Here is a 68,490-nt window from a genome sequence, read left to right on the forward strand (position 1 = left end):
GGTCACAGGATCTGCCTTTTTCACGGCGATGCCTACACCCTCAGCGATAAGCTCTTTTTTACGTTTTTCGAGTGCATGTTGAAATGTTTTGAAGGTCCCATCGTCCTTTTTAAACAAATGCACGTCTCTACGATCACAGACGTCGACTAAATAGCGTTGCAATCCTGCAGCTATATTTGTCAATGTATTGGGGGATATGGTTTACCATCCTTTCGTTTGATTTCGTAGATAAATCTTGCAAACCAGTAATCGAGGGATTTCAAGGAGCCAATTTCCAAAGCAGGTATCGGCCAATTCTGGTCTGTGACAGTATGAGGTTGAATTTTCCTCCACATGGCCCATTCACTATAGAGTGATACTGCCCAACTTTGGCGTGCCTGGTTCGCAGCGGTATTCTTTCATTCAGAGTTTGCTTAAATTGCGATTCCGTCAAAGGAGTCGAAAATCGGTTTTCATCGATCTGTCCACTCACATGATATAACTCCTGAGTTATTATCGCATCCAGTTGCGTCAGTGAAACTTCATCCCACTGAAAACCAAGATCAAAAGACGTTACGTCGTCCATGACTATGTACGGATTTCAGCGTCATGTATTCAGTGTTTATTTGTACAACTGAATGCTTGTAGACAAAAATCGAAATATATACAGTTCAAGGTTATCACCTGGCAAGAAAATTAGAATAAAATTCGGCTGTCTATTGTCAATGTCATCCCCTGCCAAGGAAATTCGAATAAAATTCGACTGTCTATTGTCAAGGCCGTGTGATAAGTGAGATAATGAACGAGTTTGGTCGATTATGCGTTATAACACTCGGGGGTTACGCCCCCTCGTGTTACAACGCATAATCGACCAAACTCGTTCATTATCTATCACATATGCAAACCCCAATTGGCCACCCTCAACAAACGCAATGAACTCGTTAACACATGTCGCCACTCCAGCAAATTTCTCCTAAAGAATTTTGTGACCTGACTGTTATTCATGAGACAGGCAAATCATCACCATCTGTCACTCCCCATTCATCTTTTTACTGCCATTCAACTTCAGGCTCATTTGCATATTCAGTCCAGCACTACGCATATTTTTTGTTAAGCACCCGCGTTCTTGTACAATAGGCGATGGTATCTGATGAGTGTAGGTTCTACCTGCACGAAACTGTCCAGTAATACAACGCCTACCTTGAAACTGCCTTAGTTCCCGTTATCACTACACATATATATATATATTATATATATATATATATATATATATATATATATATATATATATATATATATAACCCTCTAAAATTTAAAAAAAATGGTCGCTTTCTTTAGTTTTTGCAACCTTGATTTTTCCAGTTATGCACCATAGCAATACATGGTATCCTGTTTAATTTGCCTTTCCGTGAAAATTTGGTATTCTTAATCTTTGGGTGTCCTCGCCTAACCAATTCTACAAAAAAGATTCGCATTTTATGACGACACTGCAAAATAGGTAGCTACGTAGGACGAAGTCAAATTTAAGTGCTGATGAAGACTTATGTCAGTGTATTGAACTTGACTTTCTTAGTCAAGAGAGCTGTAGCGACCTGTTATTTCCCCTGCGGGGCTTAGCGTTACCGCATGCATTATTTTGCTGTGCCACAGCCTGACAGAAAGAGCAATCTATAACGGGCAATCTGATGACCCCTCTAGGGCTCATAAAACGGGAACATATAATGATCAATGAAATATAAAATAATTTGTGTTTCATCATACACCACATACTATTCCTGATAATCTTTGTATTGTTCTCGGTGCAATACACCATAGACCTTCGAGATATTTCTTCAGGGTCCATGGCTTGCGATGAGATCTTGAAATTTCTACTTTAATGGTTGCAAAATCGCGCTCTCTGTATCTGAGACTCTTCACGCAAAACCTGTTCATAGTCACGTGACCGGTCACACGGTACTAGAGATACTTTAGTACTACTAGAGATACCCTATAATGCGTTATGATTCATACCACAATGAACTGAATACCTGCATGAACTCAGGCGTGATAAACTGGAAAAGTCGTTTATTAAAAAATCATATTTTGAATTCTTCATAACATTTCCGTATTGAGAGAAGAGATGGCAGTTGTTTGTTTGTTTGTTTGTTTGAAAATTACAATCTGCGTTGTCACCAAAACACACCTTACATTAAAATAGGGTAACTGGTGACAAAAATGCAATAATTTCCCCAATGAACGTGAGGAGAGCACTTTACATGTAAACTTTCCAACAGAGAATTACCATTCCAATCGTTGATTTCTTGCCTCTCAAAAATGTAGAATATGGTAGTTGTCAAACCTGATATTAATGGCCATGCAGTTGCAATTTGGACACTAGTACTACAATGTGTACCAAAATATCTAAATGTACTTTAATTAGATATCGTAGATGATAATTTTTTAGGGTGCAACTTTGTAGCAAAATTGAGAATAGAAAAAGTTACCAGGGGACTGTAAGGTAATCTGGAATAATACAAATCAGAGTGACATGTGGGTAATTTTTGGCATTTTGCCGAGCCTACAAGTCGTCGATCTACCACTTCCCTCCGACTTGAGTGTTTTGTGCACAGTGATGTGACTTTGAGGGCACTAGCCCTATGTATTTTAATGTCCAATGATTAGTATTGGCGAATCACGGTGCAGAATTTGCATGTCGTGTGTTACAATTGTGATTACGTCATGCAACCACCTGTTGCTTCTCACAGGGGTGGTTACCATGGTCATGCCAACGGCTGATCCTCACCAACGTAGCTTTTGAGAGTGTAAGGTGTTATGCTCTCAACCCTGATGACTTATGCGGCATCAGATGGTTGAGCTGCGTCTAAAGATACTGGTTGCTTAACGCTGTTTTGTGTTGCAACAGTTCTGCGAGATAAGACGGCAAGCGGCATATGATTTGTCCTGTGATACTGCGTGGAAGAGTGAAACGTTGCATTTCATGTCAGTCAAGAAAGCTAGAGTTTAGTTTGCTTCAGACACTTCATTTCACTGCTTTGCACTTTGCTGCCAACCGCCTGGGCCCCATCAACGCCGTTTGCAGCTTTAATTTTTGACTGATTTTCGTCTATCATGGAAATAAAGCGTATGTTTGTCATTTGCAAATAATCCCCAAAAACCTTTCTGGCGTCAGGAAAATGGTCACCTGCCCTCGGGCGCATAGACTGCCCCCATGAACAGGTCATACGTCATGGAGAATTTGGATCTCTGATGTTGGTATTTCTTCTGTGAAGTAAGGGAGCATACGTTATTTACGGGGAGGGGGGCGGTGGAAATCAGGGGGGTTGACTTTTACAAAACCACTTTTTAGGGAGGTCAAATTTTACAATCAATGATTGAAGGGGGTCAAATTTTACAAAGGTTTGTATTGAGTTATGGAATTTCACCGAAATGTTGCTTGTGTAACCGATGTTTCGAGACGGCAGAATAATAACCGACCGAAGCTCAGCCAAATTTATTTCTCTAGCAGGGCCAACATGTCCGAGACTGGCGTTAACCTCTCTAGAGCAGCAACAGAGCATGTAGCCCTGAGTACAGGTCTGTGTATTCCTGGCGTATACGGCCTCCACCACAGCCCTGCAACGGTCTGTGGAGATAACTGGGGTCTCTGCAGCGAGATTCAAAATGGGGATCTCCATGGGTAAACAACTTGTCGAGTGTGTTATGTTTCAGAAAATGAGCGGTTTTGGACGTTAGGAGAAGTCAATCGCATCTTTTCTGGGATTGGATAGGAGGTGAAGGTAGGCAGGGAAAGGATTTTGCCCCAATAGAGCAGAATTTCGGCCAAAAAGACCGATTAGTCTTCATTGCGGTCCAGATCCAGGCCGCAGAGACCTCAAGTCTGTTCAAAGACCATTGCAGGGCTGTGGTAGAGACCATATAATGCTGGGAACACACGTGCACACACCTGTACGCTACACAGCATGGGGCATGAAATGAGGAACAAACACACAGTCATATAATGTAACAAACAACTTCTGTATATTACTATATTGTGTCAAATATTGGGGTGTACATAAAAATAGTAAAACCGTACTTCAAAACCATAAATATTACTCCATGGTAACAATAGCCGTATGGATCGACCTCCCGACGGCAGGAGTCGAACACACTTTCAGAACAAAAACTCTGTTCAAACCCTTTCTAAATGCTTAACAATTTCTATGGAAAACATAACGTTACCGCAGAGGTACCTCAGACTTGACCACGCGGCTGGGAAACACAAATAGTTCACGAGACTTTAACTAATGTTCGATGATGAGCACAATTGTAAGTCCCGTGTAATGTCTGCACATGAAAGTCGGCGACAACACACGCAATTCACTGCTAAGCAGCGTCCAGTTCAGCTACCACGGGAGCAGCCATCTTAGATCTTTGTTTACTTCCGGTCGGGACATGCCGAACTAATCTGAAGTCTTCCTCTGCTAACTCCGCGCATCGACAAAAGTTCAGTGGAACAATCATAAATAATGTTCTCATGACAATCTCAGACATCTGACTGAACTCATAAACGGAATAAAGTTCACAGTTAACACACAATTTGCTGCAGAAAGATCAGCTTTCAACTTGTGGTGATATTATCATCTTAGCGTGCATCGCGTATATTGCAAATATACGGCACGGCTTTCACTTGTGTGAGCAATGTTCGTTCCATCGACTAAAGTAGAGGATGGCGTAGGGTTTAAATAAACAGTCCGATCCGCATAAAATTCGATCTCTGCCACTCACGGTTTTTTACATATCTGCTGACTTGAGTAAGACTCAAAATAGAGAAATATCTGACATAAAAAGCACACGCTGACACTCAAACCTTCAAGTGTCAGTGCAGCATGCAACGTAAAACACTCTCTGGAAAGTTCCCGTCTTGGACTCCCTAGGTATACAGTGATAACACACAAGAACTCCCAGGCAAAATAGAAAATACACAGGTCCTCCATACATAATCTATGAGAAGCTATGAATAATTTCTTTTAAATACAAAACTAGCTAAATCTGTGTATTTATAGACTCTTGATTATTGATATTAATGTACTTGATAAGACTAGGGTAGTTACCAGTGCGTGTGTGAGCAAGAAATTTGATTTTGGAATTTCACCGAATTGTTAATTCACTATCTTGTCAGAGGAAACAATGAATAATTTTTTTCCATTACAAAACTAGTTAAATCTGTGTATTTATGTACGCTTTATTATTGATATTCATTTACTTGATTAGACTAGGGTGGTAACAAGTGGATGTTTGTGCAAGAAATTTGATTTTGGAATGTCACCGAAATGTTGATTCACTATCTTGTCTATATGGAAACTATGAATAATTTTTTTCCAATATAAAACTAGGTAAATCTGTGTATTTATGTACTCTTGATTATTGATATTAGTGTACTTGATTAGACTAGAGCGATTACAAGTTCATGTGTGTGCAAAAAATTTGATTTTGGCATTTCACCAAAAATGTTGATTCTCTAGTATGTGAGGAAATTTTTTCAGCCCGGGGCCACAGGGTACGAAGGGTTAATTAATGAATCAAATTTGATGATTTTTTTTTTTCATGGGGGGGGGGGGGTCACATTTTACAATTGATGAATTGAGGGGGGGGTCAAATTTTAGAAATTTGATTTGGAGGGGGGGTCGCTTTTTACGTTTCATTTGTCGCTCAAATTCCACCGGCCGCCCCCCTCCCCGTAAATAACGAATGCTCCCTAAGCTTACGGTGCGACGATGTTTTCCGTATAATTTGATTTTTCCTCGCGACATGAACACATCACGCAAGATTGGAGCTTAACAACAGTACACAATGGTCACAGCGAGACCTTTGGTTTTACTAGATGTATCCTGTAGCTAGCTGCGACAGTCTACCAGCGCTGGTAATCTCTGTCCGATCAAAATAGATACTTGTATTGCCATTATTCATGTCTCTCACTGGGTAGGTACATAAATCTGACATCTCGAACAATGTGCTCAGTCACCAAACCTTTAAGTCTAACATCTAATGAGACTGCTACATGATTGAAATTTAAAATACTCAACTTTTTTCACATTTCTGGTAAGATGTTGGGACTTTGGACAAACACTCAAAATTAATCGATATTTAGCATTGCTCATTTAGAAAATAATACGACCACGCTATGTTAATGATTTTTATACTGAAACTGTTTTTCTCCCCAAATGCCATTAAGGCTATTTCAAAAAGACCACATACTGTTAAGATTTTTTTACTATAAAGTAGGGAAATTAACTACATCCATGGCAACCCTATAGTAACGTCCATTATAGTAAGTGTTACTATACATGTAACTATGTTACAAAATGTGAATAAGCCAGAACTCTGTATTTAATTTTCAACCGTGTTTGCTTTCCATTACCGATCGGAAATTATGAAATTTCATATGTGTTAATTATGTGTGCAGAGGTCACCACTGAGTCACTGAACCCCGCCAATACAGACGGAATCCGTTGGTGTTGTGAACGCTAGCAATATGGCGACCCACTCTTTATCATGATAAACCATATGATAACGAAAACATCTCAGTATTTTTCCATAGAAAATTTTTTCAAGGATTATTTTGCAGTGTATATTTATACCTATCTGGTACTGTAACAATATGGCGAGCCATTCTCTATCATAATAAACCATACGGTAAAGAAAAGCTCATTAAAAGTTTTTTCCGAAAATGTAATTTGAAAATTTGTTGAAGGATTATTTCGCAGTATCTGCTTATTTCATGATATTAAGCTTATATAAGATTTCTTACACTTCGCGGATAAGACGAAAATTTTAGGCTGTATCCACTTAAAGGTTTGAAGAAAACTAATCTAAAAATTATTCAATTCTAATATTTGATGAAGTTATCGCTAGAAATCGCAGTGTTAATAAAGAATCAATTAACCAGATAATCTGGAATGGATAATGTTCTGCTTTGACATTTCGGTATATCTGAATGATATCTGTCATATTAAATCTCTGCAACTTGAAATTTTCCTACTCAAATCTTGATTTTTTGGGAAGATGCTCCTTTTGTGAAATTGTGACGTCTTGCTTTGGTTTAACCAACTTTAGATTTTACGACGTTTAGCTGGATATTGATGATTGTATCTACTGCTTTGACTTAGAAGAACTTGCGATCAAATTCGTCATGTAAGAGGTGTCGTTTTCATGACGATTTGATTTAAAGAAGTCTCATGTAAAACTGTTAAGTTGATGTGCATTTTTGCCAAGTCACGAACAGGCGTACATTCCCATGCTGTTCATCCATTTTGTCCGTGGCCGTTCGAGTATGACAATCGTATTTACAGGACTAGGGGGCGCTTTACCAACAGAATGTCCGCGGAATCGTCCTCACATGGAAGAGGATCGGACGTCGCTTTCTACTGATACTTGTGATAGACAAATATTAAAGAATGGATGAAATGAATGATATCGCAGATGTGTCTCTGTGACCGTGACACAGCGCCCTCACAGTTGTTATCCCAGGATTTGAGTCGCGTTCAAATTGAGTACATTTTAGATGGGAGAGTCATAGTGTGACCTTGCTTTGAATTTGTTGAGTCATTGATAGTTTACGAGTTTTTATCATAATCATAGAAATGAATGAGAGTTGTGGCGCATATATGGCGTCTCATATGTTTGCAATTGGAAAGTCGCTATCGCTTTCTTGTTAGACAATCAGTTTGTGCATCAAAAGGCAATTATGTTCTACGGCTTCTTGAAAAATACCTTACCGCTCGTTTACAGAAAAAGAGAATTCTATATACATACGATGACAGTTTCTGGTATCTGCCAGAAATTATATGCTAATGAGTTGCAAACACGGTTGTTCCTCAGGATAAAACAAAATGCGAACTTCTGCATGCAGTCCTTGAAAGGTATAAATGCATCGATGTTTTCGACAAATCATACTGACTACTTCGTCACCTAGAGCAGATGGTAGCTATACCGGGTACCAAAAGACAAGTCTGCAACCATGGTGAGAGATGGGACTTATGTCGGCACGGACATTACATCATTAAGTAGGCAGGGAATGTCTCTGAAAAGGGCTGAAACTTCCCAAGACCGTATATAAGGGATCAGCCATTAGATCATAAGGGAGGTTGGACAAAATTTGAGGGAAAATTTTGTTTATTAAAAAAGCACTATTCATGTCATTGGCAACCGGAAAAAAGCATGGAATTCTTCAAGTAGAAGAGCACGTATAAATAGGTATTTCATCATCATGATAATGATCATCACCAATATCAATTGATGATGATGATGATGATGATGATGATGATGATGATGATGATGATGATGGCGATGATAATGATAATGATGATAAAGATGAGCACTTCTTTCCCAAATGTCAGAATCAAAGTGCTCTATTCAGTGCTCTCCTTTTCACAACGCGCAGCCTTTATGCTGTACACCATCAATTTATATTGATACGACGGCTACACTTCGTATTGGCATTTCGGTTCATCAGTGTGAGCAGGGCTCAGCGAATAACTGCGTTAACGCAAATCCGAAAGTCAAATACAATGCCAGATGGGTGCGCCATGGATTAAACCATAGGCGGAGGGGTCGTGACCAAACCCACTCGAACAAGAACCAATCAGGTGTTTGAAAATACTTGAAGTGAATTTCGTGGCGCTATATTTAACATCTAAACATCAATACAATTAACATTAATACAATTGATATTAATACAATTAATACCTTCTTGAATCGTCGGCCAAATTTGGCGCCTTCTCAGTTCGTGCGACTTCGAGCGTGAGTGGAGGGACTGTGCTTCAGGTAACAAAATGGTAGGGTCGGAGAGTCCCAGAAGAAAGTGTCGTCAGCAAGATTTTCAGAAACGCCGCCCAGAGTGCCTATGAAATTGTAAGTCAGACTTGAGAATTACAGCAGTGATGCCCATGCGCAGAAGTCCACCGATGAGGGCAGTCAGTGCACGTGGTTTACGCTCTATAGTAACTGAATGGTAATGACCTGCTGCACAACTGCACTATTCGAGATCTGTGAACCACGTGGTGTGACAGCAACATATTTTTGTAACAATTAATATGTAGATACCCCAAAATTTTTCTGTTCTGACTTCGTAAGGTATGTTTGGAAACCATGAACGACCTCTGTAATTTTAACGATCCGGTATTATTCATCATAATCTTACAGGACCAAGTAAATGTCCTCTACGTGCAATATACCTTGGAATAGAAACATGGACAAAATATATTCCAAAGAAATGTGTACACTGCTTAATGAAACAACCAAAAGACGATAATTGATGGGGCATTTAAAGATTTTTAATCATTTTTTTGAAACTAACACAATGCGATAAAAGCAACTTTTCCGAGGAACATTTTCAACAATTTTACCATGGCCACAGCTTTCTATCAATTTACCAAGGAGATCGGTACCCGGGCTCGGCTAAAATTCATCAATCCACAATTTACCTACTCCTTTACAATTCAGCTCCTAATTAACAAATGCATAGTAATAATAATAATAATAATAATAATAATAATAATAATAATAATAATAATAATAATAATAACAAGGCAGTATTGCTGAAGGCAATGAGTACTTGGGCCATGATAGAGTAATTTTGAGGCAGGGGTTCTTTATTTATAGTGGAAATTGCTTAAACTCCTTAAATATTCAAATTACTGCAAATTTCTTTTGTTCTCGATGGTAGATGTCTAATATTTAGATGGGCATATTTAGATTTCTACCCTGTAGTTATCCCTATATACCAAAAATCGGACATCCAGCTCTATTGGCTTGCTCAGAATTAGATATTAGATATGCGCATAATTAATGAGGTACAATATGTGGTGTCATAAGGTGTCTCATCATACCAAATATGAAGGATGTAGCACTTGTGGTTACTGAGTTGTGGACAAATATATATATTTGAGGTCAAAGGTCATTCAGGTCACGTCACATTTTGTCATAATAAATTGTATTGCTAAGTTATACCTATATACCAAAAATCAGACCTCTAGCTCTATTGGCTCGCTCAAAATTAGATATGCGCATAATTAATGAGGTACAATATGTGGTGTCATAAGGTGTCCCATCATACCAAATATGAAGGATGTAGCACTTGTGGTTACTGAGTTGTGGACAAATATATATATTTGAGGTCAAAGGTCATTGAGGTCACGTCACATTTTGTCATAATAATTGTATTGCTAAGTTATTCCTATATACCAAAAATCAGACCTCTAGCTCTATTTGCTCGCTCAAAATAAGATATGCGCATAATTAATGAGGTACAATATATGGTGTCATAAGGTGTCCTATCATACCAAATATGAAGGGTGTAGCATTGTGGTTACTGAGTTGTGGACAAATATGTATATTTGAGGTCAAAGGTCATTGAGGTCACGTGACGTTTTGTCAAACAAATTATATTGTTAACTTATCCGTATATACCAAAAATCAGACCTCTAGCTCTATTGGCTCGCTCAAAATTAGATATGCGCATAATTAATGGCGTACAATATGTGGCGTCATAAGGTGTCCCATCATACCAAATATGAAAGGTTTAGCACTTGTGGTTACTGAGTTATGGACAATAATGTATATTTGAGGTCAAAGGTCACCAAGGTCACATGATATTTTGTCAAAATGTCTGAGATATTGCGTGAACCGATGGACTCACTGATGGACTCACGGACGGATATGACCCAATCTATAAGCCCCCTGGACTTTATCCTTGGGGACTTAAAACTGTGTCACTGCATCCTTTAGGCAATATGAATACGATGAGAAACTAAATTTTTATTTTTCTTGGCCTTATACATGGGAGTCTATGGAGAACTGCCTTATACATGGGAGTCTATGGAGGTGTAAACTAAAAAGTCCTCTAACACGGCCAAATTCGATCGCATTGTGAAACAAATCGACGTGCATCTGTATGGGGTTGGGTACTATTCTTGTACTGCAAAGTTTGAAAGAAATTGACCAGAGCATGTCTGAGATATCTGCGTGAACGAACGGACGGACGGACTGACTGACCAAACCTATAACTCCCCAGAACTTCGTCCGTGGGCACTAAAAACAACGCAACAGTTATTACAGCTACATCGGCGGTAGGTTCATATCCAGAGCCCCGTACGGTCTGACGCCGTCGCTTGAAAACAATCTCATAAACCTGGCCATATGGGCAACTGTGTATGGGCAGCTGGATGCTTGACTTCCCGTATAGCCCTGCGTACGATGCTGTGTGTTCCGCTACAGCTAATAGCCCGCTCACCACAGCCCTGCAAAGACCCGTACGTAGAGTTGGTGACTTCAAATCCATTTTTGGACTTGACGTAAAAAGCCAAATTACTGCCGAAATCAGCGTTCTTGGGCCCAAGTTGTATCCCTGCCTACCTCAGCTACTCGATCGCTTCCAAAAATGCCAGTCTTTTATTCTTTTTTCGTAAATAACCGTCGATGTCGGCAACTCTCTCGCTAGCCCTGCGTACGTACGCAGTGTACGCTGTTTGTTAGGAACGCACACAGGGAATGCACCAACTCTACGTACGGGTCTTTGCAGGGCTGTGGTGAGCGGGGCTAATAGCTGTAGCGGAACACACAGCATCGTACGCAGGGCTAGACTTCCCGGAGAAGGCGAGCTGTCACGTTCAAGCTCAGGATTATTTGTCGATCAAATTTCAGTAAATTTATCTTACCTAGATGAAATTTTGTCTATAGGCTGAATTTCGCCGAGTTTGACAAAATTGCATCAATTTTTATGTTCATATCTCACATTTTTGAGTTTTGAGTGCAGACAGAAATAAGTTTTGAGGCAACATATACATGGCTGCGACCCCATGTTGACCCCTAGCCCTGCGTACGATGCTATGTGCTACAGCTAACACACAGCATCGTACTCAGGGCTAGCGAGAGAGTGATGCCGACATCGACGGTTATTTACGAGAAGTGAATAAAAGACTGTCATTTTTGGAAGCGATCGAGTAGCTGAGGTAGGCTGGGATACGACTTGGGCCCAAGAACGCTGAATTTCGGCAGTAATTTGGCTTTTACGTCAAGTCCCAAAATGGATTTGAAGTCACCGACCCTACGTACGGGTCTTTGCAGGGCTGTGGTGAGCGGGGCGATTAGCTGTAGCGGAACACACAGCATCGTACACAGAGCTAGTTGACCCCAAGTGAAAATGTGTTCGCGATCAAATCTTCCTATATTTTTTGCAGAATTTTCGACAAAATCATTGCTTCGTAAATCTTTTGTAAAATATAAAATACTAAAATAAAAATGCGATGTGCCATGTCTCCAGATTTCTAAAATATCGTTCGTTGACTGTTCGACGGAATACTCATTTCGCAAACTTGTGACGCAGTTGAAATTCAATACTGACCGCCAAATAATCTTAATGAGACGAGATCATTCTAAACATCCTCCAAATTATCCAACCATTCGCGTTAGAGTTCAGCTCGCTTAGAGTATCATAACATTCTTCGGCCTTCGTTTAGATCACAGTCCCTCTATCCACTGTGTTTAGATCGACCCTACTCTCTTCCATTTAGGAAATAAATAAACAAGCTACCTTGACAAAACTTCGTGCACCATCAAGTACCAAACGCACTACAAATCTGTCTTGACGTCATCATCTCCTTACATGGTAATCGGCATACCGTATTTTTTAGCAAAGGAGACACAGAATACGTCGGAGTATTCAGTTTCAAAACGTATACATTGTGTGATGTTGTCAAAAAAGGTAATGTTACTGCAGTGGTATAAATTACAAAACTCAAAAGTTCAAATCAGTTTATTTTGGACTGGCTTTACCCAACACTTCATATTGTTTCTTATGCCAGATTTGACCACGTGCTTACTGGAGACCCCTTTACATGCAAATTTTGTGTCAAATGGTGTGTTCTCCTGGAAAAATAAACGTACGATTTCTATATGAAGGAGGCGAAATTTGCCCTCAAAACTCGAAACCACCCCTTTATGGGGTGTACCTAGCTATTTTGAACGAGCTTCTCGAATCTGCAGCTCTATTTCGAAATGATGGTCTGGTTTTCTCAGCTCAAGGATAAGTGTTCTCAATCGCTGTGGGCATTACTATTCTCAACTGGGGGTACAGTTTCCAGTCGTAATGTTTTTCATTGTGTCCGGGATGTAAAACCTTTCCTTTTCACAATTTTACTTTTATTAACACTAGTCCACATCTTGTCAGCGATTAAACATGTTACAAGTTTAAATGTTAAATTCTGGTCTCGAGCCCTCTTGTTCGACCAAACTGAAATTACCCTCCCACTTTGGCTCGTCCAGTGGGTGTAGCAAGGGTCGTGCCATCGCCTAGGAAACGGAGGGTGCATTAATTGTTGCATTTCGATGCACATTTTGATTATATTCAGAAGATTTTGTGGCAAAAACTCAGATAGAGAAGCATTAATTCACATCTCACTTATTCAAGACTGGCTGAGAGCAGCACTTCCATTCAGTTAACATCATTACGCCATTTATTATGCCAAGAAAGATGAAGCCAAGACATTTTGCCCTCCCTGGTCTCAGCCAGGAATGGTTATACCTTACAGAGTTTTTTCCCACGGAATGAAAACAAATGTACTTGGGCTGAGGCCCAAGTACAATAATAATAATAACAAGGCAGTATTGCTGAAGGCAATGAGTACTTGGGCCGTGATAGAGTAATTTTGAGGACAATATATACTACTATTCAAATATGGTCTTGAATTTCCTCCTGTCAATTAGGCATTTGATTAACTGGTTATTAAACGAAGCAATCGCATGACAACGGCAAAATATGTCTAGCAACTTTTGTGGAGTTTGAGGCAGGGGTTCTTTATTTATAGTGAAATTGCTTAAACTCCTTAAATATTCAAATTACAGCAAATTTCTTTTGTTCTCGATGGTAGGTGTCTAATATTTAGATGGGCATATTTAGATTTCTACCCTATAGTTATCCCTATATACCAAAAATCGGACATCTAGCTCTATTGGCTTGCTCAGAATTAGATATGCGAATAATTAATGAGGTACAATATGTGGTGTCATAAGGTGTCCCATCATACCAAATATGAAGGGTGTAGCACTTGTGGTTACTGAGTTGTGGACAAATATATATATTTGAGGTCAAAGGTCATTGAGGTCACATGACATTTTGTCAAAATAATTGTATTGCTAAGTTATTCCTATATACCAAAAATCAGACCTCTAGCTCTATTGGCTCGCTCAAAATTAGATATGCGCATAATTAATAAGGTACAATATGTGGTGTCGTTAGGTTTCTTATCATACCAAATATGAAGGATGTAGCACTTGTGGTTACTGAGTTGTGGACAAATATATATATTTGAGGTCAAAGGTCATTGAGGTCACGTCACATTTTGTCATAATAATTGTATTGCTAAGTTTCCTATATACCAAAAATCAGACCTCTAGCTCTATTGGCTCGCTCAAAATAAGATATGCGCATAATTAATGAGGTACAATATATGGTGTCATAAGGTGTCCTATCATACCAAATATGAAGGGTGTAGCACTTGTGGTTACTGAGTTGTGGACAAATATGTATATTTGAGGTCAAAGGTCATTGAGGTCACGTGACGTTTTGTCAAACAAATTATATTGTTAACTTATCCCTATATACCAAAAATCAGACCTCTAGCTCTATTGGCTCGCTCAAAATTAGATATGCGCATAATTAATGAGGTACAATATGTGGCGTCATAAGGTGTCCCATCATACCAAATATAAAAGGTTTAGCACTTGTGGTTACTGAGTTATGGACAATAATGTATATTTGAGGTCAAAGGTCACCAAGGTCACATGATATTTTGTCAAAATGTCTGAGATATCTGCGTGAACCGATGGACTCACTGATTGACTCACGGACGGATATGACCCAATCTATAAGCCCCTGGACTTTATCCGTGGGGACAAAAACTGTGTCACTGCATCCTTTAGGCAATATGAATACGATGAGAAATTAAATTTTATTTTTCTTGGCCTATACATGAAAGTCTATGGAGAACTGCCTTATACATGGGAGTCTATGGAGGTGTAAACTAAAAAGTCCTTTAACACGGCCAAATTCGATCGCATTGTGAAACAAATCGACGTGCATCTGTATGGGGTTGGGTACTATTCTTGTGCAAAGTTTGAAAGAAATTGACTTGGGCATGTCTGAGATATCTGCGTGAACGGACGGACGGACGGACTGACATGACCAAACCTATAACTCCCCCAGGACTTCGTCCGTGGGCACAACGCAACAGTTATTACAGCTACACTGGCGGTAGGTTCATATCCAGAGCCCCGTACGGTCTGCCGCCGTCGCTTGAAAACAATCTCATAAACCTGGCCATATGGGCAACTGTGTATGAGCAGCTGGATCACAGGCGCTCCTTAGCTGGGTCGTCTGCTAAGTAGATCGATTTTCGGATCGATCTATTGATCCCGTAGTCGATATGCCCGCCACTGCAACCTAAATACTCACAAGGTGTGCAACACAATCACTCAAAAAACACACCACCCGATTTGTCAACTGGCCGTGCGCTCACACAAAACATTCAAAACTACACTCCCATATACCTAGTTGGATCACAAATTTAACCATCTCCTCAAAAATCACACCGATGAATGTGTTACTCGCGTCACCTTGAAGAAATCGGCCGTGTTTGAGATCAAGCGCGGTGAAATGCGGCCCGCAGAATGATTCTACCATATGATGTAATTTATTCTACTACTGATTGGCTAATCAACGGTCAAAACAAAGGTCATGGCAAGACGTCACTGGTAAAGTACAGTTGAACCAATCAGCAGTGGAAAAAATGACGTCATATGGTAGAATCGTTCTGCAGGCCGCATTTCACCGCGCTTGGTCTCAAAACACGGCCGATTTCTTCAAGATGACGCGAGTAACACATTCATCGGCGTGATTTTTGAGGAGATGGTTAAATTTGTGATCCAACTAGGTATATGGGAGTGTAGTTTTGAATGTTTTGTGTGAGCGCACGGCCAGTTGACAAATCGGGTGGTGTGTTTTTTGAGTGATTGTGTTGCACACCTTGTGAGTATTTAGGTTGCAGTGGCAGGCATATCGACTACGGGATCAATAGATCGATCCGAAAATCGATCTACTTAGCAGACGACCCAGCTAAGGAGCGCCTGTGAGCTGGATGCTTGACTTCCCGGAGAAGGCGAGCTGTCACGTTCAAGCTCAGGATTATTTGTCGATCAAATTTCAGTAAATTTACCTTACCTAGGTGAAATTTTGTCTATATGCTGAAATTTCGCCGAAGTTTGACAAAATTGCATCGATCTTTCAGGTTCATATCCGACATTTTGAGTTTTGAGTGCAGACAGAAATAAGTTTGAGGCAACATGGCTGCGACCCCATGTTGACCCCTAGCCCTGCGTACGATGCTATGTGCTACAGCTAACACACAGCATCGTACGCAGGGCTAGCGAAGAATTGCCGACATCGACGGTTATTTACGAGAAGTGAATAAAAGACTGTCATTTTTGGAAGCGATCGAGTAGCTGAGGTAGGCTGGGATACGACTTGGGCCCAAGAACGCTGAATTTCGGCAGTAATTTGGCTTTTTACGTCAAGTCCCAAATGGATTTGAAGTCACCGACCTACGTACGCGTACGGGTCTTTGCAGGGCTGTGGTGAGCGGGGCGATTAGCTGTAGCGGAAACACACAGCATCGTACGCAGAGCTAGTTGACCCCAAGTGAAAATGTGTTCGCGATCAAATCTTCCTATATTTTTTTCAGAATTTTCGACAAAATCATTGCTTCTTACATCTTTTGTAAAATATAAAATATTAAAATAAAAATGCGATGTGCCATGTCTCCAGATTTCTAAAATATCGTTCGTTGACCGTTCGACGGAATACTCATTCGCAAACTTGTGACGCAGTTGAAATTCAATACTGACCGCCAAATAATCTTAATGAGACCAGATCATTCTAGACATCCTCCAAATTATCCAACCATTTGCGTTAGAGTTCAGCTCGCTTAGAGGATCATAACATTCTTCGGCCTTCGTTTAGATCGACCCTAATCTCTCCCATTTAGGAAATAAATACACAAGCTACCTTGACAAAACTTCGTGCACCATCCAGGACCAAACGCACTACAAATCTGTCTTGACGTCATCATCTCCTTACATGGTAATCGGCATACCGTATTTTTTAGCAAAGGAGACACAGAATACGTCGGAGTATTCAGTTTCAAAACGTATTACATTGTGTGATGTTGTCAAAAAAAGGTAATGTTACTGCAGTGGTATAAATTACAAAACACAAAAGTTCAAATCAGTTTATTTTGGACTGGCTATACCCAACATTCATATTGTTTCTTATGCCAGATTTGACCACGTGCTTACTGGCGACCCTTTACATGCAAATTTTGTGTCAAATGGTGTGTTCTCCTGGAAAAACAAACGTACGATTTCTATATGAAGGAGGCGAAATTTGCCCTCAAAACTCGAAACCACCCCTTTACGGGGTGTACCTAGCTATTTTGAACGAGCTTCTCGAATCTGCAGCTCTATTTCGAAATGATGGTCTGGTTTTCTCAGCTCAAGGATAAGTGTTCTCCATCGCTGTGGGCATTACTATTCTCAACTGGGGGTACAGTTTCAGTCGTAATGTTTTTCATTGTGTCCGGGATATAAAACCTTTTCTTTTCACAATTTTACTTCGATTAACACTAGTGCACATCTTGTCAGCGATTAAACATGTTTCAAGTTTAAATGTTAAATTTGGTCTCGAGCCCTCTTGTTCGACCAAACTGAAATTACCCCTCCCACTTTGGCTCGTCCAGTGGGTGTAGCAAGGGTCGTGCCATCGCCTAGGAAACGGAGGGTGCATTAATTGTTGCATTTCGATGCACATTTTGATTATATTCAGAAGATTTTGTGGCAAAAAACTCAGATAGAGAAGCATTAATATTCACATCTCACTTCTTCAAGACTGGCTGAGAGCAGCACTTCCATTCAGTTAACATCATTACGCCATTTATTATGCCAAGAAAGATGAAGCCAAGACATTTTGCCCTCCCTGGTCTCAGCCAGGAATGGTTATACCTTACAGAGTTTTTTCCCACGGAATGAAAACAAATGTACTTGGGCTGAGGCCCAAGTACAATAATACTCAGCTATCGTCCTTTTCAATTAGTACAGATGATTTTCATTTAAGGTATACCGTCACCTGTTCAAACATTGCCACAGTTACCATGGAAAGAAAAAAATCTAACCAATCACAGCTTTCAAGCGGGTGGCCGCTTTTTAAAAACAGCGCCCTCACATGGGCATTTTGAATACCAAGGAACGCCCCTTTGACCATATATGGGCATAATTAGATTACAGGTGACTGTATACCTTTAACACCGACTCTTAGAACCTTTCATTCAAAGAGTCACTTCAAAAGTCTCAAAATTAATTCACAACCCTTCATGAATTGTCCGTATTTGAATAGCTTGGGTTTATTGTGTTTCTTGTAGCCTATACTGCTTACGGAAAGTGTGATAGCTGATAATGGACGTGTCTAATAGTATTTCACGGAAGAAACAAACAGTATAAATGTCTTGAGAATGTTAGTTTATGCGGAGGGACTTAGCTACATGGGGACAAGACGTCAGCAATTTTACAAACGAAGAATATATACTTCTGTGATTCAAATTATGCAAAATTTCAGAGAATTGAAGAATCACATGGAATGGAAAGGGATCGCTTACAATTGTTGAACTGCTAATCTTGTTAGAGGCTATTACAAAGCAACTAGGCTAATGTGACAAGAGACAACTTGGGCCATGTTTCTCGGAATGCCATGGTTTAATATCAGCAAATGATTGAGCCTATTAGAATGAAGGCACACACTGATCGATTGTAATAATTAATAATGTATGCCCTAAATTGTTCGCACAGCGCTCAATACGAGCTTACCCATGGCACAAAGAATGGAACTGAGATGTACCTCCCACAGCGTGTTTTATCATTGACAGCTGCTCTGATGTTGTAAGTAGGTATTTTACTTTCGAATGAGAAACGTTTCCCGTCGGGTCTCTGTGGAGCGTGCATCCGACTGTGTTCAAACCGTCGACACTGGTATGGTTGCCATAGCGCCGATGGGAAACATGCGCAGGTTTTAATGCAATGTGCTGCTGTTTGTTGAATGTATCAAATACGCGCAAAACGAAAGCGCGGCTCGCTCGTTTTTTACACAAAGTTCATTGAACCAGGTGCGTTGGGCCTTGATCTTTTGGTGGTAAAGTTCCTTGGCCCAATCAATGTGTTTCATCTATCCAATGCATCGATCGTGTTTCTTTTCTTAGTAACGTCTTTTTAATTCGGCCTCTTCCATTCCTTGCTGATAACAAAAGGGCGTTTTACATTTTAATGACAATATGCACAGTTTGTGATCGATTTTTCATCGTGTAACGTCGTTGAAGAAGAAAAGTGAAATGTGATAAAACGTGTAAATTACAATAAAAGGTATAAACATATTCAGAAATTGCAGAAATATCCGATGTGGTTCTTACAGTGGTCGACACATTTCAATTTCGTAAACCCATGATGGCGTACAGTCGGTCGACCCGACATGTATTCAAACAGTGCACCCAGGTGTCATCATTTTCTGGGCGTATTTACTCTCTTTATATGCAAACAAATGTTGCAGGAATTCGTTTGTCTGCCAGGATACCACTGTCAATAAACACCGGCATTTTACATTTTCTGTCCAGGTTGATGACACCCAACCTGCCTCCACCCCCTACAAACGTAATGGTCGCACCCATTCGATCCCGACCGTCCCCTTTCGCGGCTATGGACGTGCTTCGGTTCCGGGGGCCGAAATACTACTAGTCCCTGGCCTGTGCGCAGTTTCAGAATCGTCGACCGACAGGAGGCTGTGAAAGTCGTTCCTATGAACATTTTCAAACGGTGTTTTGCATCCGTGATCCTGGTGGGGATCTTCTTCGCTTGGTGTCAGTATTACCTGGCCAATCAACAAACAGCAGGTGAGCAGATCGCGAATGCATTGTTGTATCTGCAGAAAATGCGACGACTGTGCTGGTCATCCATCACGTGTCCTTTTCATCTGAAATTTCTCTAATTGCTTGTCAGCCCTTATGTTTTTCTTTGTATGTGCCTCTATAGTTTGATTCAATTTCTCTTCCTCATCCTCAATTATGTTGACACATTTTACCCGCGGGATGTAACTGTCTTGTGCATTCGTTGACGAGGTTACCTTTCCCTGTCTCAACCGCGCCGGCGCTAGTCTTGTCATTAACTGAAAATTCATCAAGTCACAGAGCAACGAGCTTCACCCGCGTTGTTTTATTCTCTCATCGGTAGATGACATATGAGAACGGCAGAGCTGCCTGATAATCACTATGCGGACGACAGATAGTGCCAACCATGACGAAGGCGAGCCGATATGATGGAATTGTTTTATTTCAAGTCTTGAAATGACCAAATCGAAACAGTAACCCCCTCCCGCACCACCGATACGCCGAGAACGGACGGAAAAATTTTGTTGTTTAATCTTGAAATGTATGCCCCAGGATGTAGGCGTCAGCTTGACTCTATTTGAGTTCAAAAAAAAAAACCAAAAAAACAAAAAAACAGATCGAAGACCTATTTCACATGTTTGTTGATTTTGTCTTTTGACGCGATGGAGGTTGGACGCGCGCCACGAAAATGAAAGTCTTAAAAATTTTGCTAAAAATTTCCGTAAGAGAACGATAAATCGCACTCTTTCGTGATCACTAATAAGACTCAAGAGTCACCTTGCAAAGTTAGGCACTGGAGAAACTACCAACACTTGAAATTCAAAAAGGCCGCAGCCCCTGTATTAACTGCATGGGCCGAGCTGCAAGTATCTTCTGACTGGATATATCAATGATAAGACGCTAGACAGTACTCCCCTGTCTCTGTTGACTGATCTCAGTGATGTGAGAACGATTTAAATATTTGAAACAAAAAAACATAAAAAAAAACAAAAAATAAAAAAAACGAAGATAGGCAAAGAAATACTGTATGACATTGAAGCGAGAAAAAGTTAAAACGTTCCGATTAGTCTTCAGAAATTCTGCTTCCCTTCGATAGAATATTTTAATCTTTTATCATGTTGACTCTCTTGAGTATTGGGTGATTGATTAGAAAATAATTGGTTGTAAAACGCTTTTGTGTCCTGGTTGCAAATTAGCAGCTGAAGGGTTTGCACTGGAAATTTTCTTTCCTTTTTTGAAATGCTTGGTACGGAGCTTGTAACCGCAACATCACACCTGTGTGTCATATTCTTCCAAATTGGCGCACAGAATAGTAATATTTCATGCTCACAATACATTAGCGTTCTGGAACGCAAGTGATCAAGCTGACGTTTCTTTGTTTGTACTCTAACAATGCTGGCGCCACGAAATACCAGCACAGTATCGACAACATGCTCTCGCTCATTTACACATTTGAAAGAATTACCCAGTAACTTATTTTTCTCATGGAGGTATTCTGCGTACTACCCCATGTTCTATCGTGTTTCAACAAATCGTAATATTGAGCCGTTGTTATCATTTTAATGTATTCATGGCGTGGGTTTGAAACAAAAGAATTGTAGCAAGCCACGTACGGGCAAGTGATAATTTCTACTTTGTAATCTTTCTAATGTCGGTAAATCAAAGTATTGTTTTATTATATTCTCTATGGCGTTGGCGTGCGACATAGCCAATATACTGTATAAATAGACACACTAACTCAGAGAAAAAGGAGAACTCGAGGACCGATAACCACGGTCACTCTCTTGTGGAGTGACCGAGACAGGACATTCACTCAGAAACTAAGGAGAACTTGGACCACGGTCACTCCTCCGTGGAGTGACCAAGACTCAACAGAGGACAAACTAACTTGGTCCGACTGACACACAGGCAGATTCATGTATCGTTGACTGCGCCGTTCGGCCTAGCCATGGTTCCGTATTCAATAAACGAGTTCCAGTTATACATCAAAACTCGTCGTCAGTTCCAGCTTCTTTCCTTCACGTTGTGACTTGTGTATGGGTTGAAACAATACGTGACCACGCATGCTCCAAGTACAATTAAAACGCTGTAATTTCATCTTCTCTGTGATAATGAGAAGTCGTCTATTATTTAAAATGACCTTCTATTGATTCCAAATGCTGTTACATTATTTTTTACCACGTTAAGATCTGTACAGGTGCCGCCAACTAAGCTGTTCGTGCAAAAAGGTGTTCGTGCGAAGTTTTTCAGCGGGCGGGCAAATTTCAAAACTAATCGGCGGGCGGGGAGAAAATATCGATATTTACTGTGGGCGGGGAAGAAATTTCAATACTTTCAGCGGGCGGGGAGAAAATTTTGGACAGTGGGCACCGGAAAATACGTAGAGAGAGGGGAAAGCGGCGTGCTTGATAGAACTTGAGGAGAAATTAAGCGCCTAACTTAGAGGGGAGCAATGTTCCAAGTATACTGCTAACTGCTCGCACGGTTTTGCGTTGTTCTGGGGTGCCTAGTGGGCATCTAGTTTGCAATGGGAAATTTCAGTAGTGGGGAGAGGGCAGCGGGGAGCTTGAATTGTTGTGGGGAGTGGGGAGCGGGCAGACTGTAGATACCGGAGGGCAGTGGGCATGTGGGAGGGCATATTTTCAGCGTATGCCAGTGGGAGGGCAGTTACGAACAGCTCTCACTTTCCCCTCCAAATTTTAGGTCAGGGTCAAAAATAAGAAAAATCGGTATATCAGCCTTCAAAACATGTTTTGTGATGATTTTGCGAAATTCATGAAATTTACCAGTTGGCGGCACCTGTCTGTCTTTCATTCATTCATTCAAATTGCCCATTTTCACGGTGTCGCTATTCCACAATAGGTACATATATTGACGGGTGTTGTCGGTGTTGATATGCAGATGAACACACAAAATCTGGGCTCAAATAGACAGCGTCAAAGTCATTGCATGATTGGTTAGTAGGATATATTTCGCCCTTAGCTCTTCCTGGTATAGAAAATAATAAATTGCCCATCGGGACGAATGTTCTAATTCATTGTGCTTTCAGTGAGGTAGTAGTAGTGTGCGCCTCGAAAGTGAAAGACTTGGGCCTAAACTTTTACTAAAACTTTCCTCAAAGAATATGTCAACCATTCTCTTTCAAAATCAATAACAAAAATCGGAGGTCACTGTGCCAATTTTGGTACTAGAGAAGCAAATCGCCAATCATTTACAGATATTTGAAATTCAAAATGGCCGTCAACCCTATGTTAACTCTATGGAGAAAAAAATACAATTTTCGATTGTCGAAAAAATAGGACGCTGAAAAGTTTTCTTACACCAAGAGCTTTGAAATGAACCCCAACTAGTGGTAGATCAGAAAAATAAGTTTGAGAGTCCGAATTTCTGTCCCCGAGGCGCGTTTTAAGGTGTCGAGATTTACTAATCACCGACAGAGAGCACTCAGTTGGACATGCGCACCGGTCAAAGTGAAGACAAACCGCCGACTTACACTGTGCGATTAGTAAGTATTAGTTACCACAGTTACTGGCTTCAAGCCAGCGAAAATCAGGGAATATGAAGATAAAGATTTCGAAGGCAGACAGACAGCAAACTCTGTTTCAGCGCCAGGATGTATGGCAGACTACATTTCCGTTTGGTTTGTAAAGCACGCTTCGTATCTAGAAAGCCTTTTCCCGTTTTGATTGCATTGCGGATGTAAGAGAAGGGCAGCATACTAGCAATTACTTACCGTAATTACTATTGTTCAATAACAAACTCACATAATGTACAATAATAAAATAGGACATGTTAATTTTGCATTGTCCTTCACTGATACATTAACTGCGCCACGACCTTACAACACGGCGTTTTTAATATGAGTTGTTGCTTTCCGTAATTATATTTAACTGAAAATGAAATTAGATTTACGTTTGTCTATGCAATAAATGTCTCCATTTACAACCATATAATTTAATTTCTCTCCGCCTTGAATTTTACTTAAAGTTATGCCAATAAATGCAGAAAAAGAAGAAAGCAGATTTTTACTAAGCACCTGTGACAATAACTAATGAGTAATACCATACACACACTGATATATATCCACTTCACAACGGTGGTCCGAAATATCATACACTACATTTTGATGGCAGTTTGTGTCATACTTGTCAACCAGAGCATGTCTCCTTAGCACTGCGTATTCTCAATCTTGACTGTTAATTAGACAATTAATCACCCGCTTTGTTTTCCACAGTGATAGATTCAATGATCAAAGCGGGGAAATTCAAGAGGTACAGAGACACAGAAGATGTTACGGAATGGGTAAGTCTGTCTTTGGTTATTGCTGGCGTATGTATATGCAAGGACTCGGGTACATCATATCAGTCCTTCGTTCCTGGTCTCAGAAACATTACCCCTGTATGCAGTACTCTCCTTTAACTAAATATTTTATCATGGTATTCTCCAGCTATTTCTGATGAGATTTCTCGGCGTCATATGGCAAAAAAATTGTGCGTGATTCCGTTATCATGCCCACAGGAAGTAGACCAGATCGGAAGGGAACTTTTTAATCTTACATTTTGATGTGTGATCCATATAAAAACAGTAAAATTTGACTAAATCGTGCGTATGCTTAAAGATTGCGAATAAGACTGTTAAAGTGGAAGTAGGTTAGGTCACCGGGTTACATTTTTTGTCTCTTACCACATAATTATCCGATACGAATTGTCACGTGACATGCGCCGTTCATGAACTGCTGCAAAGATGACACGAGCTTTTTTTTGAGAAACTGAAAAATTTAATTGTCGTACAATGATGAATATTTGAGCCATTGTAGGGGAGTTGACAGGTTATGACAGGAGCCAGACAGTCTAAACAATCAATTTTTATTGTGTTTTTCTTTCATCATGCCATGTTTTCTGCTCTATTTGTACTAGAATGTGATGATTATATATCGATTATAATTTACTCAAGTAAAGCTGTTTTTCACGTCATGCCAACGTAGTTCCAATCATCTTAATGGAATAGCAAGTGACTGCTTCACGTTTCGCAAACAAGAGGTCGTAGATGGCGTCCTCTTAAAAAAAATCCTTTTCAAAGTTAATGACCGAATCGCAAGTGCGTCATGTCATGTCTGCTTTGCTGACTCTTTCCGGGAAACGTGACATCATCAAATGGAATCCAAACAGCGTAAATATCTCTCACTGGCGTATACTCCCTTTGCATTGCATGTATACACTTTTTCTCGTAAATTGAATTGTAGTCGATTTCAGTCTACTGATGTCGATTTCATCACTTCCATGAAACTTTTCAACATAGCCGCAAGGTGAAATTAAATGAAACTAGTAAACTGAATGATCTGATAACACTTATCGCTCCCTTCAAGCAATAATTACATCAGTTCATAAAATACGCAGAATCACTTTTACGCAGTTTATCGATTTTTCATGCATAATTTTGTAAAAACAGTATTTCCTATCTCAAACATGTAATTTGATCATTTTTAAATACCGAAAGTTATCAAGTTGTAAATAGATCCGGTTCATGCAGTTTTTGAGTCAGATAATAACTATGCGGCCCGTGATGTCATCAGCAACTTACTCTTGAATCCTATGGCGTTTGGCTGAATAGTCTTCAACAACATTACACACAATGTAGAATTAAATGTTTTGACAAGGTAATTCAAAATGATTCTGGGAATAGAACATAAATCGTATTGTATAGACAATAAAAAAATTCCCTGTTCCCGGGAATTATATGTCAAAAGCTTCAGTAAGCTTTTAATGATAACAAACTTTTGACCAGGTGTTCGCGACTCGAACATGCACAGACTGCTGTGTATTCTTAGAGGGCGAAGGCAACATATGTGCTTATTAGAACGCGCCCCGGGGACACAAATTTGGACTCTAAAACTTTTACAATTCTTTTCTGATATACCACTTGTTGGGGTTCATTTTAAAGCTCTTGTGTAAGGAAACTTTTCACCGGCTTATCTTTTCGAAATTCGAAAATTTTATTTTTCTCCATAGAGTTAACACAGGGATGGTGGCCCTTTTGAATTTTAAATATCGGTAAATCTTGAGTTATTATTTCACTAGTAAAAAAATTTGCACGGTGACCCCCTGATTTTTGTTCTTGATTTTGAAATAGAATGGTTGAAAGATTCCTCAAGGAAAGTTTGAGCAAAGTTTTAAAGCTTTCACATGCGAGGCGCGAACTACTTTAAAGCAGCGTCTCTGCGGTGTTATGAAAATAAAAGATACATATCGTTTGCTAAATCAGGAAAAGTGTAACCACCAATCATTCTTGAAGAAAGACCTCGCTATCAATTGTTGCGCTTGCTTTACTCCCAAAGCGAGCGGCAAGGCTTTCAATCTACGTCACAGTTACTCTACACGGCTATTTATAGCTTCCTAGTAGACGGCCCGGGAAATAGCGTCGCGGCTGTAGTTGTTAAGGGGAAACGTCGAAACGAAGGTATACTCAGTCGTAGCGTCCGCATTTATTAAGCATATTGTGAAGCTCTATGCAAGTTTATTTTTCCAGAATTACAAGGGACTCAAGGTTTACACAAATTCTGCCATAATTTTGATGATTGCATGTGCCAAAGTTTCGTTTGCAACATAAAAATTAAAAAAAATACGGCACCATTTATTAGTCTACTATAAAGCGAAAGTCTGGCGGTCTGAAAGTCTGAAAACATTCAAAATGTTGTCAATATTGAGATTTGGTAAAGAGACTCAGTATAAACGGAACAGGGATTTATAATAGAACCTTCCAAAGCCAAATTCATAGGCTAGTTATTTTCCTATGACTTGGAGTTTCCTGAATAAAGACGTTACCCTAACTCAGAATTTAAGACAAGGGATTACTAATTGATAGGACAGTATCAGCTTTAGAAAGGGTTTGTACGAAGACGATGAAGAATTAGGTTCTGTCTGCCAAACTGGTGATTATCTACATCTAGATCGAACGACGAGATATTCAAAAAGTAATTGAATAAATTGATTGTTTAACTAATGAAGTGCATTTGGAATCTCTTTTAAAAAGTACCACCCTTGTACATTACACTATTGCTTGATTGGTATTTTACATGTAAGTGTATACATCTTCAAGTGTTAACCAGATTATATTTTTTTTGCGAGCAGGATGAACTCGACAACACCAAGGAAGACCAAGCGATTTCAGAGGACATGCGGAAGCGAAAGACACTGACTCGCTGCAGGTGTGCCGAGAGAAAACACACTTTGACTCAGAAAGCGTACAAGTACGTGCACTCACTCGTCGGCGACGACGAGGACAAATCGTGCTCCGAGATCGCGGCGGCCGGGGAGAAATTCCGAGAAAAGGAAAGCGATGTGGTGATACGGCGAGCGAAGTACAGATTCGTGATCCCGGAAATGTACGTGGACGACAGTTTCGAAATGCTCTACTGTCCGATTCCGAAAGTCGCGACTTCGAACTGGCGGAGAGTCATGATGGTGATGAAAGGTCATTACAAGAGTACAGATGACGTCACTAATGACGACACGTGGAATTTGTTCATGAAGAAATTCAAGATGAAACGCCTGTCTGACTTCAAATCTCGCGAGCGGGAGTTCCGACTCCGCGCCTACACCAAGGTGATGTTCGTCAGGAACCCCCTTGAGAGGCTTCTCTCTGCGTACCGGGACAAGTTTGAAATCATTCCGGACCCAATCATTGATTCGGCCTATGGAAAACAGATCCGGAAGTTTGGCGGTAAAATCTCTGACGGAAACAACGGAACGATATCCTTTGCCGATTTTGTGCAATATCTGGTCACTCATCGACAGGGCTTTGGCGCCAATCACCACTGGCAGACTTACGAGGAGATATGTCGCCCTTGCGAGATCGAGTACGATATTATCGGGAAGTACGAGACTTTGACCAGAGACGCTAATTTCGTCCTACGAAAACTCGGGGCATCCGACTATGTGAAGTTTCCAGAAGGGGATCTAAACTCAACGAACTCTTCACGATCTTCGGTGATGACGAAATACTACTCAAGTGTTAAAAAATCAGGGTATTTTTCTGAAATAGTCGACATGTACAGAAATGACTTCAGTCTCTTTGGCTATTCATATGAGCTTTAATGGCAATTTTAGAGAAGTCACATAACAATTTTTGTACGTTACATGTACATATAGATAAAGCTATGTGTAGTGGGATATATTGACAAATACAGAGAGTGAGACAGACGGACAAACTTTCAGATAAGGACAGATTGATTCAAATGCAAGTAGAGATAGTAGTAGGCAGTAGGCAAATAAATAGTGCGTAGGTAGGTTAGTAAGCATTGCATTAGGTACTAGGTATATGGGTTTACTAAGCCGATAGGTAGCTAGTGGGAATATAGGTGTACTTCAACTTTACAATGATAGACCATAGACAGTAGAGGGCGCTACTATCTGTGGATAGACACAACCACACACCCCAGCCTTGTCTATATAACACCGTGTCACTTAGTATGTATATCCGTTGTCTGTCTCTGTCTATCTTTCTCTGTGTTTCTGTCTGGCCCTCTGTTTGCTGTTTGGTTTCTAAAAATTTGTGATTTCGTCTTGGTTTTGGTGCCTTGACAAATAGCGGAAGACAAAATACCGATAAAATAATGTTTTCTGAGAAAAGCTTTAAAGATCTGAAAGATACTAGTTTACTATTTGGCATGTGTAGTTCACACGCGTTGTGGCGACGAGTGTGTGCGCATTTTCTCAACCAGTATATATATATATATATTAATAATATAAGAACATATATAATATTATATAAATATATATATCATATTAAATTGTATTTCCATTGTGACTTTATTATCCATTCATAATTTAATTCATTTCAAGTTCATTTCAATCATGGCGCTTTTGACTTTAGATTTCCTTTATATCTTGATTTTCGTTTTTAAAGTTAGAAGCATTTTCACTATAGAAATTAAATTCATTTCATTTCAAGTTTAATTTCAGTTTCAAATTTTTCTCAGATTTATAAAAATAATTCTCATTTATTTCATTTTTCATAATGCTTTTGACTTGTGTTTGCAAAATGAAATTAATTTTCGCTTCAATTTTCTTTTTTATTTTGCTCTGATTTTAAGATTAAAGTTATTTATTTTAAGATTCGATCTGATTTTCATTTTGATATTCAGTTTCAAAGTTAAATCAATTTTTTTGATTTTCATGTTCATCTGTGTTCGCCTTTTCATTTTTTGTTTCCTTCGTTTTGATTTTCACTCAGATTTTAACTTCCTCTTGCGTTTTTTTACTTTAAAATCAAATTCACTTTCATCTGCATTTCCATGTTTCGACAATTTGACCCATCTACTTATGTCACTATCACATGATATGATATCATTGGCCCAATGATCAAAGTGAGCAAGTTAAACAGTGAGAGTTTAATTGTGAAAGTTCGACCAGGCATCTCACATCGCGTCGTGTTCCTGCTTAGGTAGAAGTTTAAGCATATAGGCCATCGTCTTGGTAACCCGGGGCTGGGAAAGACGATGACAAGGGCGAAGAAGGTATGCACCCTAAGTTCTTGTAAATAAACAAAATCAACCAATCAGATACGACCTTGCGAACCGCTGAACATCAGCAGTCTGTTATTAATGAGAATTGGGTGAAAATATACGTTTGAATTGAATTTAATTGAGAATCGAACTGTATTCATGTTCGCCGCGCTGAGTTTGACTCTGAGATCATCAATGTCTGACCGCCTTGTCCATATGTAACTGACATTGTAAAATTGTGTGAAATAATAAATAAATGAATATAATTCAGTATACTCGTCAATATTTTGTTTCAGTTCGCCACAATATAAATTGCATGATCCATTTCGAGCTTTTCTATTCCATTTGTATTCAAACTTGTTGAGTAAACGTGGAGTCGTTCTATAAACATGTAAGAATTATTACAATCGATCGAAATTTGAAACCATGCTCCATTTTCTAGATGGGATCTGATGGTGGAGAGAAAAAGAATGGCTTGGTAGAAAGTGAGGTTGAATGTTGCTCGTTATAGAAATCGATCACCGTAAATAAAATGAAAGCAAAACGTTTCTCTGTTCCATGGCTGTAATTTTAGCGATGAGTGTTAAGATTTTGCCTAGCTATAGACATTGTCTGTTTTATCGTCATACACAATCGATTGCTCTCACCCGGGCTATTGAAAATGTCATAATCGGGAGTACGTAGACGTATTCTGTTGACTAACAGAAAAAGAAACAGTTTTATGTCACGGCAATAAAGTTCAACCGTCGTTATCATATGCGTACTTGTAGCCCTCAGACTGAAAGATCCGTCGCTCGACGGCGCTCTCTACGCTCCCGTCTTTTTTTTTCAGTCCATCATCCAAAGCGCGTTAACCCAATTACAGGATGAGGTACGCATAACCCATTGACCCAGATGGAGTACTGAGGAGTAAATGCCTGTCTTAAGAGAAAGTGGAGCATAGACAGCGCCCTTGAGCGATGGATCTTTCAGTCTATCCAGCGCTGTTTCAATTTGCAATGTCAGGTTAAATCCGCTGGGCGCATAGCCAAGATGTAAATGCAGTCCAGCTTGTGGGAGACACATCATCGATGGCCTCCAGCAGTGGTCTCTTTCATGAGAATAATTGAATTGTAGAGAAATAGGGAACATTAGGGACCGATCATTTTAAACACATTGATGGGGAAGGGGACAGTTTTTCCTTGTTTCATCTAATTTCTGCGCTAATGTGTACGAATAGTTTCGGTTTGCTACAACTGAAGTTTTTCAAACAATAGTTCCTCTCTTAATACTTAAAGCACCATTAGCAATCATCCGTAGAATCGTTGAGTGATCGCCGTTGTGTTAGTAACCAGTTTATGACAAACTCACACATACACACAGAAACACACACTGTTAAAACCACGTACACACATACTTACATATGTACATGTATGTATAATATGTATGCATGTGTATTTGTGTGTGTTTTCAGACAGCACAAAGCTAAAGAGATTTAATGTCAAAGGTCAAATAAATAATTAGAACAACACCACTTATTTATACGATTATAATATTATTTATTCACATAAATTGAAGGATCTACATCCGGGTGGTGTAAGAGCACTGACTTCATCTCGCTCTGTACCTTCTCTGAGGCCTGGAAGCAGATACGGGACAGAGTACCTGTGACAAAATGGCCACAGATTAGGTAGCCTTCAAGAATTCTGATTTTAAAATTGCACGTACTGAAACTGAGGCAAACATGAATTTAAAGCTATAGTGTATTTATCAGATTAATTTTTTATGAATACTGAATAAAATAAAATCCATTTCGTCTAATGTCGCCAGTGTCTGAAAACCTGTCGCCACATGTATGTTGATTGGGTATGTTGTAATCGGAGAAGCCGGTTTAAAATATTAAGTTGCCAAAAAAAAGTTTAGATACATTTTTCGATTTTTTAAATAATTCTCCAGGCCTGTGCAGGCAAGTCCCTACCGCATGGGAGAGAATTATAATGTGATATCGCGTGCGTCGCTATTTATTCGAGTTGACGCTTATAAAAAAAGCTCAAAGTGAGTTTGTGGGCCTTTTTCAAACCTAGACAGTATCTCGTGCCTTTTTCGTAGCCACTGTGTCAAATGTACGAATAAACAATCATGAGAGATGTTCAACTGATCGCGTAATTTTTAGAAAATCAATACACTGTAATAGGCAACTCGTGTAATGTGAATCATTTAAGACTGAATGAGACCAAAGACTGGTATTTCTTGACCATTTTTGAGGTTCGAACCAGTCGAACAGACGAATACGTGGATGAATTGTAGATTTCATCGACAGTTTTACGATTTCGAACACCAAGTTCAGCATCGTAACGAAACAAAGTTTCCACTCTCTATCCTATGACTGTAAAAACGCCAACATAACATCGATATTTTTCAAGAGTAGAACTATGGCACAAAAAAGAAACTCCCATTTAATATTGTAAATGTTTTTCTATTGTTTTTAGGAAATGTAAAGTTATAACATACCAAGACTGCCGTCAGATATTTCTTGGCGGCCAATCTGTTTCCAAAGGAAACAAAAATGAAAACAGTCTGTGGTTCACTGATCATGTTAGTGAACAGCCTGAGTGTACGCTAAGGATTGAAAATCCTTGCATTTACGGAGATTTTCGCTTCCAGCAAGATCAACGCCGAGGTAAACTTCAACTTGATAACCTTTGCCACATGTTTCTGTTCGAAGAAAGGCTGACATGATTGCGCATTCCACTGAAAGGTATCTGAGCACTGCAGCCTGCACTATGGTTCCAAATATACTATCCGACGGGTGGAACGAGTGTATAGCTGATAATCCCCTCAACGGTCGTAGCGCATTATTCTCTCGTCTTTATGTGCAAGGCAGAAGCGATCTCCGTCATTTCAAATCAGAGGTGTGGCACTTCTTTACTCTGATAAAACCCTGGAGGCGCAGGTATGTTGTGATTCGATCCGCCACCGTAGGCCGGACTGAGTGCCATTGCCCCGGAAGCCCCATAGGGCGCCCCGGGGTCTCCGTAAGAAGCAGGATCTCCAACCGGTACCATCTCGATGGAAGAACCCGAGGGACCGTACGGATCATGACCCGTCGTCATCAGTCCATTCGGTCGGGTCGAAGCGTAGTGTGGCGGTGGCTCAGGAGACGACTCGTCATAGGGTTCTAAAGAGAAAAAAAAGGGTGTTACATCCCAACTTTTAGAGAACCGAAAATGAAAGTAAGCAACACAAACAAAATGATTCAGTCTAAAAAGTTTTTGCCGCAAACAAAATCTCTATTCCTTGTTCGATCATAAGCAGCATTGCCATCAGACTTGACCAGGAATATTCGATGGAAAATGTTTGTTTCTGTCTCAAAACTTACAAAATATTAAGCGACTCTTCAAGAACAAGGAGATGAATAAAGGTCGGACAACTTCCTCCCTACAACAAAAAGTTTGGAAGCCGAACGCAAACTCATCGGAGGACTGAACGGTCACGTTGCCATTCGATTTCACCCCGCCTTTGAATTTTCATCTAGACATCGTCTTTTTACAATACTCCTGCCATTTTATGGGATCGTAGCATAGTTGTGAGGAGGCAGGCATTTGCCCTTCTTGTAATTTTTGACTTGAAGTCGTAAACTTTGACATTCAAAAAAGTAAAGGGTCCCTGTAACCCCAATAAATATAATAATCTCCGTCACTCAAATGTAACATCAAGCATAATTGTAACAAAATCAACCAAACCATAAATATAATAAAAAAAACAACCATAATTGTAATAAATGGTAACCATTAATGTAATAAAAAAACAATAAGTGCAATGCTTATCAACCATATTATTGTAATAAATCTATGTTCTCATCGCAATCGAAGTACTGTGATGTAATGTAATGTAATGAATAATGTAATCTATACCAATTAAAACACTGAAGTATAATATCGGTTGAAATATCTGTGGACATGAATTTTGGCATCGCGCAGTATTTTAGAGATAAGCTTATTTTATAATTCTAATTAAAGGGATACAGTCGTCGGAACTGCCCTCAAAGGTCGTATGGGACCCATACCACCAATGTAAACACTGTATCCAAGGTACGATTGTGATTGATTAAAGTTAAAACATTTATGATAAAATACATCGTATAAATTAAATGTTGCAGCTATGATGATGAGAAGCATGTAGATATCGTGCACGAAATACATTGTTTGTAAACAAGAAACTCGCACAGGCGCAGTCCTGACGACTGTTTCCCTTTAACTGAATTATAACGAGAATATCACAATGTTTAAATTTTGCTATCATTGATGATGCAGAACAGGTAGGTTCAAAAGCGTCAACTTTCAAGTTGTGAGTTGCTATCAATGATAAGCGATTACAGAACAGCCATTATAAGTGTATGATCTATTTGACGACACTCGACGGACAAAGTTGAGGGATGTCGTCAACATGGGAGGAGACACAAGCTTTCGCTTCTATTAGCTACTCCAAAAGTACATCACATATGTCTGCAGCATTAGTAATTGCCTGACATTCGGCTGTTTCCAGATGAGGGTATTTGGAATAGATACAGAACAATTAGAATATAAAATATATCACAACTTCAGATGCAATTTTCTTCTAATACAGCAAGATGCTGCAATCCGTATACGTACTCACCTGGTAGGTGTGTGGTGGTATGTATAACATGTACATGGTGCTTTTTCTTTTTCTTCTTTTTCTTTTTCTTCCGTTTCCTATATCTTTTACCGCAGGCGAACCCACTGACGGCACACAGAACAAGTATCGCCAAACCGACACACAACCTTCACATGTGAGCAAGAATTAGTTTCATTGTTAGTTCCTTTGTTCTGTTGTACATGTCTCAACAAATTATTAGTAAAGTTTAATACTGGTCTTGCTTGGCCTTCCTTCTCTTTTTTATGTTATTATGAGGCTCGGCGTTATCAGTTAAGGGCAACAATGGGTAGAAGTCACAGATCGAGCTCGATTCTACGTCTCATTTAAATCAGATTTATTTTATTTATTTGTTTATTAATTCTATTTATATATTCAGGTGAACCAATGGGTATAAAAACCCATATACAGGCGCCTTAGGAGAATATAAATAGAAACAACAATAACAGAGAAAAAGTGACATCACAATAAAAAAAATACATAAAGGTTCCATGTTTCTGTCAAAAAAACCCTTTTTTTCGTGCTCTCATGATTATTCTCTCTAATGATTTATTTGCTTTGGTCTGGGTCTGTTTGTCTGTTCGTCTGTTTGTCCGTTCGTCTGTTTGTCTGTTCGTCTGCTGACCTTAGACGCGTTGGTCTGCTCTACACGGCTCACTATAACCCAGTGCATAATTTTGTCATACTCACCAGAAATACCATAGATCGACGATGTCTTGGTCGACGCTCACAGAATATTCGCAGCATTCCTGAGCTCCGCAGCAGTATTTGTCATCCGGACATCTGTTGTCGACAAAACGAAAGATAGCTGTTAGCAGAGCTGCATACTGCGAGAGCGGTCTCGCTTGCGTAGAATGATACTGTAAAACTGTACGTGTCTTTGAATACGACGTGACGAAACGCTCTAACTTGTCGAATGCTTGTTTTCGTTATTTACTGCTTACCGTTAACAAGAACAAATATTTTTACTGTAGTGGTGTTCGAATATTTACTTTCCGACTTTTTTGTAAGTTTTGTCATTTTCTACTGCTGAATACAGCTACAAAGTTGTCACCGAAACTAAGATAGAGTGATACAGCGTCAAGTTATAGAAAGAAAGACAAGCGGCGATGAAGGTATCGGCGAGACGGGGGAGTAGGCCTACTAACATGGAAACTTATAGAAACTGGAGATATGGCAGGAGTCTACGGAACAAGTTTGTATTTGATAGTGAAGCCATAGTTTCTGACACCGTGCACGTCGCTCGTGGTCTAAATTTCAAGTGATTCGTGTTCGCACAGTATTCTTGGAAAATTCGGTTTAGTCGGTGTCTTACGTGTACTCCACTGTGTGGTGGTTGTCCATCCATTGGCACTCCTTCACTCCGCAAACCTGAAAATGAAACCATGAAATGAATGTTTCTTTTTTGTCAGGCAACTATCAGTATGGCGGCCTGGACATCATTAAATATTGAAATGCTTGCTTGTATTGATCGCCATCGTCTCGAGCAGTGCAGAGAAGAGTTGAAAATGGCATTTTAGTGTGTTTTATATGTCTGTATCTTTGACACTATATTGGAATCAATGAAACATCAGTTGATATAGTTTTTATCTTTTCTAAAACTGTGGTAGTGTATTCCTAGGTATTGCCTTCCACAGGCACAAGACACCAAGTTACGTCATCAGCTTTCTCATTGACGTCAAACTACTTTCGTGTACTGCATAACACCATTTTACTTTTTTGTTGAATCGCAGACGACAATCGAAATACATCTGGCTCCTTGGTGAAAGCACGATATTGCCATCCTTGTTAACAACATAAACTCCAAGTTGAGACTGTGCCGATTTGTCTGCCTCACAAATGGATTTCTAGCTGTGAAACATTGTTTACCAGAATTTCGTAAATGACACTGATAAGCCTGAAGAGATACACCTACCGTCACCTCTATCCATGACAGCACGGAGATGAGCAAATTGAACGGTGAAAAACGAAAGACTGACATGATATCCGCGACAAAAGTTCTATCCGTTTGGCATAGCTTTCATGTTCCCTTGTCGTCAATAAGATGAATCTTCAGCAAACGGAGACAGAAGCATGAAGCTAGCTCACTTCGGAAGGATTAACGATGAGATCGAAGTGGAAACTTTAAGCACAATAAAGTTTGATCGATTTAATTTTCAGGAAACGTGTAAGAGATCAATACATGGTACTGTCGAAGAATATGCCCTCTACGACGGCAGCATTGCAATATTGGCTCTACCAGTCTCACAAATTATCTAAATTATTGTCTGTCTGTCTGTCCGTCTGTCTGTCTGTCTGTCTGTCTGTCTGTCCGTATGTATGTATGTATGTATGTATGTATGTATGTATGTATGTATGTATGTATGTATGTATGTATGTATGTATGTATGTATGTATGTATGTATGTATGTATGTATGTATGTATGTATGTATGTATGTATTTATTTATTTATTTATTTTATTAAACCTTGTTTAACGAGGGTAGCCTGGTAAAGATGCTTATCTTCCCCAGGGCCCTCAAATGAACATACAAACTGATACAAAGCAGAACAACATGAAACATGACTAACAAAGCTAGAACAATACAATGCACAGAAAAAAGTGGCCAGGAGTCACCACCTGCACACAGGAGAAAAAAATGCACAATCACACTAGATAACAAAAGCAAATTTAACAAGGAAGCTAAAACTCACAAACACAAAAAATTATACCCAATAAGCTTTCAGGTAAGCAGTTTTAAAACTGCTTAATGAGTTACTAGATCTTTATATTAAATCGACATTATTCCACTGATGGCACTATTTACAGTAAAGCCTTTTCGATAAAAATCCTTATTTGTTGCAGGAACCACTAATAATTTTTGCATCTTGGATCTTGTAACTCTTTTATGATCAATTTCGGTAAAAAGACTTGTCATATATTGCGGTGCAAGATTATTTAAACATTTAAAAACCATACAAACATTCTTATAAACTATTCTATCTGGTAATGGCATTATATGCATTGTTTTAAATAAATGCTCGGTCGAAGCATTATACCTTGCATCACACATCACTCTGATAGCACGTTTCTGAATCTTATGCAACCCTTTCATAAACGGTGATGCTCCCCATAAATGACAACAGTAATCCAAGTGTGGTAAAATATAGCTATTATAAAAAAGTTTTCTTATATTCATAGGTAAAAACTGTCTTATTCTCTTGAGCAAAGCAATATTACTATTTACTTTTTTAAAAATCTTGTCACAGTGCTGCTTCCATGACAGATTTTCATCGACAAGCGTACCAAGAATCTTTTCACAGTGTACTGCTTGCAATTCCGTCTCACCAAGATTACAGTCTAAAGTTTGTTTATTCAAATGTCTACGTCTTTGTTGCGTTGTTACAATCATTGTCTTTGTCTTGTCACAATTAATGGCCATTCTATTATTCTTACACAATTATGAACATTATTTAAGTCAGAGTTCAAATGTATGTATGTATGTATGTATGTATGTATGTATGTATGTATGTATGTATGTATGTATGTATGTATGTATGTATGTATGTATGTATGTATGTATGTATGTATGTATGTATGTATGTATGTATGTATGTATGTATGTATGTATGTATGTATGTGTGTGTGTGTGTGTGTGTATGTATGTATGTATGTATGTATGTATGTATGTATGTATGTATGTATGTATGTATGTATGTATGTATGTATGTATGTATGTATGTATGTATGTATGTATGTATGTATGTATGTATATGTGTGTGTGTGTATGTATGTATGTATGTATGTATGTATGTATGTATGGATTGATGATTGACGATTGATGGATGGAAGGATGGACGGATCTTTGCATCTGTGTTCGGTATTGCATTTATACATATATATTATATATATCTTTTCACAGTAAACTTTCGCCTCTTTTTATTCGTCGCCAAGTTATAGATCTTTGTTTTATTCACAAGTGTGTCAATTTCATTACCGATTGTCCAGATATTAATAGCTCCTTCACTTTCTTTGTGCCCCCAAGGCGTCTCAGGTCTTCTGACCTTTTCCGGATACCAAATCACCGCGTTAACCTGTCTAAATATTGTTTTTCGTCTCGGGCAATGTCACTTTTAAATAGTGTCTATCGTTTTGATATTGATTTGTTTACCAGTCTTAGTGCTTTTAAAACCCAAGTGTCATCTGTTTTATTATCTCTTGCTGATAGTCATTTTACTACCGAGAGTTTTTGATGTTTGTCAGTCTCTGTTGTTACATGTTTAGTGCCTTTTTTTAAAATTAGTTTCTGCATATTGTAATTTGTCTTTTTCATGTTTTAATTTTTCTCTGTTTGCATCCAGTTATTGGGCTATGCCTGTTGGATGTCAGAATGAATAAATAAATAAATAAATAAATAAATAAATAAATAAATAAATAAATAAATACAATCGTATACATATATGCACAAACAAATTATAACGGAAACGCGCTCGCACATGCACGAACATGATGAAATATTTGTTTTGTTCACTTACACACGCAGATTTCATCCAAATGTTTACTTCATACAGCATTGTTGTAACAGAACACATCGATATTTTGTTTCAAAGTAAAACATATCTTAGAAATCTAAGAAACCAGTGTTTTTAAACTTCGGAGATCATTACTTCAATCTGACTGTTTATTTCGACAATTTGGTTTGCGTTTAGCTGCAATTTGATGCAACCAGAGTTACAGTTGCCTGCAAACAAACCGAGACATGTGCGGTCACTGAGTCTAGACATTCTGACTGATCATTAGGTCGACTCGGAAGTAATTAAATTCTCTGTTTTAGCGTCCTCGTGTTCAAGGTTTCTTGAAGTTTCGAGTGCTCATGAAAAAACACACATGCGAATAAGACTTGACCGCGTAGGTTTTCCGTCTACAAATCACCGTTTACAAATTCTGTAATACTTAAACTCCTGCATGCTTGCCGAATGTTACGTTGTATAGTGTATATAAATTATGAATGGGCACTCATCATAGCATTACATAGAAACAATAGTAAATATAAAAACTTAAAACCTGTGCGCATAAAATCCGCTATGTTCGTTTTTGAAACGCTAACTCGCTTACCGAAAGAACACAAAATTTAATTACTCTGATGACCTGACAGTACAATTCAAACAAGGGCTAAGAAATGGTGACGTTACTTGTTCTCAATCACTTGTTGTGGTCACTCTTTATGATCTATCATTTTGGCCATGCTGGTAGCCGCCGCAATGAGGCTGGAAGATGGCCAACTCTTTGTCAACTTAGATATTCTTGATTTCTGAGTGTAGAGAGAGATAACTGGGCACGTTTTGTCAACAATGAGGTCTATGTACTGAAAAGAATGTATATAATATAGTAAAGTACGAATAATTGTACTCAGTGAAATTCCTACTTGACTTCATTGAAGGTGGAATATAAAAACTATGTTCGGACTCTCAAACTTTTATAATACTCTTTTGGTCTACTACTTATGGGCGCTCATTTTGAATGGAGTAACTAAAGTTTCTCAGGTTTATTTTCGTGAATCGAAAATATGATTATTTGCCATAGACTGAGTTAAGGTAGAATGCCCCTCAGTGACAGATATTCGATCTCCCAAACTTTTACAATTTTTTCTGATCTACCGCTTGTTGGGCCTCATTTTAAAGCTCTTGGTGTAAAAAAAACTTAAGACCGTCTTAGTTTTTCGAAAATCATACATTTATTTTTCCCCATAGAGTTAACACGGGGTGGCGGCCATTTTGAATTTCAGATATCGGTAAATCTTGTGTAATTTGTTTGTCTTGTACAAAATTTGCACGGTGACCCCCAATGTATTTTGGTGGTTTTGAGAGAGGATAGTTGAAAGATTCCTTGAGCAAAATTCGAGGCGCATATTACCTTAACACGGGAATGGAAGCCATTTTACATTTGAAATATTGGTAAGACTAAGACGGTGTAAAGTTTACTATGGTGATAGGGCGTTTCAATATGTGAGCCTCGTTTGTGGAATTCTTCGCCGTCGCACCTTCGTGCATTTCAGTCACTTGATAATACTAGTTAAAAACTTAAGTCATTTTATACATGAGTTTTACACACTTTTAAGTCATTTTATACTTGAGTTTATTTGTTGATCTATTTTAACCATTTCTTGAGTTTTACAAGCTGTTACTTTTATTGACTCTGAACATTTTAAAATTACTGTCGTCATTTGTCACTCTTCTTTTTAATGTAAAGCGCATTAAGATATTTAAATATGTAATGCGCTATATAAGAAATAAAGATTATGATTATGATTATGTGAGGTAATTTGTTTCCATAGTATCAAAATTTACACCCTGACTTCCGAATTAGTATTCTCGATTTCGAAGGAGAATGGCTAACAGTTTCGTTGAGGAGAGTTTGAGCAAATCCAGTCTCTCGATCTCAAGGCGCGTAATACCTTAAGCACAATGGTGAGGACATTGAGACGCCGCGCATACTGCTCAACCATCAACCAAAAAGTTTCGTTCAAATGAGAAACAATGTATTAGAAACAGATGTAGATTTGCGCAAATATTAAATACACTTTGAGATTTCTTTCACCACAAAGTGAAAATATCCCCGAATGGTTCTTCGAATCGCGTTATATCAGATTGCTGCGACGAACAGTCCTAAACTGTCTCAGTCGACTGTCATTTATGAAATCTCACAAGATCGAGGCAGCAGAGAAACATTTTTATCTATAAATTTCAGCGTCAGGTAGATCAGCAGTTTTTCATCTGTTATATTACAATTACATGTATACTGGTGACAATGCTTAGGGTTATCCATCTCATCTTCTTCATCAAAAATAAACTAAAATTCTATATTGAACACGATTGGAACTATTTGGCATAATTGGATGGTGAAGTAATGTCGATTTAATCTACAAATATTATCTCATCTGCTTTTCTTTTTATATTACACACTTGTTTTTATGAGTAATTTGCGATATTGCAACATTCAGCTATATGGCACCTAACCACAGACAAATAGTATAGACAGTCTATGTTTCTCTGTGACCTAACACATTTGAGAAATTTGAAAAATAGGAAAATCCAATTATCCCAAATTAGTTCCAATCGTATTATTGAAAAAACGCTTGGCAAGGAATTATACAGTGATGCGCACTGGTCGTTTGGAGTGACTGATCGCTTTCTCTGCTCAGAAATATTCAAAAACGTTTGTAATTCCTGATATTTGAACTTTGCACAGTTAGTTAGTAGTCCTTGTACACCGTTTTACAAGTGTAGTTTGAATTTTGCATTTTCCCGCTACTATAATTCACAACAATCTGCTAGTTCGAGAACGATGAAATTGTCGCGCCTTTTTTATCCCCTTAAACAAACTGTCAAACTGAGAAGGTCCTGCGAACGCCAATGTGGGAAGCTCAACCCTTTGCAAAAGTCAATTATTGTCGCCTTTATGAAACATACTGAAGTATTTTTTTTCGGATTTTTGCCAAATTTTAATAAAAGTTTATAGCCAATGAAATGTGATGTGCATTTGGTCCAAAATTATCAAAAAATGATCGAATAATTAATGAAAATCGGTAAAATGTTTCTGCACTAAAAGTTTGGTGGGAAAAATTACAGCACTAAAAGGGTCAAGCTCTTAATGTTCTGCCGAAGATCGCCGTCGTTGATTTCAGTGTGAGATACGACAACGTCGGCCATTTTTATTCGCAAAGGACGTCTGTGGAATTAAATTCAAGTTATTGAATTCTCCCTCCTCTTATGAATGGGCGTTTCCCGGCGACATTATAACTTATGCCACGGTGTAGTCTGTCAGTTACTGCTACCTGGGTGGGTTTGATGAATAGTTACACAGGCACTTGTCATAAATCGATCGACATACAGTGTCTAGGAGTTGATAACAAGAAAGAAAAGAGTCAACACAATTTTGTAAGAATTATGCGGGAGTAATGTATGCCACAGCGTCGAGAATGAAAATTTGATCATGATGAATTATGTTGTTTATTTTGGAATGAATAATGCCAGATTTCTGTCTGCTTCAAAATCTGGTTTGTTTGTTTGCTGGGTTTCTCTCTCTCTCTCTCTCTCTCTCTCTCTCTCTCTCTCTCTCTCTCTCTCTCTCTCTCTCTCTCTCTTCTCTCTCTCTCTCTCTCTCTCTCTCTCTCTCTCTCTCTCTCTCTCTCTCTCTCTCTCTCTCTTGTACACATTTTGAGTAAAATTGCTATTCAGAAATGCCACACAATGCTGAGAATTTCAAAGTTCTGAGAATTTCAAAGCTCTGTTCAGTCTGGATATGGAGCTACTTTTGTTTTCTTGACAGTTATTTGCCGATGTCACGAGAAGACCAGGGAAATTCGATATCACTGGTAACCATCGGAATTAGAAAGTTTCGTAACATCTCAGACGGGAACTGCACATTCTCAAGAAGGCCCTGTTATTTTAAGTCAGACTCATTGAAGTTTGCATAGGCGCGGAGACGTAATCCTAGTATGTACAAGGGCCAAAGCATCTCCGTTCCCATATTTTCGTAGTATAAAATTGATCGCCTTTTAATATAGCAGTCCTGTGGGTGCCAGGACTGAGGCCTTAATAGGTGAATGGGTGTGCGCCTATTGTCTGTCGCTGTTTGTTGTTGCCATAGATACCATCACGTGAACTATTGTCCCTTTGTTTACGAGACTCTCCTATCCATTATTTAGGCAGTGAGGGTTAATGCAAATTGGCCTTGGAGGGTAACTTTTGTAAGCAGTATCGAGAGATCAGTGTCGGCACTTACAAAGGCAAACCGTTAGGGGTATAGAAGGGTGATAGGATTCGTTTCGACTTCTCAAACTTCAGCGACAGATCTAGATACACCATGCGGTGAAGGAAACACGTTGACGTGAAATTGTCGCCGGGGCGTTTCACCACGAGAATGTCTACAAAGGCTGTGACGTTACCGTCTTTACTCCTGCTGTCTTTACAGGTCAGTGGACAAAACGTACACAATTTTCAACGTGTTGTGCGTAGTATTCCATTGTAGACGTCACACATGATTTCATGTCCATAGCATTCAAATCATTTGTGCCCATGACATCGACCTTACAGGGCCTTTGTCGATCTAAACATTTTCCGTACTGTTGACATCGTGCTCATCGCTTTTTGACAGACCTTCCTCAAGAGTTACAAAAATATTCCGTTTGGCCGAAGATAAATAGCAGACGCCATTTTTGCAATCCAAAATGGCGGCCTCCGATAAGCCGTGTCAGAGGAAGACCTCAGTAGGACTGAGTGCGAGTTCTGTACAAAGCTCAATGTTTATTTTTAACGCCTTTTGTGCAGTCAGCATAACAAACTGGCAAAAGGAGCAAGTAAATGACTTTATATGCGTACTAAAACAATCCACGGTGATTCCTGTTGTCTATCAAGAAATATTGTCACTCTTTGGCTTTGTTTCTTTTGGGTAGGGTTGGGACTTCCGATGCACACCAAAAGCATATACAGAAGGCCAAAAGGCTACCATTTCAATTTTCAAATTTGAAATCGTAGCGAATACTTTGTGTGTTAAATTTAGTATGTGCCAAAACATTTCATGATCTGAAGCAAATAGTGGAAGCTGTAGACTTCTTCTGTCATTCGACAGAAGGACATTTAACTAATAGTCGCATTGAGCATATTTGAGTTGAATCTCGGAATCTTTGTAAAACACAATCTTCCAGGCTTTTTTAATTCCAAAAAAGACACTCGTTGTAAATGCTTTTGAAAGTGATGATACTTCCTGTAAATTTTGATCGGCTTCTAGGTATTGTTTACATTTCCACAGAGAACTATTACGTAAGCAAGTGAAAGTGACAACACTTTCTAAATGTTGAACGTTGTGATCATGTCGTCACATAGAAACACAAATTTACTTTAACTCACGCCGCGTTGACAAGAAATTCATTCAACGCAAAGATTAATGTACAGTGGAGCGGTAGGAATTTATGAGTGGCAAAAATTATTGCAAAGGCGGTAAACGACGTTGTATAACCGCAATCCTTACTACGTGCCAGATAGGTGCTTAATATTAATTGTTTGAAGGGTCATTTGGTTATTTTCTAAAAATGTTGAAGGAAAGGCTTTTTGCGCTCAATAGCATTGATAAAAACACTAAAACAATACAATTTTTGTCTCCTTTTTATGACGTTGTTATGATCATAGACGGGGGGGGGGGCTGTCGGTGTTATAATTTTCTGCGTGTGCGCGTAGAATGGTTGCCGAGCTACAGGTGAATTCCGTGGCTTTTATAGGTCAGTGAAAAACACAAAATCATAACGGTAATTCTCTTCCTTAATAGGCAAAAATCTCATTTTCTTTGTCCTTTATTTTTTGCAGGTGGTCGAAACAAAAATATGCTACCATTATAACTCACACACACGTACCTATACGACTCATATGTAAGTTTGTGTCTTTTTCTCTTTATTGATCAGACAGTTTTAATTGCAACCTCCACAAAATATATCGTAGATAAAAGTCGATCAAGCGATAAAATAGCAAGGCTGTGTGGCGGACGAATGGATCGCGTCATGTTTATGCAGGCAGGAAAACGACTTCATAATCAGTGTGGTTTTATTGCATAATTATTGGAATGACATCTCAGATTGCTTTGTAAGTTTAAAAAAAAAATACACGAAAAAATTGCGTCTGAGTGGAAAGCTATTCCCTATAGAGCGGTTACTCTTGATACAAAACAAAACACATAGACGTCGCATCTGGCGGGAAAAGTTTGACCATGGTCGCCGCTGGATTATCAGAGACAGTGATCAGCTGAAATATATCACATATGGTGTAGGCATATTCTCACTACTACAAACACACGCGCTCGCCCGCGCGCACGTCATGCACCCTTGCACGCACACTCACACAACGGTACGTCTTTCACAATTGCTGATCGCATTTTCTCCATACAGATGCGCAAGTAACCAAGATTGCTGCGGTAACTCCTGTTGTAACTCGTTCAGTGTCTACCATCTGTGGTATTTCTGGTAAGTTAATAGAGGAACTATAGTTAGATTGTACCAATAATGGCAAAGGTTTTTAACACCTTTATTTTTTTCTGTCCATGCATTCGCTGTTACGTCACGTTTGTTGAAGTTAATATGGGTACTGATTATTGGCACTATAAGTACTAGTATTACCTGAACTGTTATGTTTTCAATTGACGTATATTTTGAGAAAGGTTGCTACATGAGACATAATATTCACGTACTGTAAGAAATATGTATTTTCACAACTTATTTCACCCAAGGTGCAGGCATGACAGTTTGTAGCCGCGTTTGACTTACATGTAGTTTCACTGAATCTGGCAGACTTGGTTCTAATCTGTGAATATTTAAAAACATAAATGATTTGCAACAGTTTTTGCAGCCCAGGTCAGGTTTTCCTAGCGATCGATCGCGTTACCTCATCGACTTTGCGCAGTAGTGAGTTGGTTACTGTCGATGTTATTCCGGTTGAAACTCCCCTGTATCGCGTTCACCCCACTCAAACATTTACAAATCACAGACTTGAACCAAGTCTATGAATCTTGCAATCAACGTGAAAGTACTGCGGCGGCAACCTCATGCAAGTAACTAAGATGTCCCATTTGTTGATGAAAAAGCAAAAATAACAGTATTTGAAGTGCAAGATATTTTAAAGCATTTAAAAAAATTATTGGGATGGAGGGGCAGAATGTTGTCGGTTAAAGGAAGGTGATAGGGTAACTTCTGATCCAGTCTAGAAAGCGGTGCGCCATGAATCAGAAAGAAGCGCATCTGCAGAAAACCGGGCCACAACCCCTTCCGGGAGAGACACTGGTAAGAGCGTCCATGAGGATGCCAATCAGTGGATGAATAAAATCATACCCCAAGACAATGTTGAATTGTACTACTGTAGGCCTAGACTTTCTCCAAGTCTTTGTGCATATAGATATCAAAACAGAGTAAATTGAAATGATAAACTCCAGCAGACTGTCGCGTTAGTGATAGGCTGTCAGGGAGATAGTGGGGTGAACGCGTTTGCCCAGTATTAGCTGCCGAGAAAAGCCACGCGACCGGGGCCACAAGGCAGTATTATTCAGTCTTGATCTTGCCAACCAATATGTGAATTGCTTATACTCAAATACACTAAGATCTTGATAGGATCATTCAGGCTAGGCTGAAAGATACCGTCGATCAGCATCAACGATTTTACACAATGTACACAACATACAGACAGTTACTCACACTATACCAGTAGATCGACCACATGTAAAGTAAAGTAAAGTAAAGTAAGTACAGTCGACCACAGAGCGGTTCACTGGATCACCCATACTGTTTCGGCCATAGAGAATTTTACCGAAGGAATAATTGAAACCTATGAAATACACACAAAAAACTCAAACGCTCTATGATTGTTTGAAAGTGTAAACTTCTCTCTGACATATTTTAAACTCTTATTTAATCGTGTATGTTCTCAGTGAAAATATGATTCTGAATAACAGCTAAGAATGTTTTACTTAAGTCAATTCAACCAGGCCAATATTTTGTCGCTGAGAGTGTGTCAGTGCGCATCATTACTGAGGAAATACACGATCGCTGCTTTGCAGATATTCACGTACTATAACTGTATCCGACAGCCATTCAACGGAGTTTAATTTTGTTTTGTGTTTTCTGTGTCTCGGCGACAGGTTTTGTCTTATAGTTGCTGTAGTGATATGTGGCATCGCTGGCGGTGTGTATTATCGAAACAAGATGATGAGAGAACGAAACCGAGTACGTACAGTGAGCAGTAGTATACAAAATACACAAGGTAAGACATCCTCCTCAGTTCACAGCAATAATTCTCATACCCTTGTCATGTTCATTGTGCAATGCAGAAATCACCTGCTTATGTATTTTTTTTAGAAAATAGGCCTCTATCTCTCTCTCTCTCTCTCTCTCTCTCTCTCTCTCTCTCTCTCTCTCTCTCTCATGGGAAATTAGTGCTCAGAAGCTGAACATCATAAATAACAACTTGAACACTGCTTCAAAAATAATGATATCTGTAACTTAAGTGATGTGTACAGGATGCATGAAACTTAAATGTATGACGCGCAGGCTTCGAAGTGTTGCTGGCGATAAATGAACACCAAATCTAATTTTCTTAGTTTGGTTTTTATTGAACTTTGCAGTTACAGTTCCTGTCTCAATACAACTGCAGCCGCCTCCGTATCCTGGAACAGCGCCGCCACCGTCCTATTCACAAACTATGATTCACCCCATAGGACTTGTGCCTTACGAAAGCGAAGAGCCCAGTTATCCCGAGCCGAGCACGTACACGACTTACGACACGCAAACAGTGACGCCCTCTACGTCTTACAATCGACACTTTGGAGGGGGAAGTAGATGACGTTTGGACCACTCAGTAGTTTTAAGTGATTTCATTTTGTTTTACTTTACTTTCTTCACCAGGGTCTTTAAAACGTTACATTGACGAAGCAATGTGTTTTTGAAACTCATGATCGCTGTGTTTGCAAAAGCAAAAGAGATACATTTGTAGATGTTTAGTTTAAAGAAATCTTCAGTACTTACCGCCACGACGGGAGGTACTTACCCCCTAATTTGGTACAGTTGTACAAAATTAGGGCAGGGCGGGGGGGGGGGGGCAAAAGTCTATAGTTGTTGGCGAAATTCTTTGGTCAAAACTCTATATTTCTTCAAAATGATTTGTCAACGAGCTTATTGGTGTCAAAAGTTGCGCTAGACTCAAAAGCGGCCAATGCTTTATAATTTATGAATATTTCCTCAGTCAAATGTGTACATGAGGCGAAAAGGTTCGTGTGTCACAACCGCGGTACACATATGCATACCCCCTGTAGTACCCCCTGGGTACACACCGAGCGAACAGTCTCAAATCAGTGCGATTTTCAGAAGATCTTATGTGTGCGGTGTCACTATAGCTCCTTTCGCTGTATTTTTGACATATTTTCCAATATTGCAAAACATGGTTTCTTGTTCCACTTAAAAAAAACATGCCAAGAGTTCAAGCAGTCTTTATGTGTCCAATGTTATTATCAATGACAACTGGATTCTAGTCTAGAATAGAATTCATTTGTCAATTTGAATATCCTACGCAATGTATTACAGGCAAATGCATTTGTTTTGTAAAAGTAAAAAGGTTATGAAAATGTATTGACCAACGTTACAGATGTCCAATGAATAAACCATCCTCAATGATGTGTATACCACGAGATTTTCACGTTCACGACATACCGGCCATGCTCCTTTGCTAGTTATTGCACATTTGCAGTGAACTGGTCATGATCGAGTGCTTTACCCATTTCTTGGGTGGATTGTTGCTTTTTTTATTATAGTTATCTACCTATCTATCATCAATTTTATTATCACGGTGAAAATTACTCAGGATTCATGTTCTAATGAGTTGATTCTGAATTTTATATTTACAGAGCAAGTATTCAAAATTTCGTCAGTGCATTTCTGTTCTACTGTAATGCCTAGTTATTATTATTACAGTAATTATGTCCATACTAAAATATTTTTTACAAAATGAACCGATGAAGTAGGATCCTGCTAGTGGTCTTTGCATGTTCATCACTCGGAGGATATTTTATTCACAGAAAGTATTGAGTTTGTCCATTACACTGTAAATATATAGCGACACACGACGTAACCATTTATCATTTACATCTGATTGCTTTTCAAAGCATTGATACCAAACGTTGAAATCCTTTGTTCTGTTTCTGTATCAGATGAGATATGTGATGTAAATATACATTGTCAATATTTGATATCATTATTGGTTGATTTTGTATCTTGTATGGTGCTAAAGAATTTTAACCGAGCAATTCAGTGGTTGAAAATTTACAAAGTGCTCTTTTGACAATTTTTTTTAATTATTTTATGTATTAAAATTAAAAAATGTAGTAAGTATGGATTTCTTTTTATGAATTCGCTTTCTAATTTGTCTGTTAACAAATCTTATGGTCCTGATTCGTATTTCCGTGCCCGACGGTTCGCATGGCGGAAAGATCCGACTTTGGCCGGAAAGCCCATCGGACTGTCCGATAAAGGGCGCCCCAAATACGTATCAGTTCCTTACAGGTTTTGTACATTACAGTTCGAGCCATGCAAGTGACGAAGCTACATCCATCCCCTTACGCATTGATCTTTTATGATATAATCTGTTTTACTTTCAACATCTAACAATCTAAACAAAGCTACATAGAAAACAAACCAACAAAAGCTAAACAAAAAACAAACAAAAACTAAACAAAAACCCGAGCCAAACAAGAAAAAAACAAACCAGGGTGATTCCGATCACATGATTATCAAAAATGTAGTAGGTAGGTGGCTTAGAATTTTTTGCAGCTTGTTGATTTCATAACACAGTAAACCCTCGCTCTAATGACCATGTTTGGGGACAGAGAAAACGTTCGTAAAACTGAGGTGTTCTTTCAAATGAGGGAATTCGAATCCAGACTAGCCTGGCCCGGGGGACACATTGTACGTACGTTATAACCGATAATTCGCACTACTGGTGGCCGTTGGAGCGAGGGATTACTGTACTGGTTATTCAAAACAACGTAGTAGGTGAATAGTTCCTTCATAAGGTACGCGTTTTCGGATTGGACGTGTTGTCATATCACGTGACACAGTCCGAGTCTGGGTAGTAGACGAAATGATTTTTCACTCATGATGTGAGCTTAATCAAAAGATTGATTGATCGATGCACATAACTTGTGCATATTCATTTGCTTTCAAAGGCCTCCGGCCCATTTGCAAAGAGGGTACATCGAATGCTGAATTATAAAAATGTAAATAGAGAGGTATGTGTCTTTAGTTTGTTAATCTTTTCTGTATGACATATTGTAATATGCAATATCTTCGATAGTTTTTATGAAATAGGACAAAACCTACCCCAAAGTGTATTTCACAAATTGCAGCTAATCTCAAAGCCTACCAAATTTTTACCTAGACATAATACAAAAGGCAATGCTTTATATGAAATCTGTTTTATTTGCCACAGGGACATGTCACAAATACTATAGTTTTTTTACAGAAAAAATATCGGGATGCTATAGCTGTATGGGTCATAGTTTGAAGGCTTCCTCAAAATCAAGGTATTGCCGACTCCCATGAGTTTTTTCAAACCTGTCTTCTTGTAAGTAATCTGCTGAGCTTATTTGTGGGGTATCATTAGAACAGCATTTTATTCCTCTTTAAAATGGCATATTATAATATGTAATATATCTTCTATAGTTTTTTTTATGAAATAGGACCAAAACTTACCCCATACCCCAAAGTTTATATCACAAATTACTGTCACAGCTAATCTCAAATTCTACCATTTTTTTACCTAGTAGACATAATGGTAGACATAATACAAAATGCAATGCTTTGTGGAAATCTGTTTCATTCGTCACAGGGACATGTCACAAATATGAAATAGACTTTTAATGGAAAAAATAACGCCGTACACAAAGAGAATCTGACGTTACGTTCAGAAAGAGAATGTATGATTCAGACTACTAACAATCATTAATAGTTGTCGTATAGTGAAAAATCACAAAATCATTAAAATCGCATGACTTTCTTATATCTTAATAGTAAAAGCATATCAACATATACTCACTATGTTAGTCTCTCAAATCATCTTTGACGTTCTTTACACAATACAGCATATATAGGGAGTATTTTGACATATTCAGGTTTCACACACACTTATTGAAACAGACTTTCATTCTTAAATATATCAAATGATATCTTAAATGGTTTTATAGCATATTGTCCATACTTTATAAAACAAACCTCTAAGGACCTAACAGTTTCTTTTTGATTGATTCCTCAGTGCTAAAACATATCAGGACCGTAGCCATATTGGATGGATGCAAATAATCAAAGCGCCTTTGTAAACATTCATCTTCAAAAAGTGTTTCTTCATGCCGAAGGAATATATTTATAGTCTAAAAATCACTGAAATAGCTTGCTTGAATATAATCGAAAATATCATTTGTAGGAATGTTGGCTGCCATATTGGATTTATGCAAATTATCAAAGTACCTATGTAAAACATAGTACATGCAAAATCGTTAGTCCATGCCCTAGAAATATATTTCAACTTTAAAATCATTGAAACAACTTATTTATTACTTGATTTACAGGCGAAAATGTGCTTTTGTAGGAATGTTAGCAGTCCTATTGGAATTATGCAAATTATAAAAATTCCTATGTAAAACGTTATATCTCAAAAATGATTCCCACTAAGTAATGCTAGACTTTAAAATCACTGAAATAGCTTGATTAACATGTGATATATGGTCAATTTTGCTATTTTGCAGGACCTCTGGCAGCCATATTTGATTTATACAAATTGGACTTATTTCCCCGAGGTGGATTCAGGTAAACTTTTAATGTCGTTCTAGGTAACTGTCAAAAATGGATTCTGAAGAAAAAAATCCGTGGCAATTTGTACATGGTGAGTTTTGTGTCAAAAATCCGTTGATTGACTGGACTAATTCTCAAGTTGGTAGGAGAATGGTTGAAAGTTTTATTGAGGAAATTTTAGGCTTTCACTTTCGACATATGCGCGTTCACAAAGAAAAGCGCAAGCATTTAGAAGTTAATTGAAACGCAGGGACTTTGATTGGATGTCACGTGCCCCGTTAATTTCCTGACCTGTCGTGCTACTTTCTGGACTTCTCTGGACTTAGGCTGTGTATGTTGCGTCTTGAGGCCTGCTGTCACCATCTCCTGTGGTCGTCGCACCGTTATTGCCCATGCCAACGGCTCGCCCCATCAGGGGCGACGAACACGGGTTTACCCGCAGGGACATTTGAAGGCGGCCGAAACTCTGCATTTGGATAGCGTGATCTTGAAGGAAACCAAAAACATCAATTCAAGGTAGTATGCGTCGCGAAAATGAAAGACTTGAACTCTCGCTCAAACTTTCCTCAAGAAAATTTTCAACGATTTTCTTACCGAATTAAGAATAAATATCAGGGTTCACCATGCAAAGTTTGGACCAAAGAAACAACTTCTCTTACATTTACCCATAAATGAAATTCAAAATGGCCGCCATCTCTGTGTTAACTCTATGGGGAAATAAAAATTTCGACTTTAAAAAACACTAAGACGTTGATAATATTTGCTATTCCAAGAGTTTTAAAATGAGCCGTCACAAGTGGTATATCAGGAGAGAATCATCAAAACATGAGTTCGAATATTGAGGCATATTCTACCTTAAAGAGAGGTATTACTGTTGTTGTTTTTTTGATAATTGGACATAGTCGCTATCTCAACTTAACTTGGCTGTTTTGTTTGCGTGTGAGAAATTATTTTTGTTGCTCCGCTTCCTTAAACATGTTGTATAATCAATCATCGGAGCTCTACTTTCACCATGCTTCCACCCATAACATATAAATATACTCACAGCATAATATCTGTCATATACCATAAATGTTGTCATCGAAGTATTTATAACAATGTCTACAAGCAGGGAGGGCTCTGATGACGGACAGTTTAGCATTTTAACGTGCTCGTTACACGAAATAGATATAACCAAAGTGATGTCAAAAAGTTAGTGATTTTGTCCCTCTTAGGTTGAATGTGCCTCGGTGACACATATTTTGACTCTTATAAAGTTTTACAGCGCTTTTCTGATCTTCAGCTCCCGTGGGGTCATTTCGGAAACTCTTATTGTAAATAAAACTTTAAACTTCTTATTTGTATCAAAAATTGACAATTTAATTGTTCTTATTGAGTTAACACAGGGGTGGCAACCCTGAATTTCAAATATAGGTACATTTTTTCTCCTTGTCTGTGATCAAATGTAATTTGTTTCCGTGTAGTGCCAACATTCGCTCGGTGACACCCCCGATTTTCATTCTTGATTGTGAGAGAATAGTTGAAAGTTTCATTGAAGAAAGTTTCAGCAAAAGTTGAAGTCTTCCAATTTAGTGGCGTATACTACAGTACCTTAATAGAGATTGTGTACCAAGTGGTGCAAATGATTGACAATGCGGTGAATTTTGGTCCGCACTACAATTCAAATGTAAACAATAACAGTGCATTTCACACATATGAGGCTGTGTTGTCAAGCTTAATAGTGGGTGTTTCAACATCATTTTGGAAGTAGAATAAAAAGTTGCCAGTGACGTAAAAAATAAAAATGAAGAGAAAATCATCAAAAGTTAGCATAAGTGGCCTTAAATAACTGAAAATCTCTAGCAGTAAATTCAGTAGAGTTTCGATCGGATTCGAACTCATAACGTAGTAAGTTAGCAACTCGGGTTCGAGTAAGGAATGGGTTGATCGGAGAAGGAATTAGTAAGAATGAGTAAGCCAGAATATGTTTTTAGATTAATTAATAAATAGTTGTTTGTCGAAATAACTATGTCCTTCAGTTTATCTAGAAACCGTATTTTCTTTCCTTTGAGTTCCAAGTTTTTCGCTCAACAACCTAGTCCTCTAAAACTTAAGATTGACCCTCTTGTTCCAATTAAGGGGCAGGTTTTTATCTCTTAGACTATCTTTACACAATTTTAAAAATAAAATATAAGACTATCATGATAATAGTCAATATAAACAAAGCATTAATGCGAGAACCATGTATGGGCGATTTCCACATTCCATTTCTAATACCCAAAATATTGTCCTTTATAAATTAAAAAGGCGAACGAGGAGGGAAGCGAATTTTTTTACTGTACTGTGCATCGTCGGTGGTTTTCGGCGGGATATCAATCGTTTCAAATAAAGATTCACATTGCTACTTTAATAACTTGGAACAAGGTTACACAATCGTAACGACACGCCCTCTTGCTTACCTCCCGTGTGTGAACTCCGGACAGAGGAATACGACGTTTCTGGCGTCTGCACGAGATGCGCGCGTTCGCCCACAAACTTACAGACATAAAATGCCGCACAAGTCGACAACACTACGACAACCATCACGATCATCCTATACATGTTTGGTGTTTGGAGAGAGAGAGAGAGAGAGAGAGAGAGAGAGAGAGAGAGAGAGAGAGAGAGATATGTTTATAGTGTTTTCTTCTCACTGCTGTACTTCGAAGAGTGTATCGTAATGATTATTTTGCGATGCACCAGTCAAAATAACCGCGTCAAATTGTGCTCTGGTTCATTTTCATACTTTGTACAGACGGGGAATACACAAACATGCACACATCTACTAACTTTGTCTCATATGCCCACGTTATAGTTCCGGTTTTACCGTAATCGACCGCCCGGGCACAACTATACCACGCTGTGAGGCGTTTAGATACAAAATTAACCGCAAAGCTCGAGGTTAGCCTACATTTTAAAAATATGTTGAAGGTCAAAAGAAGACTCCATCAAATATATAAAGTGGAAAAGAGCCTAACTTACCAAAAATACCATTTCCTAAAGAGCGATTCATTCCGACAGCATGTGCTTCCACAGCAGTGGTTACCGGGGCCACAGCTATTGAGGTTAAAGAAATAGGGAGTTATAAATTACAAAATGCAGAGATAAAAAGTGTTTTGAAGTTTCGAATATCAAACTTTTGCCTTCGTGCCAAATATAGTGTGAATGTCGATGTTGTTCTGTCAGTGTAACTGTTTGTCATCGTTTAGTTTTCCGCCATGCAGTCTGTATCACTTTCCGCTCTATTCGTATACTACTTTCTTGAATATTGAGGATGTATAATCTGACATATGGTACGTAGGTTATGTCATGCAAGGTTGACGGAATGAATATGGCATGAATATGGCCTGTGTCTGTACGTTTGTGTTTCTCCTGTGATGCCCTCTCCTGTAAAAATTCATCTCGAAACGTCCCTCACGTGGCCTAAACGTGCGATCAAGGTTGGTTCGAGATTGTATGAGAGTGGTGCGGCATGGCAAACCCATTGTGCATTTTGTGATAAAAGCACCAAACTTGGCTCAGATGTGTCTTAATATGTGCTGAACAAATTCAGATACCGAGCCACTGAAAATCTACCAAAGCGTTGCCATGGCAACCATTTTCCCAAAATGGCTACCAGACAGGTATTTCTCACCTAGTAAATGTCAACTACATAAGTCGTTGGGTAACTTTAGGTTGAATAATTTCAATAAGAAACTGTGAAAAGTGTTATTTGAAAATTATTTTAAATTTCCTTCACCATCTGACTTGTTAAACGGTAAATACGGGCAAAAAGCACAATTCTTATGCATAAAATGCACGGTATTAGATCCTATAAAAGTATGACGCTATGTAAGCAGTCAAGATATGTTAGACCGTGGGCCAGAGGAGTCTACTTGCACCCCCAGAGGATAACAAACCTATCGTTTTAGAAGACTTGGGATCCCTAGAATACGAAATAGAATTTGACAGAAAAAATATAGGGATGCAATAACTGTTATGGTCGACTTTTGAACGGTACCGCAAAATAACCATTTTGCTATCCATGTGCTTTTTCTGTAGTACATGTAAGTCATCTACTAAGTTTTTTTTAACGTAATCTGACTTGTAGGATATCATTAGAATGGAAATTTATTCCTCTTTAAAATGACATATGTAATATGCAATATCTTTGATAGATTTTTTATGAAATGGGACCAAAACTTACCGAATACCCCAAAAGATTACATTTCAAATTACGGTTTATCTTAAGTTCTACCATTTGTTTTTGCTCCACACAATACAGAAGGCAATATCATGCTTATATGAAATCGGTTTGTTTGTATCAGACGTATGTCAAAATATGAAGTGAACTTAATAAGATTTAGTCGCCACTGGGATCATATTTCAAGGGGTACACAAATACGGCAAATTTCCTAAAACATATAAATTTTTATCAAACACGTCTTTATGAAAGAAGTCAGCCAAAATCATGGTCACGGGTGATCTCAAAATATTATCAGCATCGCATATTAAATTATTTTGTTTCAAGTTTGTTTTGTAAGATTTGACCTGAAAAGTTCTTATGTGGAACTCTAATTTAATTTGGCAGAACAATTTTTGAAAACTAATTATGGTATGTGTTCTACTCGCTGTAATGGAGATGAAAAAAGAAAGGCACTATACTGAATTATACAACCAACTGAATGACAAGCAAGGTGCGGAATTGAGCCTTTAAAGGTTTTGTTTTCTAAACTGTATCAATGAGCACAGCTAATTCAACACTTTAGCTGATCCAATAATCGTTTCTAAACATTATACATTACATCAAAATTACCAGGGCGTTCCTGAAGAAAAACTTGTATAGATATATCAGAAAGCTGGACTTTCTTCATTGACAAAATATTATGGAATAGATATACCTGATATTTAGCTGCTCTAGTTATCGTTTCTAAACTTCATAAATTAGCATAAGTGTCTAAAGATATGTCATATAGCTTGGACTTTCTTCATTAACAAAAATAGGGATATGTCCAATATTTAGCTGCTCTAATGATAATTTCTTAACTTCATAAATAAGCAGAAATATAGCTAGCCATTCTTCAGTACTTTATGGCATTCACCAGTAAAATATTTTCAGGATATATCCGATATTGAACCGATCTAATTATCATTTCTAATCTTTACGAATTAAATCAAAGGATGTTCTATAGTTTAAAGCATGTATCTGATACTTGATCGATCTAATTATTGCTTCTACACTCAGTATACTTTATAAAGTAGTTCAGATTTAGCTGGGCTGGCATGTTGAAAACGTTCAAAATTTGGTAATAGCTTTTCTGTAATTGTGTGTTACTGAATGTGCAAATGATTTATTGTGAATACTGAACTGCGTAAAATCTCTAAGGTTTATGTTTCAATTTGACTGGAGTGTCACTGTTTGTATAGGAAGGTTCCCATTTGATCAGATAATTGGCCAGCCAACACTACCGTGCTTAGGTCTTGGGTGTATGTGTCAAGTGGATGACAAGAAAATGATTGGCAAATATTTAGGATTGTCGTTTAAACTTGTTGTCTAGGCTATGTAAACACCATGGAAAGGATTAAAATACTCGCCAGCTGACTAGCCATGTAAAAGCAAGCAGAGATCCGGGGAGTGCCAAGCACAGGACATGACGGACACAAGTGCAGCATTGTGCTTTAGCTTTGCTTTCCCTACCTTTCATGTTTGTTAAAAAGAAAGTGGAGTAATACAATTTAATTTATGGTGCCACGTTTTTGCATTTCAACAACAAATTATGTACGAACAAGAAATTAGTACCAAAATATACCATGTTCAAAATATTATAGGCATGAATCCATATATATATTTATTCAATAGACCATTGAAATAACTCTAAAACCAATATTTAAATTATGAAATAGATATCAAATTACACAAGATCAGTTTCATTTGAAATAAATAATGAAAAGTGATGTATAAAATATGGTACATATAGCCAAAAAAAAACCATAAAAATATGATCGTGTTCTCCACGTGGTCAAAATTTAAACGGCTGCACTTATGTACTAATTGTAGTTACATGATAAATCTCTAACATTGACAATTATGGGGATATATAAGAGATTTCCGCCCAAAATGTTATTGTTTTTAAAGTTAAAACTAGAAGGTTTGTTATACAGTAAATATCATTGTGCTTTTTGGTATGTAGGCCTACACGTGAATGTAGATGAACAAGAGTAAGAGATTGGGTTAAATTTCCCCACAATTTTCCATGTCAGGCCTTGTGATTTAACACCCTGCAAAACTTGTCAATGGCTGACTAATAAAAATTAGAAAAGATAATTAGTCAATGTCAAAATATTGCTCATATTCAATATTTCTACTCAAGAACACTCCATCCATTGGAAGAACATGGAACACGCTGTTTTACACTCGGACGCATCATACTCTGCCCACCACAGCCATGGGCCGATCTAGGCCTATTTTCAAAACCTGGTGAGTGTCGCACGTACCAGCTAACAGTCTAACCAGACATGAACTGAAAATGCTCACGTGTTTCATACAGTTATGTGTAAATTTGAACCTTTGCCACATGTTTGCAACTTCATTGAAAGTATTATGATCAACATAATGAACAATAATCACCGCTGATTAATTCTCAAAGGTCATGAAGTATACAAATATGTAATTAGCTGAAATAAAAATATTAAAGTTCTTTGACTGCTGTCATTTATATAGCAAGTGTAATTACCGTTGGCCAAGTCCTTCAAGCCATATATGCCGAGCTGTGAAAGCTCATTAGATATGCACATTGTAAATTAGCTGACATGAAAATGTGAAATGACTTTCGATATTGTTTTAACCAGGTATAATCATCAATGTTGTCATGTTTTGCCAACTTTGATCAAGTAAATCCCATTATATATCCCTAATAAGCAAAGTTCATTAAATATGTAAATTAGGAATTGACTTAAGTAAAAATGCTTAATGATTGTCAATAATGTTGTATCATGGTATCTGCAATATATGTAGCAAGTTTTGTCAACTTTGGTCTAGTCAATTCAGATATATATCTCTAATTAGGAAAGTTCATTAAACATGCAAATTAGGAATTTGCTGAAGAGAAAATGATTAATGACTTTCAATAATATTGTATTACAGTGTCTGAAATGTACATAGCAAGTTACATCAATTTTGATCAAGTCAATTCAGATGAATATCCCTAAGTATGAAAATTCATTTAATATGCAAATTAGGAATTGGCTGAAGTAAAAATAGCGTCAATGACACTGTAGCTCCCATCCTGGACTATTTAGTGTTTGTTCTCTGGTCAGATATTTGAACATGTGTGAAAGGGATAAAGTGCATGAAGTGAAAATACTTAAATGAAATGTACTGGAGACAGTGAAATATGTTTAATGTAATTATTCAGAATATAAAATGGAAAAAATACAGAATTAGATATATCGAATACTGTGATACAACCATTAACTCAACAAGTCATTTACAATGACATAGTCCCCACTTGTAATAGGAGTACTAGTCTTGATGGGGCAGGAAAATGTGGTCATTAAGAAGTATCATTGGAGTGTATATGTTGAGATCTATGGGCACATAGGTCTATGTCGTTGTTCCCAATTTGAAACACATGAGGCATGTCTAAGTTACGGTTCTAAATCGGGAAAAAAGATCAGACCTCTAGCAGTATTGGCCAGCCAAGAAATACATATGCGCATTATAAATGAGGTACAAGATGTGACATCTTAAGGTCTAATATCCTATCAAAATTGGAGGGTATAGAACTTGTGGTTACTGAAATATGCATATATATGTATAATCAAGGTCAAAGGTCATCAAGGTCACATGACATTTTCAAAAAAAAAAAAATTATATTCCTAATTAATCCCTATATGCCAAAAAATCAGATCTCTAGCTCTATTCGCTTGCCCAGAATTAGATGTGTACATAATTAATGAGGTAAAGCGTGTGCTGTCATAAGGTCTCCAATCTACTAAATACAAAGGACATAGCACTTGTGGTTACTTTTATTGACATAAACATATATTTTAGGTAAAAGGTCATCGAGGTCACATGACATTTGGTCAAAAAATTTCTCTCCTATAGTTATCCCTATATACCAAACATCAGACATCCAGCTCTATTGGCTCGCTCAGAATGAGATATGCGCATAATTATTGAGGTACAGTATGTGGCGTCATAACGTGTCCCATCATACCAAACATGAAGGGTGTAGCACTTGTGGTTACTGAGTTATGGACAAATATGTATATTTGAGGTCAAAGGTCACCGAGGTCACGTGACATTTTGTCAAAAAAATTGTATTGCTAAGTTATCCCTATATACCAAAAATCAGACCTCTAGCTCTATTGGCTCGCTCAGAATGAGATATGCGCATAATTAATGAGGTACAATATGTGGCGTCATAAGCTGTCCCATCATACCATACATGAAGGCTGTAGCACTTGTGGTTACTGAGTTATGGACAAATATGTATATTTGAGGTCAAAGGTCATTGGGGTCACATGACATTTTGTCAAAAAAATTGTATTGCTAAGTTATCCCTATATACCAAAAATCAGACCTCTAGCTCTATTGGCTGGCTAAGAATTAGATATGCGCATAATTAATGAGGTACAGGATGTGGTGTCATAAGGTCTCCCATCATACCAAATATGAAGGGTGTAGCACTTGGGGTTACTTAGTTATGGCCATATATGTATATTTGAGGTCAAAGGTCATTGGGTCACGTGACATTTTGTCAAAAAATTGTATTGCTAAGTTATCCCTATATACCAAAAATCAGACCTCTAGCTCTATTTGCTGGCTCATAATTAGATATGCACATAATTAATAAGGTACAGGATGTGATGTCATAAGGTCTCCCATCATACCAAATATGAAGGGTGTAGCACTTGTGGTTACTGAGTTATGGACAAATATGGTTATTGGTTATTGGTTATTGGTCTTTTGGCCAGAGGTCCATATATCTTTCTTTCATGAATTTGACTTTGTTTGTACCGTCTATTTACTGTCTGTTCTGTGCTGTTTGTGTTTATGTTTACAACTATTGTCTTACAATTTTGACCTAGTGTTATTGGATTATGATTGGTATGATTGCGACTATATACTCATATTTAAGGTCAAAGGTTCATCGAGATCACATGACATTTTGTCAAAAAATTTGTATTGCTAAGTTATCCCTATATACTTATTTTCACTTTGTTTAGTGTGATTAGATATTATTTTAGCTGAAAAAAGGGTCCAGGGAAGTAAGGAAAATCCAGTATTCCACAGTGTAACAATTGGCTGAAAATATAAAATTTCTTTCAGTCTCTAGAATCCGAAACCGAATCCGAAACCGATCCGAAACCGAGTCTAATTTCAGCATCGTCTAGCCAGAGTGTAACTAGTCTGGTTCCCTGCCCCCTTTCTACGAAAAGGGTCAGGTATGCGCCATTCTATTCACGGCACTGATTGGACGACACTATGGAACATGTCGATTTGCTAAGGGGAGCACCTGCATCTGCTGCGTCCGCTGCAGTGTTATATGTTATTTCAAATTTCAAAAACAAACAAAAAACTAACTCGATTCTGTCATTCGGATGAAGTACGCTCTTTCACAAATATATCAGCTCGTACGACGTTTTGCATATTGATTTTTGAAAACTTGTGTAATGTTCATGTAACTGCCCCTCCTACTTTGTTGCTGAGTTACTGTCAAGGGCGCAGTCATTTCGAACATTCCAGCCTGACATCACGCGCCACGCGCATCCGCCATTTTGCCCAAAATCTGGGCAAAATGGCTGCCGCATACCTGACCCTTTTCGTGAGTGTAGCGCAGCCAGCGGTAGAAAGGGGGCAGGGAACCAGACTAGAGTGTAACATGGGGATAGCGCCCTCAAACCACAGATACCGGCTTCCCATAGACTACCATGTATCAGAAAAATTAAAACTGTGATAACTTCATTAATATGCAGCCACGCCCACCAAAACCTTTTCAGTTCTAGCCATTTGAATTCTGAAGATGTCTACCAAATTTGACTGAAATACGTTCAGCCGTTTTTGAGAAAATGGACCAACAGACAGACAGACACACAGACAGACAGACAGACAGACGGACGGACAGACAGACAGACAGACAGACATCGCTGCGACATATGCTCACGTGTGTGAAACAAAAAATATGCAAATGGTAATCTTAAAAGGCATTTATGATGGAAATACGTCCTTTATTCACCACAGAATCATCTGTAGAGCAGCAACTATGGGATTTATAGGTGACTGATGGTCGCCAGATCTAACCAGATATGAACTGAAAATGCTCACGTGTTTCATAATATTGCATTTATGTGCAAGTTTGAACCTTTGCTACATGCTTTGCTACATTTAAAGTGTTATGATCAACACAATGAATTTCACCACAGATCAATTAAGTATTCAAATATGTAATTAGCTGAAATAAAAATAATTAATTTCTTTGAGTACTGTCATTGTATCACAATATAGCATGTGTAATTACCTTTGGTCAAGTCCTTCAAGCTCTATATGCCAAACCGTGAAAGCTTGTTAGCTATTTATGCAAATTATGAATTAGCTGACATGAAAATGCAAAATGACTTTCAATACTGTTATAACCTGGTATAATGATCAATGTACACAGCATGTTTCGCCAAATTTTATCAAGTAAATGCCAGTATATATCCCTAATTTGGAAGGTTCATTAAATATGCATATTGGGAATTGGCTGAAAAAAATGTCAAATGACTTTCAATAATCTTGTATCATAGTATCTTTAATGTACATAGCAAGTTTTGCCAACTTTGGTCAAGTCAAAACAGATAAATATCGCTAATAAATGCGGGATATCGGACCGCAGGCGGGCGAAGATTGCATTATAAGCGCGCCAACCCAAACTCACTGCATGGACATCACATTTACGAAATCGAAGTCCAGAGTCAACTACGTCATTGTTAGAATAAGAGAGGTTTTCCATCACACGGGAGCATACCACCACAAATTTTGCACAGATGGCGTTGCACTGGCATTGAAAAAGGGTGCATGGGAGCATGGGAACGCGGGCAGTTCCCTCGCTATGGGTGGAGGAAATGCATTGAGCAAGACACACTTCCGGGTTCGCAAAAAAACGAGGATCCCATTTACGGGGCGCTCAAATATAACTATTTGCTGTGATACATAGCAGAGGCGTATATGTTTGTGATGCTGAGAATAACATCAGTAAATAAATGACGGGTTTTAAAAGTTGACGTTTTTTGCGATGAAACAGACTTCTGAAGGTAGCTCGCTTGGGGAACACGTCATCCCGGCCGCTGTCCGCTTTGACCCCAGTAATTCACACTGGTTTTGGTCGGCCCCAGGTACCCAAGTCACTTCGACCCCGTCACACTTTTGCCTACATATCCACGGAGACGATTCAACATGTTCCACAACAAAGCCAAGACAAAAATTGAAAATATCAATAAAATGGCTTCACAAAGGCTGAAATACACGATACTCGATGAAGTATGAAGTTTATGAAATGAAATCAAAATTGACAACACAAGTGTTTGTCTCGGGTAATACCACTTGAAGTTGAACTATTCTTGACCGCGGAGTGACGTCACTTTCACCTCACGCACGCGAGTGAGGTGAAATGGGATTTGACTTCACAGGACAATGAACAATGCAGAAATTATGTGACAAAGTACAGAACTTAGTGTTTATCATTGACATGATGTTGAAACTTTGAATACTGCTGTAAATGTTGAAAAATCCACACTTCAATATTTTGTTCTCTCGGCAGTGTGACGCAAAAATGACGTAAAAATCCGCCAGTTCCCGGATGTCCGCGGTCAAGAATTCTACAGACTGTTTTTTCCATACAGTGCAGTATTGTCAGTGACAAATTAATCTTTGCAATACATTTTTTTGCGATGAGCTGGAAATTTGATTAATATCGAGTTAATGTACATAAATATTCCGTTATTTACTGGGACACGTTTATTTTCTCGATCCGCTATCTGCGGACTACGTGCTGAAGTACATTGACTGTTCATGTCAACGATCGTTTCTCCCTCTGCAGAGTTTCTGTATCCCGTTCAACAACGCTGTACCTCGATCACACGATAGTGACGCTATGTAGCTGTGCAGTATTGAAACTTATCATAAAATGGCCACCTCGTCTAACAGTAACACGTATTGTCGGGATTATCGTACGGAAAAAAGACTGCAAAAGTAAGACTTATGAATCTTCATCAGAATTGAACACATCATGATTGTACACGAGTATCAACCGTGAATGCACGTTGAGCTCGGCAGTTACACAAGCATGGTACGCTACATGCGAAGCCCTACGAGTATGGCGACAGTGTCCGGCTTTGGCTACGCCGCGCCGGGGGCTACGCCGCCTACCGGAGGTGGGAGGCGGCGTAGCCAAAGCCGGACATTCTCGCCATACTCGTAGGGCTAGCTACATGCACTGCCGCGATGCCGATCGTATGCATTCCAAGGCCTATCCCGGAATTTGTTTCACAAACAACCTCAAAGGAGAGCAAACATACTTCTATGGACAATGACGAATACGTTTCTTGGCGAAGCAAAATCAAAACAGTGCAGAAGTACATGAAGTAGGTCATGGCCTTGGACTCTGTGCACGAACCTGATTGGACACTTCAATACCTTTGACCCAAAGTTATTATTCATCAGCACTTCCATGCCATGAGGCTAGGTAGAGAACGTATTAGCCCTGCGTACGATGTTGTGTGTTCCGCTGCAGCTAATAGCCCCGCTCACCACAGCCCTGCAAAGACCCGTACGTAGAGTTGGTGACTTCAAATCCATTTTTTGACTTGACGTAAAAAGCCAAATTACTGCCGAAATTCAGCGTTCTTGGGCCCAAGTCGTATCCCTGCCTACCTCAGCTACTCGATCGCTTCCAAAATGCCAGTCTTTTATTCTTTTTCGTAAATAACCGTCGATGTCGGCAACTCTCTCGCTAGCCCTGCGTACGTACGCAGTGTACGCTGTGTGTTAGGAACGCACACAGGGAATGCACAGCGTACACTGCGTACGTACGCAGGGCTAGCGAGAGAGTTGCCGACATCGACGGTTATTTACGAAAAAAGAATAAAAGACTGGCATTTTTGGAAGCGATCGAGTAGCTGAGGTAGGCAGGGATACGACTTGGGCCCAAGAACGCTGAATTTCGGCAGTAATTTGGCTTTTTACGTCAAGTCCAAAAATGGATTTGAAGTCACCAACTCTACGTACGGGTCTTTGCAGGGCTGTGGTGAGCGGGGCTATTAGCTGTAGCGGAACACACAGCATCGTACGCAGGGCTAAGAACGTATGTACTCATTTCTGGCGATCGAGCAGCGAGGGAAACAATCAATTACCAAGGATAAAGCTAATTTGCTAAACGATATTTTATCTTGAATAGTGAGTTGAATGAGTAATAAAATATCATATTTTAATGTTCAATACGAGGTTGAAACACGGAGGGACCGTGGTTGAAACCAGTGCTATCCAGCTGTAGCCAACCTGGACAAGCACATTTCACAGCGCCCTCAAACAGTCGATTGTTTTCACTTGTCATACGCGGCGTAACAGAAAAATTAAAACTTTCATAACTTCATTAATATCCAAGCCACGCCCACCAAACCTTTTCAGTTCTAGCCATTTGAATTCTGAAGATGTCTACCAAATTTGACTGAAATACGTTCAGCCGTTTTTGAGAAAATGGACCAACAGACAGACAGACACACAGACAGACAGACATCGCTGCGACATATGCTTCACGTGTTCACACGAGAGCAAAAATGGCCGCCACACCAGAACGAGGCTTAAAACCCGTGGTGCTCGGTATCCAAATTGATTCATATCATGTAATCTACATTCGTACCAAATTTCATGCTTTTATCACAAAATGCACAATTGTTATGAAAATTTTGGTTATGCCGCACCAGTATGAGGAGATATGGTCAAACCTTTAATTATTCTTGGTGAAAACTTGAGAACGCTCGAGAACGTGATATTTCATGGTGTGTTGCGCACCAAACAGCAACTGTTAAAATCACTCTCTATGTCTCGGAGTAAAGTTCTACGTACGTGACTTTGCCTCAATACAATAATTTCATCATAGATCAACTTTATTGCTCCCGGGATGCATCGCTTTGTCCGGATCGCGCCATCTGGCTCGGAGATAGGGACAGCTAGATGAGAGCATCATAGTGCAGTCCAGGTATACGTCACACATGCTCTCATGGTATTCTACACATATGGCTGTCTTGTATAATCATGTCAATGAACTCTTCATAGTAGGCAGCAGAGTTCCGTATCGTGTTCAGGTAGAACACGCCTCTCCAACAGATATTCAGACTCTAAATTTTTTCCACTTGTGGGGATTTATTTTGAATTTGAAGCTCATGGAGTATCTAAAGTTTTCACCAACTTAGTGTTGAAAAAAAATCGACAATTCAATTTCTCCCATAAAGTAAACACAGAAATGGCGGTCGTTTATAATTTCAAGTGTAAATACATTTTTAAAGGGTAACCCCTGATTTTTTCTGCATTTCGAAAGGGAGTGGTTTAAATTTTCCTTACAGAAAGCTTGCACTCAACAAGTACTTCGCAGTTGATTGACACCATCGATCCCTCGATAAACATACAGTATAAACGTACACGTTCATCGTGATCAGACTATACCTTTTGACTGTTGCAGCACGTGTATTTGCTATTATGGGTCATCGCGCATGAGCAACAACATGTCGTCTGAAATGTCAAAAAGCGCAATTTGGTTTTCGGATTGAAACGTCCGATAGCATGACAAATCATGGCGCAACGTGACGCAAAATCACGCAAATACGAGAGATGTAATTAACTACAATGAACTAGTTGTCCTTACTGATGGTCTGGCATAATACATCTTGGCTGAACTTACCTGAACAGAAAGTTGCCTTGTGGAGTGGTAACGTTACACTGTGAAGCTAATGCCTTACCATGGGGAGAAATAAAAAACACACATATTCATTTTCTAACCAAAAATGGTCTGAAATTTACATTATTTATCTCAAAACAGCAAGGAAGCATGCTCTGGCACAAGCGTGTTTTCCGTTTGGCTATCCCAAAATCAAGGTCACTCTTTGAAGTATTGAGAGAAGAATTGATGACCTCAATGAAATATTAAACGACTGTCAGACATATCGCAACATACATGACAAACATACATAACAAAACACAAATGATAACGAAAACAAAGAGGATACCTGAAAGCGGTGAAAGCAATCACCACATGTTATTCAGACTATTCCTACCCTGTATCTTCCATTTACGAGTATCTTTCCATGTCACTGCTTTCCTCCCGTCTTCCGCCCCACCCTTATCCCGCCTCTAAAATTATTAAATACCCTCCGTTTACGGCGCCTAGCATAATTTGCTTCAATTTCCACTGCGTTTACGATACTGTCAAATTTCATACATATATGTACATCTCACATAAATGCATATGATACACTTAAAGTACCTACTGTACCTCCTTCTTACATGTAGTGAACACGGATACTGTCTGCACATACATACATACATACATACATACATACATACATACATACATACATACATACATACATACATACATACATACATACATACATACATACATACATACATACATACATACATACATACATACGCATGCATATGCATATATGATTACATGCATACATACATACATACATACATACATACATACATACATACATACATACATACATACATACATACATACATACATACATACATACATACATACATACATACATACACATACATACATACACAAGTATATGTGATTCGAGATAAACGTCCGTGTTAATTTTACCTATGCTCATTTTTCAAAATCTAACTACTTGTAAAAATGGAAACAAATACATACTAATAATTAGTTTGCTCACCAATTCTGATGATGTCAAGTACAGCAGGCATACGAACTTTGTCGCGCGAATTGTGCTGGGCGACATCTTCTCTTCACATCCGCCAGGTTGTGAGTCGCGGCTGACAGATGCGCACGTCACGACGTGTCACAACGAACAAAACAAACCAATGGAAAGTGGCAGGCGTTTGGAGTACACTTGAATCTTGACAGAATGATCGAGCTCATCTCAATCTCGTGTTCTCAAAGGTGGATTATATGAAAAGTGTCGTGATTTTTTTATTTGCGTGATGTTGACGATACTTGACACCCTAGGTAAGGTACTAGAAAATGAGACTCCGAAATACAACATCTTACTGCAAGGCGGACAATGTCCGCTTCTCAGATCATTTCCTATTATAAGACCTCTGCATCTTTCTTTCCTACATTTATTAGCAAAATCATTGAGATCACTGATAGATGTTTTACGACTCTTTTGTGACGATGGGTTTTCTAAATTATGATATAAAATGAAAGTGAAATAGCAGTTGATAAAATTCAGCCGAAGAAACCGCATTCTGCATGACACACTCGATAGCAATACAAGGGGCAAGTTTAGTCTGCTGTTACACTCCAGTAAATAGAAAAGCGAATTGAGTAGTTCCAAACTTTTCTCTCGTTATCACATTGATTTTTTTAAACAGATGGTCAAGATCTACCATTTTGATCACTCACTCACTAAATAAAGTTATGTAATGTCTTGATTTTTGAGTACTTTAAGGCGGCCACTTGCACTCCCGTGCCTAATCGATCTGTTGTCATGGCAACGCAGGTGCATCTTCTCATCATTTTATGATGCAATTTTACAACTCTTATGGAGTGAAGCATTATGGCCTTTCTGTACATTTTCAACAAGGTTTGTGCAGCTATCGTTCAGAGCCGATAAACGCACTAGTGAATCACTTTCAGAAACGACTGATCAAGTGTTTAGTTAGCAATAGATAATGTACGATAGATGTTCGATGGAGATCCTTTCTACAGAACACAGTACCTCCACAAGTGCGGGGACTGTGTCCAGAATGACAGGTTGGG

General features: G+C 38.7%; 3 protein-coding genes across 3 annotated transcripts; 2 read left to right on the forward strand and 1 right to left on the reverse strand.

The window, feature by feature from the left end:
* Positions 1–19,798: 19,798 nt before the first annotated feature.
* Positions 19,799–28,602, forward strand: LOC139140659 (carbohydrate sulfotransferase 11-like). Its single transcript, XM_070710035.1, has 3 exons — positions 19,799–19,997; positions 24,226–24,293; positions 27,119–28,602. The coding sequence occupies exons 1-3, from the start codon at positions 19,904–19,906 to the stop codon at positions 28,082–28,084; spliced, it is 1,128 nt and encodes a 375-aa protein (XP_070566136.1). The 5' UTR covers positions 19,799–19,903; the 3' UTR covers positions 28,085–28,602.
* Positions 28,603–31,007: 2,405 nt separating this feature from the next.
* On the reverse strand, positions 31,008–36,263 carry LOC139140660 (uncharacterized). Its single transcript, XM_070710036.1, has 5 exons — positions 36,062–36,263; positions 35,462–35,517; positions 34,837–34,929; positions 34,129–34,274; positions 31,008–32,650 (listed from the first exon to the last, which is right to left on the reverse strand). The coding sequence occupies exons 1-5, from the start codon at positions 36,125–36,127 to the stop codon at positions 32,379–32,381; spliced, it is 633 nt and encodes a 210-aa protein (XP_070566137.1). The 5' UTR covers positions 36,128–36,263; the 3' UTR covers positions 31,008–32,378.
* Positions 36,264–42,855: 6,592 nt separating this feature from the next.
* LOC139140661 (WW domain binding protein VOPP1-like) lies at positions 42,856–49,035 on the forward strand. Its single transcript, XM_070710037.1, has 5 exons — positions 42,856–43,098; positions 44,487–44,548; positions 45,062–45,136; positions 46,801–46,922; positions 47,284–49,035. Exons 1-5 carry the CDS (start codon positions 43,048–43,050, stop codon positions 47,499–47,501), a joined length of 528 nt encoding a protein of 175 aa, XP_070566138.1. The 5' UTR covers positions 42,856–43,047; the 3' UTR covers positions 47,502–49,035.
* Positions 49,036–68,490: the final 19,455 nt, after the last annotated feature.

Source organism: Ptychodera flava, chromosome 9 (assembly GCF_041260155.1).
Source record: "Ptychodera flava strain L36383 chromosome 9, AS_Pfla_20210202, whole genome shotgun sequence".
Taxonomy (NCBI): Eukaryota; Metazoa; Hemichordata; class Enteropneusta; family Ptychoderidae; genus Ptychodera; species Ptychodera flava.

Bases quoted from the DNA above. Each gene is read 5' to 3' on its own strand.
- LOC139140659 (XM_070710035.1), top strand. From the start codon at position 19,904: ATGAACATTTTCAAACGGTGTTTTGCATCCGTGATCCTGGTGGGGATC. The intron at 19,998-24,225 runs GTGAGCAGATCG...TGTTTTCCACAG, and splicing joins GGCCAATCAACAAACAGCAG to TGATAGATTCAATGATCAAA. The intron at 24,294-27,118 runs GTAAGTCTGTCT...TTTTGCGAGCAG, and splicing joins CAGAAGATGTTACGGAATGG to GATGAACTCGACAACACCAA.
- LOC139140660 (XM_070710036.1), bottom strand. From the start codon at position 36,127: ATGTCAGTCTTTCGTTTTTCACCGTTCAATTTGCTCATCTCCGTGCTG. The intron at 35,518-36,061 runs GTAGGTGTATCT...TTTCATTTTCAG, and splicing joins TGTCATGGATAGAGGTGACG to GTTTGCGGAGTGAAGGAGTG. The intron at 34,275-34,836 runs GTGAGTATGACA...TCACATGTGAAG, and splicing joins GTCGATCTATGGTATTTCTG to GTTGTGTGTCGGTTTGGCGA.
- LOC139140661 (XM_070710037.1), top strand. From the start codon at position 43,048: ATGTCTACAAAGGCTGTGACGTTACCGTCTTTACTCCTGCTGTCTTTA. The intron at 43,099-44,486 runs GTCAGTGGACAA...TATTTTTTGCAG, and splicing joins TACTCCTGCTGTCTTTACAG to GTGGTCGAAACAAAAATATG. The intron at 46,923-47,283 runs GTAAGACATCCT...TGAACTTTGCAG, and splicing joins TAGTATACAAAATACACAAG to TTACAGTTCCTGTCTCAATA.